Source organism: Anarhichas minor, unplaced genomic scaffold (genome assembly GCF_050575085.1).
Source record: "Anarhichas minor isolate MPS153535 unplaced genomic scaffold, ASM5057508v1 ptg000040l, whole genome shotgun sequence".
Taxonomy (NCBI): domain Eukaryota; kingdom Metazoa; phylum Chordata; class Actinopteri; order Perciformes; family Anarhichadidae; genus Anarhichas; species Anarhichas minor.
Genome location: NW_027466486.1, coordinates 337,687 through 409,775, shown reverse-complemented (window position 1 = coordinate 409,775; position 72,089 = coordinate 337,687). Strand labels below are relative to the sequence as shown.

The window sequence follows — 72,089 nt, the reverse complement described above, 5'->3', positions numbered from 1 at the left end:
AGCTGCTTAAAACACACAAGCAAAAAACAAATGTAAACTACCACAATATGCAGATTGCATATTATATTATTGAATCATAATCATTGATGAGTTCTCATCACTTTAATGTTGCAGCTGGTAAAAAGGTGGAACATTAATCTATAATATTACATCATGATTTATTGGGTGATTCATATTTTCAATATTCAAAGTAACTCGTTTTAAAGCTGTGACATGAATGTAGTGGAGTAGAAAATATACAAGTACAAGTACCGGAACGTTGTACTGGAGTAAATGTACTTAAATTACTTTCCAGCATTGATCAAACAAGAACTTTATAAACAGACAGCAAACCATCCAAATAAATACATATATTAACAGGCACAAACTATTAAGCCAATATTTACTTATGATACTAATAATGTCAAATGAAAGGAAAAACACTCATGATGCTAAACACGTTAGCTTTACAGCTAAACAAACAGAACATGAACTTTTAACACTTAACTAACATCTCAACACGTCTGCTTTTCATGCTTCTTTGTTAATGAGGAAACACGAATATCGTTCACACATTAAAACTGAATTATTGATGCATTGAACTCATTGATAATCAGTTTAAATGTTTGTGTCAAGTGCTCCCAGTGTTGTTACCTGCAGGTGAAGGTGAAGACTGTCAAACAGCAGATGGGAGAAACCAACCGAGAATATAAGTGGGGGAGCCGGACCGTACTAAGTGGGGGTGAAGTTTAGAGGTTTGTAGTTGTCAAGATCGGTGGCCACTTCCAGCAGAAGACCGGTCCACCGTGGACAGACCCAGATTTGGCTTCTCTGCAGCCGTGGACCTGCAGTCAGAGCTCTGGAGGGAGGAGGAGAGCTCAGCTCCCGGCAGCAGCAGCGTCTCCTCCTCCTCCTCCTCCTCATCCTCCTCCTCCTCCTCCAGGAGCAGAGCTTCTCCTCTCTGGGAGCCAACACCGACACCACGCTGCTGGAGACCCAGGACGTATTGCTGGACCCGCCAGAATCAACACTAAATAAAAGTAGTAACTTTAAGTACATTTTTGAATGCAGGAGATTTACTTGTAGTAGAGTATTTCCACAGTGTGGGATAAGTTTTATGGCAGTAAAGGATCTGAATACTATTGGAATCTGGTACACATATTTCGAGGTTCCCACAGGATCATGACTTTCTTTTCCAGTGACATCTACAGGACCGATACAGAGAGACATGACCTCCATCCTCCATCTTGTTTTTCACACTGCCTGTCTGTCTGTTTCCCGTCTCTCTCTCTCTCTCTCTTTCTTTTGCTCAAACACACACACACACACACACACAGAGTCCAGATTAAACAGTCTCGTGGCACTGGTTTTGAGCCGGGCGTGGCTAAGCGCTGTCACATGTCAGCAGCGGGAGAAGCAGCCCATTGGTCGGTTCCCGGTAAGCAAGGGCAGCTTTACCTTCATGTTTCCCCACATCAAACACCTTCTCAAGCCGCTGCTTTGACAACCGTCAGCCAGCCGCTGATTGGAGCTGACTGAGGCGGGTTCAGACGGGGCCTCCATTAAGTAAAAGAACCGAGAGGAGATCCGATCTCTTTTAATTTCATATTCTAGAAATATTAAAGGTCTTTGATCTTAAAACTAAAATCCATTGACTCTTGAACTTGTGACTTTGTTCTCTAAACTCCAGAAATTAAAAAAAAAAAAGTCAAAGTAAAGCCGAGAAACACTGAAACATTCTGACTTCAGCTGACATCCAGTTTACCAACAGAGATCATCAACTCATCATCTCGTCCTCGGAAAGAAACCTGAAAACATCTTAACGAACTTCAACAAAGAAACACAGAGAGTCTTTATTTTAAAACTTTCTGTTTCCGCCAACTAGAAGTGCAAAAAATAGGGAGTTTACAATAAATATGCTAAAAGCAGCAATATTGACACACAATATAATGCTGAATTTTTAGTTTTTGTTGTTTTGTTCAAATGTGTTTGTTTGTTTTCTCATGATCAGTTCTTCCATATATTGTGAGACTGCTGTATAATATACATTTTACTTGTAATATTGAACATAAATTTATCAGAAGTTACCAAAAACGTAAAAAAATAACGATGAAATCCAGGTCCTAAATTTGTTGCAGTAAGGGGGTCTGAAAGCTTTCACACAAAAAAAAAAGCTTGAGGCTAATAATTCTGTTAGCTAGGAGCTAACAGCTATGAAAACTTGGCTAGTGGTTTTGATAGCTGAGGGCTAATGGCTCCATTAGCTCAGGGCTAATGGCTCCATTAGCTTATTGCTAACAGCTCTGAAAGCTAAGCGCTAATGGTTTATACATAATACACAAATACAGAGATGTAAACAGTAGGTGAAAGCAAGAAGATAAAGTGACGATATGAATAAAGTTTGTGTTTAAGCTGCTGAAATGTGCTTCACATTCAGTGTAGCAGCTGTTAGCTCAGTTTAGTGTTCTCATAGCTACTCCGTTAGCTCAAGGCTAACGTTGTAAAAAATTAGATGGCTTCACCTTCATGGTGAGAAAGAAGTCCTGACAGCTCGGTATAAAACACACGTCTGGTGAAAGCTTCATGTTCTACCTCCTCAGGTGTGATGCTGTCACTGCCGTCACGCCACACTCCCACACACATGCACTAACACTAAGCGTCTATAGTGGTCCACGTTCACCAAGAATAAGGAGTGTCGTGGACGTGACAGCTCTGGTGTACAGATGAGTGCTGTGAGAAGATTTGTGTGGAGCCATCGATTTTCACTTCTTCAGCGAAAAACTTCAGTGAAACTATGGAAGCAAAGAAAGGCCGTGATATGTTCAACTGATGAAGTAATACTGCTGAATTCACAGTATTGAAATATTTAACGTTTTCTCCACTGGGAAGGAAGACTAAAGCGCACAGTATCATGTCTTCTCCATGTTAAAGGTACCTAGTAGTGTACTACATTGTGTTTTGTCCACTGGAAGGGAACACTACAGAACATGGCATCATGTTTTCTCCGATAGAAGGGAACGCTAGTGGGTACTGCATCACATTTGTCAACTGAAAAGGCACCCAAAATGGCAGTTTATTGCGTTTTATCCACTCGAAGAGAACACTAGAGGAAACTAGAGGAACTGAATAATGTTTTCTCCATCATAAACAGACTCATTTGTGTACTACATTGTGTTTTCTTCACTGGAAGGACACGATAGAGTGCACTGCATCACGTTTTCTCCAATAGAAAGCAATGAAAGAGGACATTACGTCATGTTTTCCCCATTTTAAAGGGATCATTTAGTGCACTGCATCACATTTTCCACTGACAAGGCAGCCTAGAATGCACTGCATCATGTTTTCGCCACTAGAAGGGAATGCGTCTTCTCAATTTCAAAAGGACTCCTTAGTTCACTGTATTCTGTTTTCTCCACTGGAAGGGCACCATAGAATCAAGGTTGTCATTGTGCAACACATGGATGCACAATGTGTTAACCCATTTGTAACACAATAAAACACATGACAAACAAGACAAAATGAAAGTAGTACATTCCTGGAGGGCTTTCTTTTCATTTGCATCATAAGGAATGTAAACAGCAGCAAGGAAAACAATTCTCTGGGTAGAATGCATCAGGTTTTTGTACATTGGGGGCACCGTAGAGGACAAAATGTTTTATTTACCATTAGGTTCCTTTATTCATTACAAAGAAACGCACAGAACTTGTGGTTAGTGTAGCTAGAGCGTGTCAGGACTGTTGCTATTTTTACCTGCAGGTTAGTACTATCTATCTTGAGTTCTGGTTAAAGTGATGAACGCGAGCATATTCAATGTGTCCGGCTATTTACAGAAACCTGCAACAGAAACAACTATTTTTTTAGCCATGTTGAAAACCTAATCCCCAAAAAAAGATTCTTCACCTAATGAAACCAAGTTGGATATGAAAGTAATTCACGGGGAAAAAGGTTATATTAGCTTTATAATTTAGCAGCTAGCATCTGTGATTGGTTGGGGACTGGAGTCACCCTGAGAGACGGAGAGACAAAGAGTGGTTTAATTCCCTCAGTGACGGCCCGAGCTGCATGAGAAACCAATCTGAGAGCCATTATCTTCTTCCTCCCTCATCAAATTGGAAGCAGGTCTGATTTGGCCTTAATCGAGCTAATCTCCCCCGCTGCTTCTGCACAAAAACTGGCTGCAGCTCAAATCATTTCCCTGCCTGAGGAAGAATATTGGTCATTTTCTTTTAGCACCAGGACTCTTATTAAGAGCCATCTCTAATTGTCTCTCTGTCTCACTGAGGGGTTCATGGGAGGAGGAGGAGGAGGAGGAGGAGGAAGGACCGGGCGTCGGCACGTGATTGCAGTTACCTAGGCGACGGTCCGGCGGTGCCCCCGGGATCACGGCCGGGTGGGGCGATGGAGAGCAGAGGGAGAAGCTGAAATTGCATTCCATTAGTGCTAATACAGAGACGTTAAGAGTCTTGTCTGGAGCGCGGGGCCGCTAACGATCACGGTCACTAATTCATCCAATCAGCTCGCGAGCAGGCTCTTCATGAAGTCATGACGACCTCGCCGCCTCTCCTCGCCGGCTATTACCGAGTGATTGACAAGCAGCCGGGTCTTTGTTTTAAACGGAGCGAGAGATGAGAGGAAAATAGGCCAAGAGGAGAAACATCAGCGTCGCTCGGAGAGAACGAACCAACCCGACAGCTCTTTGTGTTAAAGGACCACACCGCCGACGTCTCAGAACCTTTTTGTTACAAATGACTTGTATTCCTGTTGATCATATTCACAAGTTATACTGTCATCAGTGTTCAGATTGGTTCAACTTGCAGAGAGTGAACCTCTATTTATCCAGAGAGAAATCGTTGTGCAGCAGTTGCACTACAAAGTCAGATCAAGTTTATGGATTATAGATTGCAAATAAAACAAAATGCAGATCAGTTATCCATAAACACCACAACCAGGAATGTAAACATGTTAACAGTACGTGTCATCAATGACTTACATGATAACTGTAAGTAAAGGCTCATGTAGGCTCTGTTCCAGAGGAAAGTTCAATATTTCATGCTTTTGTCCAAAGTGACTCATTGACAACTAGGCCTGTTTGATTTATTCATTCTGCAGATGAACATCCTCTGTGTTGTAATTTACCTGTAAACATGTTTATCTATATATATATTTATATGAATTACACACCTAAAAACTTACAATTAGGAATAAGAAGATAATAAGCCATATTTTAAATAAATACAAATTGTTATTCATTCTGTAATAAATAGCCTGAAAAGATCATCACATGTCTCGGACCAACAATGTAACAAGGATGAGGATGAGGATGTTTATTGTCATTGTAAAAACATACAATGTAATATTGACTTCTGAATTTTATTCTTTTCTTTTCTTTTTTTAAAATCAATATACATAACATAACTGTTAACTCATCAGACTGTAGTCATGAATGGATTTAGTGGAAATAATTAATGATAATTAAAGAAAAAAGGGAGTTTGAATGACAAATATCTGTCTGTTTACATTTCTGGCATTGTGAACATTTTTTGCACCTTCTTGCTGGTCTTTATCGTTTAAATATATGTTGTATTATTATTATAATTTTCAATATATATTTGGATTCTTTCTACTGCGACTGCTGCACAACAATTTCCATCAGAATAAATAAAGTTTCATATTATCTCAAATCACCACTATCGTTGACTTCACCAAGTTTGCTGCTGCTGTATTATTTTAATGTTTATTAATATCGAATATCTTCTTGTTGGTGATATGACATGACTGATGCAGAAATGGACCTAAACTGAATGTATCAAGACATCCAGTAAATATGGAGGAAGTGATGAGTTTGTAACAACAATAAAAACAAATTATAACAGATTTCTGCTTCTTTCTTTTCGTGATTTCATTGAAGAACACATTTAAAAATATGTATTCATGAGTAAAAATCAAATGTCATTAAATGAAATAGCACTTTAACCACCATCCTCCCAGTCCCGATATATTAACTGGTTTACAGTGTTGTCACACACACAGATCGGTAGGGTTGTACTACAGTTGTTTTCGGGAGTAAACAACGTAAACGTTGGTGTGAATACAAAAAACAACAAAATCCTTTCAAATCCTCCAGAACAGCAGCGCTGAAACACGAAGAAAATCAATCCGGCTGACAGAACGTGAAGAAGAGAGAGAGAGAGAGAGAGAGAGAGAGAGAGAGAGAGAGAGAGAGAGAGAGAGAGAGAGAGAGAGAGAGAGAGAGAGAGAGAGAGAGAACCATTTTAACTGTTTTTAACTCTATTCACACAGAGCAAAGCGTCACAAGACGCATTTTAAAGCATTTTTTGCACCATTTGTTGTCATTAAAAAGAAGGATCAGAACTTTGCACGCCGTCGTTTGAAGTTGGAGAACCTGTTATACGTATTACGATATGTTCATTTTGAAAATGGAAACATATTGTTGAGTGGTAGCTCGGCTGTGAAGAGCTTTGAGGAAATAATGCAGCCGTTTTTTCACACTGGTGCCGTAATGTGGAACGACCTCTCCACTCAGTATCAGTCACATAACAGGGCCTCTTAGCTACACATTGTTCTCTAGTACATCAGAGACAAACTCCTTCAGCTACTCGTCTACAGCTACAAAACAGGATGTAAGTGATGAAGACAGGATGCAGAAGATGAAGACAGGACGTAGGTGATGAAGACAGGACGTAAGAGATGAAGACAGGACGTAAGAGATGAAGACAAGACGTAATAGATGAAGACAGGACGTAAGAGATGAAGACAGGACGTAAGAGATGAAGACAGGATGTAGGAGATGAAGACAGGACGTAAGAGATGAAGACAGGACGTAAGAGATGAAGACAGGACGTAAGAGATGAAAACAGGACGTAAGAGATGAAGACAGGACGTAAGAGATGAAGACAGGACGTAAGAGATGAAGACAGGATGTAAGAGATGAAGACCGGATGTAAGAGATGAAGACAGGACGTAAGAGATGAAAACAGGACGTAATAGATGAAGACAGGACGTAAGAGATGAAGACAGGACGTAAGAGATGAAGACAGGACGTAAGAGATGAAGACAGGATGTAAGAGATGAAGACCGGATGTAAGAGATGAAGACAGAACGTAAGAGATGAAGACAGGACGTAAGAGATGAAGACCAGATGTAGGAGATGAAGACAGGATGTAAGAGATGAAGACCGGATGTAAGAGATGAAGACAGGATGTAAGAGATGAAGACCAGATGTAGGAGATGAAGACAGGATGTAAGAGATGAAGACCGGATGTAAGAGATGAAGACAGGATGTAAGAGATGAAGACAGGACGTAAGAGATGAAGACAGGATGTAAGAGATGAAGACCGGATGTAAGAGATGAAGACAGGATGTAAGAGATGAAGACAGAACATAAGAGATGAAGACAGGACGTAAGAGATGAAGACCAGATGTAGGAGATGAAGACAGGATGTAGGAGATGAAGACAGGATGTAAGAGATGAAGACAGGATGTAAGAGATGAAGACCAGATGTAGGAGATGAAGACACACGTCTGTGAAGAAATTGATCAGAAACTTATTGTGGTTGAACACAATAAATACAGTAAAAACAATAAACACAATGAATATGTTTTTGTGTTCTGGAAACAGAAAAGTGAGACACCGCTCGTCTTCAACGTGTTACATCTTGTCTTGTTCTCAGTTATCATCTCTCTCCTGTGTTCACATCATCTTCATCATCGTCTTCTTCGTCTTCCTGCAGCGATCTATAACATTTCATCTCATCTTCGATCTGACAACAAACACAAGCTCCGAGATGAAGGACAACAAACGAGTGGACGGGTGATGATTGTGAGTCTGGATTCATTTGTTTCTACTCGTCTGTGTCATCAACATGTGAGTGAGGGGGGAGAGGGGGGGGGGGGCATGTTGTCTCGTCTCATTTTGTTTCCTAACAGACAACTAAATCATCTCGATGTGGGAACACTGTGTGTGTGTGTGTGTGTGTGTGTGTGTGTGTGTCGTCATCGGGTGATGCTGATGCTGCCAACAGGCTGAATGAAGGAGTTACTACGGCAACAAACCCATCATCCCTCTCTGTCTGTCAGAGAGAGAGAGAGAGAGAGAGAGAGAGAGACAGAGAGAGAGAGACGTGGAAGACGACGGGAGGATGAAGAGAAGGGAGGGATGAAGACAAAGAGACAGAGGAAGAGAGAGAGATAGATTGTGTGAGACGGCGTCAGGAAATGAAAAAGAGACGAAGAGAGAGAACAATACTGTTGTGTTGTTTTTCTTCCTTTTTCTTGCAAAGAAAAGATAAGAATACATATTTAAAAGCAGTTTTCTTTCATTCCTTGTATGAGTTAATATGAAAAATATATATATGAATATATATATATATATTATTTTATGTATTTGTTGTTGAAGAATTCAACCATATTGCAGATCATAGTGTGTCTTATATGTAGAGAGTGAAGGTGTGGAACTAAGTTTGCATCTTAAAATGTGCATTTTACAAACTTTACTGTTATTTTTTATGTTATTAAAATATTCTCACCTCAGGACACCTGTTGTTTTGCAGAATGTTTATGTTTTAAAGCTACCAGGAACTTTTATCTTGTGTTGGTTCTGTTGGCCCCTGTGGACTAAAGTGGTAGTGTTTCTGAGCACCAGAGTCCCTTTAGAAAACCTCTCATGTTACTGCAGCAGGGTCTGACAGTCTGCCCCTCTCAGTCCTGGTTCTGGTTCTCCCGTGCCTCCCTTCCCTCCAGCGGGTCCAGCAATACATCCTGGGTCTCCAGCAGCGAGGTGTCGGTGTTGACTCCCAGAGAGGAGAAGCTCTGCTACCTGGAGGAGGAAGAGGAGGAGGAGGAGATGCTGCTGCTGCTGCTGCCGGGAGCTGAGCTCTCCTCCTCCCTCCGGAGCTCCGGATCTGGGTCTGTCCACAGTGGACCGGTCTCTGCTGGAGGATCTGGGTCTGTCCACAGTGGACCGGTCTCTGCTGGAGGATCTGGGTCTGTCCACGGTGAATCCGACCCGGTGGCTCCGATGACGAGCATTAAGAATAACTAGAAATAGACCATCTTCTCTCTGATGGTCTCTTTACTGATGGAGGTCTGATAGAGGATCAGGACTAAACTGAGACTGGTTCATATAGAGGATCAGGACTACACTGAGACTGGTTCATATAGAGGATCAGGACTAAACTGAGACTGGTTCATATAGAGGATCAGGACTAAACTGAGACTGGTTCATATAGAGGATCAGGACTAAACTGACTACACTGTTCACAACCAGGTAAAAGTTCCTCACTGTCAATTTAAAGTATTTTTTCTTTTCGTATTCAAACCCACACGTTACCCATGATGCCGTATAGTCTGCGTGGACATGCAGACATTTACATCTTTTGAAATTTAAAACCCGGACGAATTTGATCACGTTTTTCCTTTCTCTGGTTTCGGTGACGAGATTTAACTGAAACAGGAAACAAGTGCTCAAATTCACATTTTTTTTAAATATCATATTACACCAGCAGACTAAACACTGCACCTCAGAGAATTTTGTTGATTTGATTAATTGCAAATTTGTTTTTAAGTACAATATGACCAAATTGGACGTTGGTCCTGGATTATTCAATAACAACGTGTTGTTTAATCAATTTAACTAACTAATTAATAATAAATAGTGCTGGGCAAGTTAACGCGTTATTATCACCTAAACACATTAATTAATTAACGCCGACAATTATTTCATAACGCAGTTTTTTTTTTATTATTAAGGGGACATTTTTAACACAAGAACCGGCCGGCCAAACGGCTGGCAGCGAGCGGTGAACAGCTGTTTGTGTGACGTCTCTTCCGTCTCTTCCTGTTTCCTTCACCTACATTCCCCTGGGTCCTAAGTCCCTCCATGTACAGCTTCTTATCACCCTCTATGTACCAACGTACATTTATAACAAATACCACACATATTACACGGTAATCAGCGTTGCATATGTGTCTGACCAAAATACCAAAAAATGAAAAAAAGAAATGATCAATTTCAATTATTTTTTTAGAGTTTTTAAAGTGTTTTGTTTGTAATATGTATAATAAGCATCATTTAGTTATCGCTACTGAGAATTTAACAAACAATAAAAACATGCCATAGATAGGTTTGCAGTTTTCAAGGTATATATTTCAAATTGCATCTCTTACACACATGAAGATAAAGTTGTGAACACCGGCTGAATATCTATTATCAGAATCATTATAACTGTATTATAACTGCTACTGTGTAAAGTGAATACTGCTGTAAAAATAACCTGATTTGTTTAAAGTGTTTGCAAACCAAATGTTATTGCACTTTTGTTCATATAGCAGTACTTTGAAAATAAAAGTGCGCAATACACTACTTTTGCCCAGCACTAATAATAAAGTATTATTTCAGAACAGGGACTATTTGCGGCGGCGGATGAATCCATATTTGGTGCTCTAGTGAGTATTTGTATGAATAATTAAGTCAAAATAAACTACAGTGTGATGATGATGAAGGAACAACAGTGAGGCTCATTGATGAGTTTTAATGGATACTTGTTAGTAGAAACATTCACCGCAGGTTTAAGTCTCCACTTAAAGAAAAATAAATATTATCATCACTAGATTTACTTTAATATTCTGTATATTTATACTCACTGTATCTAAATGTCCAATCAAAACCTTTCTGATTTATTTAAATCTGTGAGTGAAAGGCGGAAGAAGAGAGATTAAACGATAAAAGAGTGATGAATAAATCAATACAGCAACAAGGATGAAGAAACAGAGAAGGAGATTGAAAAGAGAGAGAGAGAGAGAGAGAGAGAGAGAGTAATGAAGCGAGAAAACGGGGGAGAGCGAGAGACATATGGCGGCTGGTGGTTTGCAGACTTTTATGCCTCGCAGCGTCGAGCTGACAGCTAAGACGAGAACACATGTAAAAATAGAAATAAAAGGTAGAGACAATAGAAGCTGAAACACACATCTGTGTGAAATCTATACTCCGCTCTGTCACGTCACATATGAACAATCAAATATATTAATGCAGCAACTGAAATACAAGAAAAACAGAAATAAAATAGGAAATAGAATGAAATATGAATGTAAAAGTGTGATGAATGCATGATTAATGAATGTGATGTCATGTTTATATGTATAAATACAGAGTGAAACGTGATCTCTGAATAAATCACAGATTAAACAGGATTAACTAAATATCACAGCAGGAACAGATAAATAAAGCAAAGCTCACAGAAAGCATCGCGTCTTTCATCTTCTTTTGATTTTATATCCAATAATATTTCAAAATCAAAATGTCTTGAATGTAAATAAAAAAAGAAAAGGAGCCGAAAACTGAGAAAACAGTAAAAGAAAATATTTAAATAGAAGAAAAACATTTTTATTTCAAAATTGAAGGATAATCTTTTTTTGTGTTGTTAGAGTGACAGAGATATGGGCATTAAAAGAAAATATAGCCAATAAATAAAGATACAAATAAAGTAATAAAATATAAATAACACAAGAGTGCAGACATTTAAAACAATAATAATAATCTGCAAACTAGTTTAGCTTTAAATGTTGTGGTGTGACATTCATTCTTGTTGTGTCCTTTATTAATAATGAACATTAAAGAAATGAATTACACAAAGATATAGAAATTAACAAACAAACACACAACTAAATAAAGAAATAACCAGAATAAATATAAATTGTATTCTGTTGTGATGAAATGTGTATTTAATTAACTGAACAGAATCATGTTTCTGCTCTTGTTCTTTCTTTCTTTTGTATTTGTATATCTACTTGTTCACTATTTGCATGAAATGAAATAAAGCCCTTTACTCCTGACGATGATATTCAAACATTAAAGCAATGATAAAGTATGAAAGGACACCTTTGCTGGACGAGCAGATGAAGCAGCAGAGACGCGTCTAACCTGAAGGTTCTCATGCGAGCAGCTTGAATTCCCCGTAGAGCGTCTTTGTAGCTGCTACACAAGAACTGATGAGGTGTTATATGGAGGCTGCTTTATGGTTTGGTTGCTGCCTCAGCAGGCGGACGTTTAACGAGAGTCTCAACACAAAGAATGTGTGTTTTATTCTTCCTCTTCCTCCTCCTCTTCCTCAGCGGAACAGACCGAAGCTTCTTTCTGCAGAAAGTGAAGAAACGAGACAGAGAAGACTCGAAAAGTCAAAATAAAGAACGTGAACTATAGAAAAATAAACGAAAAACGGAATAATTCTGCTGAAATATAATACAAAAAACATCAAAATGAAACGTTAAATGTAGTAATACGGGACAATGATTTACGTATGTACAGTGTATATATATATTTACATTGATTATATTTGTTTAAAATTGTTTTCAACCACTGAGTAATATCTCCTGTAAATGTTATTCTAACACCGTTAAAATAACATTATTTTACTTTTTTAATATATTATATTACTCATCAAATGTAAACATTTAAAATCTAAATGTATATAAATTAGCTCATAAAACACACATAATGTTTTAATGTTTAAATGTAGAATTTAAACATTTAAACATTAAAATGGAACATAATTAAATGAGAAATTGTTCATTTTAACATTATTATATCACATCTATTATTGTTATTATTGTTATTGTTATTATCATGATTTTATAAGAACATGATCACAATTGTTTGTTTTATAATTTTTGCTGCTTGTTTTTATGACTTTTTCTCATTGTTTTTGTTTTCATTATTTGTTTTCATTATAAATCATCAATAAGCACTGTTAGCTTTTGCAGTATTATTGTCAAAAGTAGTTGAAATAAATTTGATAGATTGTTTAATGCAAATTAGAAATGTATTATTTTGTTTAATACATGTATATCATAAAAAATGTAAAGAATAAACAAAAATATATTGTACTTTAATATACTGATCCAACTGATGTCAAATTTTTTTTAAGAATTAACATTTTGTATTTATTCAACACAAATGTTTCTCTAATATATCTTGTGCTTTATCATTTCGGCCTATTTATAGTTGACACGATAAATATTATTAATGTCAAACACAATTATTAATGCAAAGACATTTACTTCAAAACCAGCAAACACTTTTTATTCACATTGAGCTAAGAGTCAAATAAACTAGCTGAAAAATACACAATGCATTTATACGGGTTATAATATTCATGTCTTTATTTCATATAACTAATAAAGTGAGTATTTAAAGATGTTACACTGAACGACAACGACGACTTGGTTCAGTTTCTGCAGCTGCTCATTTACACACATGTGACAGCTTTCACAGTGTGTGTGTGTGTGTGTGTGTGTGTGTGTGTGTGTGTGTGTGTGTGTGTTTGTACTGCAGCGGTGTGAGGACATGGAGCTCGGGGGGGGTGCGACATGTGTTTTGCTGCAGAGAAACAAACTCCACAAACTGTGTTTTTTGCACTTTAGTTAAAATTCTAGACGATTCTTCTTCTGTGGTGGTTTGTCGTATTTCGTATTCGCGATTCGGAAAAAAAAATCTGGAAGATTTCAGCCTCCGAGCTGCAGAACGAAGACGCTCCTTTTTTCTTTAATGGCTCACACTGAGTCTCTAAAATAATTCAGATTTTTGTCTTAAACCCGCCTCTCTCTCTCTCTCTCTTTCTCTCTCTCTGTCTCTCTCTCTCTCTCTCTCTCTCTCTCTTTCTCTCTCTCTGTCTCTCTTTCTCCCTCTCTGTCTCTCTTTCTCCGTCTCTCTCTCTCCCTCTCTCTCTCCCTCTCTCCCTCTGTCTCTCTCTCTGTGTCTCTGTGTTTTTTTAATTGGCATATAGGGAGGCTTGTTTGTTTTTGTTGTCTGCTGTTTCTTAAATGTGTGTGTTCGTGTTCATGTGGCCCCCGGTGTCCCAACAAGCACTGCGGTAGGTGTTGGGAGGCGCTTTCGGCGCAAAAACACACACACACACACACACACACACAACAAGACAATACACACACACGAGGAAATACAGTAGACGAAAATGGATGACAAAGACGGAGATACACACAGGGACAGAAACGCACAAAGACAACAAATACACAAAGACTCATACCATGGGAAATCACACACAAGTACACACGCACACACACACGACCCGTTAAAACACACCAAACCTTAAAAGCACAGATCCTCATAGAGAAGCACACACACACACACACACACACACACACACACACACACACACACACACACACACTCACACTCACACTCTCACACACACACACACACACACACACACACTCAGATGGTTGCTTCTCATTGGGCGCCATCTTGTGGCGACATCGACTTCAGAGCCAACAGAAACCTCCTGATGTTTATTCTCTTTAAAATGATCACATTAGTGATTTCATTCTTTTAAATTAAAGTGCAGTTCATCAAATTATGAACAAAACATGTTCAAACTGCTGCAGTGTTATATATAATTTGTATGGTAACAGTAATAGAGTGATATGAACACATGTTATTGTTGTCTCACTGTCAAAATAAAATAATAAAACACAAGTTATAACTAATAATTAATAATTAATGTTGTAATATTGTTATTGTAAATAGTTTGTTACGAATTATGTTATATTATTATTTAATGATATAGTATATCATATATAATATTATTTATTATTACAGAAACATTATATATACTATTAGATATTATTATATAATATTTAACTATAACAAAATCAAATCCTTCATTATTATTATTGTTCATTTATTGATTGTTAGTTTTTATTTTTCTCTCTTTTCTGTGCGATAAATATATTTTTTAAAAGTTTATTTACAAAAAGACGATAAAGATTATAATGAAATAATTGTGAAAAGAAATGTCAACTTTAAAGATGTGATAATACCAGCAGTAGTACTACCTGTAGTTATAGTAGTAACTTTGCTGTAATCTACCTCATTGTGTAAAAACAAAAGTGTACATTTAAACTAACGTTCAGTATTACAGTATTACAGTTTTTCCTGTCAGGAGCCATTTCTCACTTGCTGTTGTTGAGACTTTACACCCACCCCCCCGAATCAGAGGCCTTTTCTTCGTCACCCCTCATCATCATCATCATCGTCATCAACATCACCATCAACCAGCAACATGAAGGGAAACGAGGAGCGCTAAACGCTCCACTTACATGGAGCTCCTCTGGGGATGCTTCAGTGTAGAGGGTTAGACTAGCTTAGCATAAAGAGTACATCTATCAAAGTACTGTACATGAGTATAAATTCAACGCGCTTTACTTGCTATTTTATGTGTTTTTATGTATCATTAGTGATAATGGTACTTCTCAAAACTTCTATTTACAATCTTGCTTTTAATTCATTCCACATTTTTCTAACTGTATTTATTTTTGTAAATTTTTTATTTCCTTGTTTATATGATTTAAATACATTGAAATTGTTTTTAAGAACATTTTTGTAGCTCAATATTTAAGATTTAATTATTTTATTTACTCTCGAACTCGAATTTATCGAAAAGCTGCGACACAAAATCTTATGCTATTTAAATTATAAGTAAGAAAGTCAGTGTTGAATTGTTTTAATATTTAATCATGAACACCATTTTCCAAGAGCTTTGAGTGCCTAAAGAAAAGCATATGAATGTGAGACTTTAGCTCTCTACTCATTCAAATTAAACTTTTAAATCTCCTTTACTGTTGAACGTAAATACTTCTGTATTACCTCTGTAGATGTTTATTGTGCCGTGAGGAGAAAAAGTACTATTTGATCTGCGATGATGTGTTCTAGTTTAATATTCACAGTGTTTAAGTGCAGCAGATGTGTCTTGCACTCCTTGGAGGTGGTTCACTAAATAAACTGTCACTCACACGAGGCTTGTTGTTCTCTTTGCAGATGAGAAATTGGAAAAAACCAGAGCGCCGCGCCTAAAGGTTCAACATGTCAGAATGGATCAAAAAAATGTCGACAGCAGGCCGATGGCTAGCAGCTAACAGTGCTAACAGTGAAACAACGGACAAAAGTGCTGACGGAGCTCAGTGTTTACCTGAGGGTCAACCAGAGTGCCACTCAGCAAGGCATCGATTCAACATTATGAATCAATTTGAGTTGTTTTTATTTAAAAAAATGACATAATGTCAATGATGTTTCTAAAAATGATCTTTATTCTTAATTATTAAACCTTAACCATGTGGTATCATAGACTGTAAATAAGAGGTGGACGTAGTCATCTTTATATATACCCGTTGGTTTGTAGACTCCCGTTTTGAAGCCTCCAGTTCGGTGTTTTGCCGTCGCCATCTTGTTTTTTGTGAACAGGAAGTGACCATATATGGACTGAGGAGGAGTGACGTAGAGACGCCGTATACGTCTCTGGTAGAGACCTGTCAATCACTGTGTAGCCCCGCCCTAAAGCATACCCTGCTTTATGGTCTGTTTGACTCTAAATGGATCATCATTTACTAAATGAACATCATGCTGCATTGAAGAAGACTTGAAACTAGAGATTGAGACCATAAACTCATGTTTACAATGTTTACTGAGGTAATAAATCAAGAGAGAAGTAGAATAATTTTCTCATAGACTTCTATACAACCAGAGGAGTCGCCCCCTGCTGGTCAGTAGAGAGAATGCAGCTTTAAGACGCATTCTAAACCGAAGGTTGAAGTTTGTGTGGTACAAACTGACTATACTCTATAGAAATTAAAATAATCCACATGAATTAATTATCACAGTATTATGTTATTAAAGTAGTACTTTGTAAATCACACAAAAAAGCCACTGAACAACATCTCCAAGTTGATTTTAAAATATTTTTATTTAAACATGATCCAGAAAAAAATACATCTTCAAAGTTCCTGCAGGTAGCAAACACTTTGTGAGCACTTCAGGCAGGTTTGTTCAGAGGAGTGAAGCCACGTCAGAAACATTCGACCATTCAGCGACGTGGACACACGGGACAGCGGCTCTGAGCCTCAAGCTAAACACATTCAGAGGGACAATACTGAGCTGAAACGCACAGCAATCTGTTCATCCGTCACGTTTACATCCTGCCAACACACTCACCCAGAGTCTGTGTTCTAAATATCACAGCATCAAACCTGTGACCTTTCACAGTCAGCAGGCCAGGCTATAGTCCTAATAAAATAAAATAACTAAATCTTGACTAATGTCCACTGCAGGTGGAACTTGAATCAGAAGATCGTCTGGAAGTATCAAAACCAAAACTATCGACTCAAATAGAAGTACTAGAGAAGTACATTTACTTACTTAGAGGAATAATTAGGCTAGTTGTGTAAATGTGTATGTTAATGCCCTTTCTTGCTGGGAATCAGATGAAATGATCCGTACAGCTCTCGTATCAGTCTTTTAAATAGGCAGCATGGTTAGCTTAGCTTAGCACAAAGACTGAAAGCAGGGGGAACAGCTAGCCTGGCTTTGTTCAATGATTGTGGGTAAATAAATCGCTCATCAAAATAAAGTATAGGATCGTGTAAAATCGTCTGTGGGGGACTATTTATTGGCTGGGAGTAGTGACTTCCTATCTTTTGTAGCTTTCTGTAGTCGTCCCTGGTGTGAACATTCTTATCAAAGAAGCCTTTTGATTATTCACTCTGATGTCTCTGGTCTTAAAAAATAAGAGAGGTTAACTTTTGTACATTAAATTACTTGAAATAGAACATTCTTTGCTGCCGAATTGGTTTGTTAGTTATATAACAGCTTTGCCTCCTTCAGGCTCCTTATATTTACAAATCTCGCCACATTATAAATACAGATTTATAAATATATATGTATGACATCAAACATTCGCAGAGTAGTGTATGGTATTTGATTAAGTATTTTATAAATATACAATACAATGTATCAGCTGACCGAGTCTTACTGTCAATGTGAGTTTCCTGCGTCCCCCGAGTCTCAAGTTTGGACTCCAGAGTTCAATTTGCAAAGTTCTAAACCTCCAAGAACTCTAATTTGGCGTTCTCGGTTTTGAGAAAGGCTTATTGTCTCTGGGAACATGACAAATACTGTTACCTGGTCACCCTTTCATAGTACTTCCTGTGCACACCTGCAGTAGCAGATTGTAGCTGAATGGATGAGCTCATCTCCAGCTTCTTTACAATAGATAACACACACACACACACACACACACACCACTGTTGCACCGTATGTGCACACAATTACAAAACAAGTATTTCAACAAACGCTTGATAAGTCACCTCTTTACAGAGAAACACAAGAGACAGGTGACGTTCCTGTTCCAGGTGAAGCTGAAGACAGAAGCACTGATCAGCGAGAGAGAGAGAGAGAGAGAGAGAGACACGAAGAAGACAAGGCCATGGAGGCTTCAGAGAAACAGCCCTTATTTTTCAGATCTATGGCAGTATAATAACAACATAATAACCCTGATACATGCTGTTCTCCTTTGTCTCTGTATGGGAGGAGTTCAAGATGTGGCAGTTCAACCTTGCCTTGCTTATCGGTAAACAGACGTCTTGTCGAGCCTGACGGGAGGCCTTTTCTGAACCGTCGCTATCCACAGAGCGGCACAAAGGGCAATAAACTGTAATCTTTTTTAAATTAATTTGCGGTGATCATTACAGCCGCCCACCGTGTGCTCTGGTGGAAAAAGATTGTAGGAGGAACATGAAAAAAAAATGTCATTTTTAATGCTCAAGTGCCAAAGTATCAAGTGATTTGGAGGAAAAAAGGGTTAAAGTCATGTTTTATGAAGTGCAGAAATTTTAAAAAACCCTTTTCAAATGTTCTCAGTTTTTACTGCATGAAAGCCAGAAATGCATCAAGCCAGATGGCAAGATTGATTCCAGCATAGCGGGCTGAATTTCCCAGTGCTTACAAAACTAATTTTCTACGTTTACATTGAAACAAAGTGATGAAGTGTTCTTGAGAAAATACGCTGTTTACATACTAGACTTACTGATCATCTTTATTTTTGCTTCTATTCGTGTACTGGTTGTTTATACCTCTCTTATTATTATTTATTCCGTCTTTGTGCTGCTGCAAACTCCAAAAGGATCGGGCTCATCTTCTGTCCACACAACTTCATTTTACAAATATCTCCGTCCACACTAGAGAGCAAAAACTAACGTCAACGATACGTGAAACACCAGAGAAGATTCTGAGTAAACGTAATGTGATTTTACTCTGGCGGTATTCAAACAATAGTAACTAATTATACAATACCTATTCATTATTAAATATCTTTCTGGTCCACGAGGTGCTATGAGGCAAAACTGAAATGTGACTTTTATGTGTCGACGGACGACGAGTTGAGTTTCTGCTTAGCGTCACTTTACAGTCCCGGTAGCACCACTGGATCGTGCTCATTACACAAAGCAACAATAGACATGTTTCCCAATGCTCTCTTCTTACACATCCATGGGGATTCAAAGTAACCAGAGTTTTGAAAAGTATGCACCTTAAAAGGTGTTTTAAAACTGTGTTTTCGTGATGTAAAAGTTTAGTGATGTTCTCATGTCGTTAACGTGTAGGACAACGTAAACGACAACAGCTAGTTCCCTTCGCCAAGGAGGTTATGCTTTCAGCTCGGTTTATCTGTACACGCATTATGTTTCACTTTTATTAACATTGTGAGATCGGGTATTTTTGATGCTTTCATGTGGTGTTTATTGGAAACAAGTTTGCCGATGTTTGTTGGTTAGAAACTGATAGCACTTTATTTAACTTTGCCACCAAATAGAAGTGAAAAAATTACTTTTCAGACTTCCAGACGGACTTTACCGTGATCAGATATTAGGCTTTTTTTCCCGTCTACTGTAAAATGTAAAGCACAGCTGAGTCACCAGAAACGGAGAGCAAGTTTAAAAGCGGTTGCTGTCTGGCCAACATTAGCTAACATTTAAAAAAAATAGTGATAAAGGAGAGTTGGCAGTAGGGCTGAAACTAATGATTATTATCATTATCGATTAATCTGTCAATTGGTTTTTAGGTTAATTGAATAATAAACTTCCCAAAGGGAACATAATCCAAAAGACTAACTGGGCTAAATATTGAGAAAAAATATGAGTCAGATCCTGACTTGAATTTGTATCCCATTCAAAGAGAACAGCTGTGTATTTGGGCTATTGGTACAGTAAATGTGATAAGAAACTAACAACATTCACTCTGCTAACAATAGACGCTACGTAGCATTTAGCTGAACCTTCAGTCCAACTGAGAACTACAAACACACTATGCTGCGTGTTATTTTTTGAAAACATAAAAGTTTTACCCCCTTTAAAAAAAAAAAAACGATGTTTGTAACAGTTTTCCTTCATAGAGAAAGACTTCAGACTGTGTGACAGATGGCCATTTTGTTGTTACACCACAGTTGGCCACACCCACTGAAAGGGGAGCTCTGCTACCGTCGCCTCCCTGTGGTCCAGACAGAAATACATGAAATTAAAATCTCACAAAGATTAAAGGAAAAAAGAATCCTTGGAAATGCAAAAAAACATAAACGTGGAAACAGTGTTCGGACAACTTTACCCAGAAAAGAATACTGACAAACTAAAATATCTATGTATCTTGCAGTTTTTTGGTATTTGTTGACACAGATTCTTGAGCAATTGAGGATTTTCATTCCAAAATGCTATGTATCCATTTTTTCAGAAAACAAAAGGTACCTGAAACGTAGAGTACTTCATCATCTTAGTGAATGGTTTCTTTTTACGGATGCAGCCGGTTTATTTGTGAATAACTACATCACTTTGGATATCTTGTTTTGCAATGAAACCCCCTATTTTTCATTGAAGGAAAACATGAGGAACTACATTTGTTAACTTTCCTTAGTAGAGTTTCAGTTCTATAAAGAGAAGACATTTATAGCTTTCAATAATTACATCACATGCAAAGAAAACAGCCCTGAACACTGATGACGCTTTTCTTAATTTTTGTGTTTTTTGTAACTCAAAATTATTTTTACTGTTGATTAATGTAAAAAGTATTTAATTGATAAAGCATTTAAAATTAATTCTACACAAGGTCAAATCCAGTGGACGATTTTAGTGGGGATGCGATACTCTTCGCATGTCCCTGCCATCCCCAACATATGTTGGTCTGCTTGACTCATTCATCTTTATCTGACTGAGGTTTGTGCAAGTTAGAATCTATGGCCCCCGACCATGACTCTGAAATATCAGTCAGTGACAATCTATGACACAACAATTAACAAATCGCCTACTGGTCAAATGTAAAAGAACATTCAACGAGAGGCACGAACTTTGGTGGGAAGTTTTGTGTCTTCCGAATGTAAATGAAAGCTGCTTCCTCATAGCGTCTTTTTTCTGATTGTCTGAAACAAGAAGTGCTGCGTTTAGTCTCTTTCATAAATAACGTGTCAAGTTTGAAAACTATGGAAGTGCTTTGCATTCACCAAAGAAGAAATATTTGCTGTGACTCATCATTTCATAATTAGGAGATGTGTTTACTCATCCTAAAGACCGATATCTGTGTTATGGATCCTTGTTTTGTTATTACAAGGTCATCTTCTCGTTTTGAGCGTTGCGATTATAAAATATAGATCTTTATAATTTTTTATCTTTATAATTACAAGGTATGCTGATTTGACCTGTTTCCTTGATTATCTTCTGTAGGGTCTTATAATCATAAGAAAATAATTACGAAAACCTGACCTGATACTAACAAAACAAGGATCTCGTAGTAAAGAGAAAAGATAATTAAATAATTATGCTTACGAAACTGAGATCTAAAATGAATTATAACCTTGTTATTAAGCAACAAGGACTTCATAATTACAAAAAGAAATAGTTGAGATCCTTCCCTCGTAATTTGAAAACAAGAATCTCATAACCACAAGATAAAAATGATCTTAATGTCCTAACAGACATTAAGGCTTTCAGCTAAAGTTAACTTGCAGAGATCTTCATCTTATAATAATGAGATAAAGACCAAAGTAAGTGAGATTTTTATTCTTGTAGTGAATGCAATGCGCGTCCTTAATTAATATCTCTCTAATGACGGATGTTTTTCAGTCAATGAAGAAATTTTAAATTTGTTTTCAAATGTTTTGTTGGTTAGTTTAGTAAAAGTGTTGAAGTATCTTTAAAATGTCTCCTCATTTGTTTTGATTTGTGCTTTTCTTTAATTTTGCAACAGTTGCTGGTTCTCGTGTTGGAGCCCCGTCCTCAGAGTTCACTGACCCTCTCGCTGAGGGTTTCCAGCTCCTCCTCGTGCTCCTGGTAACACTCCACCGGCTGACTGCCGTCGCTGCGGGGACCGTTGGCGAGGTGTGTGGGGTAGTCGAGGCCGCTGAGCTGGGCGTGGTGATGCCAGCGCAGGTCGTCGCTCTCGTGGGTGATGTAGCGCTTGTTCATCCGGGACTCCAGGTTCCTCAGGTCCAGCCACATCTGGTAGTCCTGGTGGAGAAAGCAAGCGCGCCCTAAAACATACTGGTCCCAGAATTGTTGTCAAATTTTAACACTTTCATTTTTTAATTCATGACGTTTTCTTTTTTATATAGTTAGGGCTGGTTCAGGTTTATAGTTAGGGCTGGTTCAGGTTTATAGTTAGGACTGGTTCAGGTTTATAGTTAGGAGTGGTTCAGGTTTATAGTTAGGGCTGGTTCAGGTTTATAGTTAGGACTGGTTCAGGTTTATAATTAGGGCTGGTTCAGGTTTATAGTTAGAGTTGGCTCAGGTTGATAATTAGGACTGGTTCAGGTTAATAGTTAGGACTGGTTCAGGTTTATAATTAGGACTGGTTCAGGTTAATAGTTAGGACTGGTTCAGGTTTATAATTAGGACTGGTTCAGGTTAATAGTTAGGACTGGTTCAGGTTTATAATTAGGACTGGTTCAGGTTTATAATTAGGGCTGTTTCAGGTTTATAGTTGGGGCTGGTTCAGGTTTATAGTTAGGACTGGTTCAGGTTTATAATTAGGACTGGTTCAGGTTTATAATTAGGACTGGTTCAGGTTTATAGTTAGAGTTGGCTCAGGTTGATAATTAGGACGGTTCAGGTTTATAATTAGGACTGGTTCAGGTTTATAATTAGGACTGGTTCAGGTTTATAATTAGGGCTGGTTCAGGTTTATAGTTAGAGTTGGCTCAGGTTGATAATTAGGACGGTTCAGGTTTATAATTAGGGCTGGTTCAGGTATATAATTAGGACTGGTTCAGGTTTATAATTAGGGCTGGTTCAGGTTTATAATTAGGGCTGGTTCAGGTTTATAGTTAGGGCTGGTTCAGGTTTATAATTAGGGCTGGTTCAGGTTTATAGTTAGAGTTGGCTCAGGTTGATAATTAGGACGGTTCAGGTTTATAATTAGGGCTGGTTCAGGTATATAATTAGGACTGGTTCAGGTTTATAATTAGGGCTGGTTCAGGTTTATAATTAGGGCTGGTTCAGGTTTATAGTTAGGGCTGGTTCAGGTTTATAATTAGGGCTGGTTCAGGTTTATAGTTAGGACTGGTTCAGGTTTATAGTTAGAGTTGGCTCAGGTTGATAATTAGGACGGTTCAGGTTTATAATTAGGGCTGGTTCAGGTATATAATTAGGACTGGTTCAGGTTTATAATTAGGGCTGGTTCAGGTTTATAGTTAGGACTGGTTCAGGTTTATAATTAGGACTGGTTCAGGTTTATAATTAGGGCTGGCTCAGGTTTATAGTTAGAGCTGGCTCAGGTTTATAATTAGGGCTGGTTCAGGTTTATAATTAGGGCTGGTTCAGGTTTATAGTTAGGGCTGGTTCAGGTTTATAATTAGGGCTGGCTCAGGTTTATAGTTAGAGCTGGCTCAGGTTTATAGTTAGGGCTGGGGGGGGTGTTCCTGTACCTATGTGAGGGTCCCGGGACAGAGGATGTCATATGTGTACAGATTGTAAAGCCCTCTGAAGAAAATTTGTGATGTGTGATTTTGGGCTGTACAAAATAAATTTAATTGTATTAACTCAGGAACTTGTACTTTAGTCTGGTATTCATTGTTAAAAGTAAAAAAGTAATCTTTAACATTATGTGTAGCCTGTAATCTAGTAGTTACACTTCTCTTTAGTTGTTAAAAAGTTGGTTAGTTCTTTTAATTTAGCCTCAACTTCCTCGTCCAGTCTTTGGTGGTGAAGTGTGACTGTTTGAAGGAAGGTGGGAGACATTTACGACTATTTCACACTGATTTAACTTTTAAATGAATTCAGAAACAATGATGATGCAGAATAAATGTTACCTGTAGCCAGGGGTGACTGAGGGTCTTGTCCACACTGTATCTCTTCCTCATCTTTACTTGCAGCAGGTTGTTAATCAGGTCAATCGCTGGAAAGAAGGAAAGAAAGAACAAGGAAACAAGAAAAAAAGATGAGCGAGAAATGTTGAGGTAAAGCGAGTGTCCAACAGAGGGAGGGATGCAGAAGGGGAGGAGGATGTAGCCCCCCCGTGGTGAGGGGCCACTCGGGGCTAATGAGCAAAGCTAACATGATGTTAACATTTCTTCAGGGGTCAGCAGTCTGAACAGCTCGAGGACCCCGGGGCCCCTCAGGTCTACAGAGGCCTCCATCGCTTGGCATTATGCACATGAATGGAGCAGCACATGAATACCCCCCCGAATCTGTCCGTCTCACTCTCTTTCCAGGAACTGCCTGCACTCTCGCTGCTTTTCAAGGCTTTTTTTTAACCCCTCCTACATTCCTCTTTCTCAGCGGAGTCACATGACCCCGTCGTTAATCCACACTTTTTGTTTTCCTCTAATAGTGGGGCCGAACGATGGCGATGTCCGTCCATCCAACACCAGCTCTGAGAAACATATCTACAATTCTCAGACAGATTTACTCAAGTTTTGTCCCATTTTTTCAAGTGTCAAGTTATTCTTGACAATTTTGTTTGAGCAGAGCATGATTGGATGTTCAATGCCTCATGCTGCACATGAAACTGACTGTTCTAACAGAGATAGAAACAGTATCAGACACCAAATGTTTTATTTAAATGTAAAATAGTTTGAATGAAATTGATCAAACAAACGTCGATTTAGTGTTCAGCTGATATTCCAGTCGTGCTAACCCTTGACTAATCTTCCAACCAGCCGACAAACTCCGACAAATTCTGAAAAGTAAAGCCGTTGCTTCATGTGTTAAAGCTGCATTCTCTCTACTGACCATCAGGGGGCGACTCCTCTGGTTGTATAGAAGTCTATGAGAAAATGACTCTACTTCTCTCTTGATTTATTACCTCAGTAAACATTGTAAACATGAGTTTATGGTCTCAATCTGTAGTTTCAAGTCTTTCAAGTTCATTTAGTAAATTATGGTCCATTTAGAGTCTAACAGACCATGAAGCAGGGTATGCTTTTGGGCGGGGCTACACAGTGATTGACAGGTCTCTAACAGAGACGTATACGGTGTCTCTATGTTACTCCTGCTCAGTCCATACATGGTCCACAAATCAATAAGTCCACTTCTTATATAGTCTACGCTTCCAACTCCTCCTCATGCAGCGGGTCGTATGATATAATACGAAAAGGCTATTCTTCATTTTTCGTGCGTTTTTTTGTTTCAATTTACGCTTGCTACATGAATACAGTCTTTTCAAAATAAATTCCCATCTTCACAGCAAACAATGAAAGTTACTGGAGTAATGAAGTTTGGTGACAAACAAATCCTGGAGATCTCTGTTCATTCCTCATGTGAAACGAGAAGTTAACGTTTTCCTAAACCTAACGTCGTAGTTACAGTTGCCTAAACACAGTTGTTTCCTGTGCAGACGGAATTTTGTTTTGAAAAGACTGTATTCATGTAAAAAGCTTAAAGGGACACGTGTTGCTGGACTTTCGTAGGAAAACGCACGGAAAATGAGGAGTAACTTTTTCATCAGATATCGGGGGATGTTTGTCGCTTTCAGTTGTCAGTCTGGTTGAACCATTGAACAGCGTTTTGTTGTCCATGTACTAAACTAAATAACTATTATTATAACTATAACTATCTATTAAAGAGACGTTCTACAAGATAAAAGCCTCAAAGACATTCAGCAGATTACTAACTTTTACTTTCTTCTTCTCCTAAACAACATTTGAAGTGTTAATGGATACGATTAAAAGCATTGACTAGCTATATAATTCACTGTTCAACCGCGTCATGCAACATCTTTTTGTGAAAGAAGTTGCATAATATTCAATTCATGTTTAACATGACAATATAACTTCTTTATTCAAGTGTCACCATTATAAAACTTGAATCGTGTTTGTGGGCAGACAAATAAATGAGTTACAGAATCCATTTATTAAAGTGTCTTCCCTTAAAGTGATCTTTGAAAAATGCAGATTAGTTGACACACTAAGAGTTTTTCTTCTCTGACATTTAATACTCCTGACAGAAAAATGACTTTGTACAAGGTTTATTTTGAAGTCGCTGTGGCGGTATGAGGAGGTGGAGGGGAGCTTTGAGAGCCCTTCGGGCATCCGGGCCGAGCAGCGAGTGAGTCAGGCTGATTTATCCGTCTCGTAGTCAACAGGACGACTCCAGCCAACACAGACGGCGGATGCATTTAGAGACAATGACGACAACAACATGAGTCACACAGCAGGAAAGAGACTGACTTCAAGTGCCGGAGATATTATACTGCAGCAGGGAGGAATAATAAACTCACCAAAAATAACCACTGAGTCATATATAAAAAGGTGAAACAAAGCATTCATCTTTGATCGTGGTTTTATAGGGGATGTTCTGACTATTTATATTTGTTGGTAGAGGAAGTTCTGATATGTGGTTTCAGTACAAAATGACCCTCGGCAGCGTTTTACAGAAATATGACTCGTTGAATCATCAGTAAAAACATTTAGTAAGTTTTCACGAGTATCCTGGTTTTTAATCACATTCAGAATACACTGTTTGCAAGAGAAACCTGGTCCTTCTAATCCTTGTTTACATGCCTGAACCTCATTCTGTAGAGGATGAGTAACCACTGATATAGGGGTCTACAGGGGGTCCGAGAACTTTTGATTGACACTTCAGACACCCTGAAAGCCTCAATTGCAAAATGTTGGGGGTCTTTAAAATCATTAGACAGTTCGTCACTTGCAATTGTGACTCAAATTACTTTTTAAACTAATGCTCAGGAGTTAAATATTCAAACTGCAAAACATTGAGTCAGTATGTATGAATAGTGAGTGGGAGAGACAACTTTGAAATGTGGTCCAGTGCCTTTTGTGAGAACCTGGATTAAAGCAGGACATTAATGATGCCGATTTGTAAAAAGTCTGAATTCATGCTTTGTTAGGTCTGTCGGCCAGACGTCAAGCAAATCATTTTTAAAATGCTTGTTTTTTTTAATGGAGTTTGGATCGATCAATGCTCGGCTTTGCTAACATTGTAGTAGCTCCATCAACGCGCAAAATAACGTCATATAGGCGTAAATACGGCAGCCTCGTTTATACACATACATTAATACACATAGTGTCTCTACTAATACGAGGTAGCGTAGAGCTGTTGGCAAACAGCTACAGCTACAATAATTTCTGATTCTGATTCTCAACGTCAGGATGCAGTGATGACAGGAGGAGAATCTCAACGCTGATAGGCTTTCGTGACACAGTTGAACTCAAGCGGATCCGCGAATGAGCAGAATTTTGAATTATTCACGACGCGCCATTCGCCTCAGTTGCAACGCCCGGCGCGATTTCTTGTCTATTCGCGTCCATTTGCAGCCATTCGCGTCAATGCATTGACTTTGTCTCAATTGTCTGTGGACTCAATAGGACTCAATAGGCAATATATAAGAGCAAAATACTTGAGTACTGGGCCCCCCGATTTCCACCAGGTGTTTTGCACATTTTAGTTTTTGGCTGCCTGGACTCTGCAGGACTCATCACAGCACTGGATTTAGCTTCTTTAGCTGATCATCAAGTTACAGAAAACCAGAGCAACAAAACAAATAATCTGCAAACCAAAATCAAACTTTCTTTGTATTTGAGCATTTATTGACTAACTACTATGTAACTTAAGTTGATGAAGCACCTGCAAACATGGAAGAGGATGATCATGAACCTGAAGAAGGTGTTTACATGACCCAGTATCCAGATTATCCAGGACTTTTAAATTTACAGGTTTACAACTCAAGATTTCCTGTTCACGACTGGACGAGGAGCAAAAAGAAGGTCCTCAGTGTTACGTACCTTCCTGGGAAACTTTCTTCCAGGGATGAGGAGGGTACATGAAGGCAGCGTTCTGGATCTGATCGTTGATATCTTCATCTTCATTGAAAGGGAACGTCCCACTCAGACTGCAGAACATAAAATACAGAAATCATCATATTACAGATTTAACCTGTAATTCAGTTTATGGAATGGCCATGATTTAAACTTAGATAAAATAGTTTGCTTTTATGTTTTATGTTGTAGTGTTTGCTGGTCGACTTTTGCTGAGGACCATGAGAAAAGTTAAAACTAAAGGAAGGAGAAAATGAGGAGGATAAAACCAGGTGAGAAAATAAAAATAAAAATAACAAGAGAACAACAACAATATCATCCATCAGGTGAGCCTCCGACCTGACGTAGATGATGACCCCCACCGACCACATGTCCAGAGAGCGGTTGTAGCCTTTGTTCCTCAGGACCTCGGGAGCGAGATACGCCGGCGTGCCGACCACCGAACGCCTGAACGACTTCTCGCCGATGATCCGAGCGAAGCCGAAGTCACACAGCTTCACCTGAAACACGACGTGGACGGAGGTCTGTTACACAAAACCTTTAGCATGACGTGACGATTTGTTTTATTGGTGACAAAACTCAAATTCAGTCAGCGCAAAACCCCTCAGCTGTGCGGTGCAGCATCAGACCCCCGGTGCTGGTTGAGTTTAAGTTTCTACAGCTGCGAACTCAAGGTCCATTCTTCCCCCCGCCAACATAGTCTCAAAAGAGGCGTGGAGTGAGGCGTCTGGACATTGGAGTGCGCTAGCTAGCTAATTCTTAATTCAGTACCTGATCAGTACCTGATCAGGTACTGATCTACTTAGTTAGGTTCAGGGAAAGGTTGAACAACCAAATATACAAATTCTCGTGTCAATGTCCATGACGATGATGTCGAGGTAAGTCATTATTTCTTCTTCATTATATATTATATATAACTCATATAATATATGAGTCAATAATTGAGTGAGTGATGACATAAAAAGTTTACTGACGTTTGTATCAGTGTTTTGACCATAAAATGACTCTTCAATGATTGATGAAATGATTGTTTTCACAATATTATCATGACAAAAGCAGCCCAACGTAATCAGAAGTAGCCCAGTTGGGTGGAAACCAGTTCAATCTGGCAACACTGTGACTCAGCTAGCTAGCTAGCTCCCACGCTAACAGTTACTCCGTCTGTATTTGTTTGTTTCCTGATGTAATATACGGAGTAGCAGGCTCTGAGACACAGGAAGTAAAGTGTGTGAGCCCAACAGCCTGATGCATCATTACAGCCATCAGCTAACAGTCTGACACTGATTCCTGGAGAGGAGACTGAAGAGTGCAGAAAGCTGCTAATAGTTGCACTGAAAGGTATTGGACTGTCTGAGTCTGGTGTCCTGTTCCACCTCTTTGCTTTATAATGTGTGTATCTACTCTACAGTAGATGGAAGACACAACAGACATAGATCTGTGTGTTTGTGTTTGGTCTTTTCTTGCGTGACCAAACCAGGACGTTCATGCACGCACACGTGTGTGTGTGTTTACGCATGATTTACACACCAACGGACAAATCCGTGTTGAATTCAGATGCATGGTGGACTGTTTATGTTTGAATATTGGTTTAAGTAATAATGAGTGGGACAGAACATAATACACGCCTATGTAAGCACCAAAAACAAGTACTTTGTGTAAAGGGCTGAGGTCCAGGGTAGTTAGAGGAATCTCCATTCCAGCCAGAGGGCTCCACCCACTCACTCAGGAGAGCATTGGGATCAGGTGTGGGACGAGACACACCTGGAGCTGATCTCGTCAGGGAGATGAACAAATGTGAAGCTGATCAGGGAGAACATGCGGAGAGAATGCTGCAGGAGGAGCAGGGTCGCGCCTCCCTCAGGTCTCGAGGGATAGAGAGAGTTGAGACCAGTAAGTCGGCTAGCGGCCAGGCTGAAATAGTTTATATTTTCTAGTTTTGTGACAGAGATCTGGACTGAGCTAGGGTTTTCTGTTTTGTGTTACTTGAAGTGAGTTTAATTAAATACCTTGAAAACCTGCAGAACTGACTCTGCCTCTGATTGCTGAGCTGCCACTATTTTCTGTGTCCTCTGTACAATCCTGTTACAATTATTAATTTAAATTTAAACATGAAAACTGGTTTCTGTACTGCATTCACTTAACATTTATGGAATATAAGTTAATTATGTTAATCTTAATATGTAGTGATTAATATCTGATTCCATAAACATATACAGTAGCCATATTTTGCTTTAAATTTCAAGCAAATATAAAGCAAACTTTTCAAATATCCCAGTTCCATCGTCTTCTTCAGGGTTTTCTTACTTGTGATTTTGTATCATTCTTGTTGGTGTTTTTTCAGAGTTTTGAATCTTTTAAATTTGTGTCACAATGTCAGCGGATTCCTCGCTCCACATCTTCCTTGCCTGCTTTTTTCTCTCCTGTCATGTACGACATGTACACGTCATTCCACATCTCTAATTCTTCGCTCTTGGTTGAATCGTATCCCAGCATGCATCACATCATTTACAAAGATATTCCAGACTTAATTTGTCAATATGGGAAAAAGAAACATTTCAGAGAATGTTTTCACTGTTTCGACTTCATTACCGTTAAAATGAAACACTCCAAGTCAGACTTTTTTCATACAATAAAAAAAAAAGAAATATTCTGTCAAAAATATTACACTGAGAAGTTGTGTATTCTGTGTGATGCTTTAAAGGAAAACACAAACAAAAAACACAAAACTTTGCATGATTTTATCAGAACGTGAATAATTATCATAATAAATCTTTTCATCGAAAAGACTCAAAAAATTCAGTTAATATAATCCACACACACACACACACACACACACACACACACACACACACAGTACCTGTGGAAATGCGTCTGCAGAAGCCAGCAGCACGTTTTCAGGTTTCAGATCACAGTGGACGATGTTCTTGAAGTGGAGGTGACGCAGAGCCACCAGGATCTGATGGTGACAGATAATAATAATAATGAGAATAACAATAGTAGTAATAATAATAACAATAGTAGCAGTAGTAGTAGTAATATTAATAATAATTCACGTTTTGTCAAAGCAATCAGAGAAAACATGCTGAAGGTGGCGCTAGAGAAAAAGCCAGGGAGTCCAGATGTGACCAGATGTTCTCTCTATTACGAGTTTCCTGATTTTAGATGATGAACGCCACCATCACCACCTTCATTTATATCCCACACAAGTTTAAATTCAAGCGTCTTAAATGTCACTTGAAGTGACGAAGAGGAAGTGGAAACCGCGTTACCTGCGTGACCATGAACTTGGTGATCCTCTCAGGGAGTCGTCCCTTCTCACTGGACAGGATCATCTCCAGCATGTCTCCGTGGAGCTTCTCCATGACGACAAACACCCTCTCCGGGGTCTCAAACATGCAGTCCAGGTTGACCACGCCCGGGTGGTGCAAACTCTGGAGGGAGGAGGAGGAGGAGGAAGAAATCAATATTTTTATTCTAACTTTTTTGTCATTTTCTGACACAATATATTCACTCAACATCGGAAAACAACGGAATGTCCTACTGTTTCTGTTTTGTTTGTCTTGTGTTTGTTGTGTTATAAATTGGCTACAACTGAATTTCGTCGTGCGTCACTGAATGATTTATGGAAACATTATGCTATCAGTCCTGTGCCATAAACACATTTCTTCTGATGACTCCTAATAGTTGCAACAGCTTTAAATCATATATTTGGATATCTGAATAAAATAATAATCAAAATTTAAGTACATTTTAGAAAGACAGTGTTTTGTGTGCAGGTGTGTGTGTGTGTGTGTGTGTGTGTTTGCAGCAGCAGCTTCTGCAGGTTGAGCAGCGCTGGAATATTACAGGATGTCACACCCCTACGGTGTTGCCACGGTAATGAAGTCGTTCACGGCAGGAAGTCTCACTCACAGCCAACAGGCTCCACTGTGAGTGTGTGTGTGTGTGTGTGTGTGTGTGTGTGTGTGTGTGTATACCTGCAGGATGGCCACCTCGTTGCGCAGCTGACTCTCCTGTTTGGTGGGGAAGCGGAGTTTGTCGATGATCTTGATGGCGACGTCTCGGCCGGACTTTCTGTGTTTACCTGCATGAAAACACACAAAAATCAATTATTATTATTATTATTAAATATCATTATTATTATTTATTCACTAAGTCAAGGTTTGTTTGGACGGTTTGATTTGAGTCGAACAGCTGCGTTTCTAGAAGCAAGCATTGATATATTTTATTTTATTTTTATGTATTTGCAATTTTGCAATTTATTTTGTAAGAAAAAAGAAATTCAAGAGTTTAAATTAAAATATTAGAATTTAAATTTAAAATGAAAAAATATCAAAATAAACTATATTCTCCAAATATTAAGATTTTTACTGTCAACATATCCTAACATGTTAAACTTGATGACTTTTTCTCAAAATACTTCCACTTTATTGTTTAGATCTTTTATCTTACTGCAGGTTTAGATGTTATTTTGCACGTTTTACCTCCATAGACGATGCCAAACTGTCCTGAACCAAGAACCTCGTCTGGAAAGATCTGATACACCGAGTTGATGTCCTGCAAAACAGAAGAACAAGTCTGAGCAAAAGTTCACATCAATCATTCCAAATGAAGCTCGAGCGTAAATTCAGTGTTTAGTTACATTACAGACATTTAGAAGACACTACAGGTGAATAGGGTCAAAACATTAACTAATAGATATCACCATGAAACTTCACCACTTCATTACTCACATTAAGAGGATTATTTATTGTATTGCAAGTTTTCTGTAATGTTATGTTTAAATATAGAAATTAGGCATTATGTAGTGGGAACTTTTGGTGAATTTAGTAGAAATCTACAGACGTAAACAGACAAAGTAGCAAAATAAATGTTTTCTTTCAACGAGTCTGAAAGAAGACGAGTTATGGAAGAAAAATAGGACAAAATCTCAAAATTGATTAGTGCATGACAAACTATATCGTTGCCTGTAAAGTAACAAAAGTAAAGTTATCAAGCAGAACAATAATATGTCTGATTATAATCTGATGGATTAATGGACAATAACTTTGATATTGTAGCTGGTGCGTATTAACTGCTTTGTATGTTTTGTATCACATTTTATTTGATATTTTTCTTTCATAATCTGTAAATTACAGCACAATGTTTTCATGTAAGATCTAATAAAGCAGAAGAAATACAAACCCTCAAACAGTACTTGAGTAAATGTACTTAGTTACTTTCCACCAGTGGAGCCGAGCTTTTTAAAAGTTGTAAAAGCTGTGAAGTTTCCTGTGAGAGCTGCTCCAGCTGGAGTGGAGGAGGGCGAGGCCGTGTGACAGAAAGTGGGTGGAGTTGTTCAGAGAAGCCCACTGAGAGGTGGAGTTGTTCAGAGAAGCCCACAGAGTGTAACTAGGTGGAGTTGTTCAGAGAAGCCCACTGAGTGTAACTAGGTGGAGTTGTTCAGAGAAGCCCACTGAGAGGTGGAGTTGTTCAGAGAAGCCCACAGAGTGTAACTAGGTGGAGTTGTTCAGAGAAGCCCACTGAGAGTAACTACGGGTGGAGTTGTTCAGAGAAGCCCACTGAGAGTAACTACAGGTGGAGTTGTTCAGAGAAGCCCACTGAGTGTAACTACAGGTGGAGTTGTTCAGAGAAGCCCACTGAGCGTAACTACCCGGCGTCACTGATCTGCCACAGCTTTGACACCAAAACTGCAAAATATTTTCTCCTTGTCTGCAATCACGTCTCTCTTTTCTCCCCCGTCAGCTGACAGCTTAATATCACACCTCGAGCAAAGAGGACAGAAATACAATATTATAACCCCCCCCTTTCCCCGAAGCCTCGCTGCCTAATTACCATCCTCTGTCACCATGGAAACCATTTGGCTGAGTGAGTAATCACAGTAATCTCCATTTGAAGGTGCTCGAAGACGCGCTCACCTTGGAGACGGATGGGGGAAAAAAGGTGAGGCGCTATTTTCTGCATGGAAATTGGGACTCCGTGTTCTCTGCGGTTACATCTGCATGAATAGAGTTTGCAGACATTTTTCAGCCTTGTGTGAAAAAAAAAAAATCTTTATGATGTTAATGCACAGGAGCGTTTGATGCTCAACTCGGTGACACGTCCTCCGAGTCTTCAAATGCAAATGCATGAAGAGGGATCAGAGGATGTAAACAGGATGTAGTTTGTAGTTGGAGGAAGACGGAGACCTTCATCTTGCATCTGAAGCCCATGACAGAAAGTTAATGAACCAAAAACCTGAAAGCTAACCAGGAAACAATGTGTTGTTTTTGTCACTCCTCTGTTCACTAAAGCCTGACTGATACATCGGCCGACATCATTGTGTGACTTTGCTGTTTTAAAGGTTTAGCTCTGATTCACTAGAGTCACACAACTGACGTAAAATTACTGTTTTTATCAAAGGAGTCTGGTGGCTTTGAAGATGGCATCTTTAATCGGTCACTTTGAACTGCACTAACCTCTGTGAAAGGTGCTCTACAAATAAAGATTGATTGATTGATTGATTGATTCAGCCCCCTGTCACAAACGTCTGTCAGCGATGTATGGCTCAGAAAATATTCTATGTGCTGAATGATGATGCCCATGATGTATACCTGCGTATAAACACCACTACATCTTTGTGTGTGTGTGTGTGTGTGCGCGTGTTTTCTCACCACATTCTCCTGGATCTGGCAGTTGGAGACAGAAATACTGATGGAAATGTCCTCTGTTGATGAGACACAAACACGACTAGACTTAAAACTGAAGAGAAACAATCAGCATCTTTAAGGGAAATAATAAAAACACGAATAATCGTTGATGTTAATAACTCTAAAAGACACACAGACCTTCTGTTATTAAGCTGTGCACTTTCTCTAAGAAGTATATCTACTGAATAATAGATTTTCTAAATCTGAAGCCTGTAGCCTTCCGGCGGTTGAGACACGGTATTATTTCAGTGCATTTTCCCCACAGGTGAACACAGAGAGTCGGAGAAGGCACTGAGACCAACAGTGAAGTGTTAGTCATGATCAGTTTGACGTCAGCAGAAGTCTGAAATATCTCTGATGGGTTTTTGTGTGGGTGTCGAGGCCCTGAGGGGATCTGAGAGTCTGCGGGAGAATTCACCATGAACATTAATACCTGAGCTGCAAATGTGTCCTTCCACAGGCGGGATACTAATGCTATAATAACATTCACATTTTGTCCAATTTTATATAGATTCTCTGAACGTCAGAACATCCTGTGTTCTTATTAAAGTGAGTAAGAAGACAAAGTGGTGACTCTAACCTCTTAACATGCAGCATTCCCGTAAACAGATTAAATGCTGGAAGAATCAGGTTATTCCACAATGTCAGTAATGTCAGTATCATGATGCACATCCATTGAATAAAATACATATTTAAGATGTATCCTTCAACACACATTTCCCCGAAATTCAACCTGACATGTTGTTGCACATTAAAAATAAATTAGATTTAGTTATGAAACTTCCTGGCCAGCTTTTAGGACACAGTTAAGGATTTATCTAATTTCATCTTGAACCTTAGCAAGAGGCTTCACTGGTTGTACATATCTACTTATTCTAGATTTGTATTTTCTGTTGTTTTTGTCTGTGTTCTGTTTTTGTGTCTTTGTTTGTCGTTTGCTTGTTCTGGTTTTGATGAGTAATATTGTCATTGTTTTATTTGTTTTAATAGGAAAGGACTCTGAATAGAAGATTCTCAAACTTATAAACACTAAAAATGTAGTTTGTATTAGATGAATAACATATTTTTATTATTATTCATCCCAATAATAAAAATAATATCAAATTAATTAATTCAATGTTTTGATTTCTATGAATTCATTTTTATACCATTATGTTGAGTACATGTCTGCAATCTTTTTATTTTTGAATTCTTTAAAAAAAAGACATAAGCATGTGCTGGTTATATAGTTTCAGTTTTTGAAACTCACACTAACATTGAAAATCATACGGATTATAGTCTCATTGTTTAAGTCTAATTATTATTCTCTTTCTGTATTTCTTATTTTATCTATTTGTTAGATCATTTGTTAAATTTGTTATGGAGATAGGCATGGAGATAGAATTTCACTATACGTTGTGCTGGGACAATAAAACTTGATTTGATTTGAAAATTTGGGATCTTCAGAACAATGTTAAATAAAGTTCTGTGACTATGAACAAAGTTTGGCTGCACAAGTTTTTACTGACTGAGGCTGAAAGTTGGTTGTCAAACAGAAATAGGAAATTGTTATCGTTAATGTTCTATAGTATAAAAAGACACAGGAACATGTCCAAACAGCAGGTACAGTTTTTAAGGCAGTAAATGGGTCTGAAGTCTTTATAACCATTAGCTATATAGAGCTGGGTGTCGTCTGCATAGCGATCACCATTAACATCATCCTCACCAATGATGAACCATACAAAGATGTACAAAAGTAGTGGATCCAGAATTGAGCCTTGTGGCACTCCATAGACATGCTCATTCTTATTTTGACTGAAATGACAAGTTTTGAATTGAGACAATAAAGTTGTGTGACACATGGACCAAAACTAGTTGAAAGTTCAGCCTCAGACCTGACTCATTTCTGACCTATCGAAATGACATGGGATCCACAAAGTAGGTCAAAGCAATTTGCTATTGACCAATACCACATATTAAAGTTTTAAATAACCAAGTTTAAAGACAAATCCTTCTACTAATACCAACATGGGTACAGGTTTTAAACTGTCTTACTGTGTCCACTGCGGTGAGAGCTGTGGGAAATTCCTGTAGAGACGGCCGGCATCAGAGCGTGCTGGATGGCCGTCTCCCACATACGAGCCACATCCTGTCCAACTCCGCTGACCTGAAAGCAGCCAATAGAAAACCGTCAGTATAAAGTATTAGTCATGTAAAGTAAGTACATTTACTCAAGTACTGTGCATAGGTACAATTTTGAGATATTTGTACTATACTAATTTTCATTTTATTCTAGCCTACTTTACACAACATCTCAGAGGATAAAGTTTTATTCTACTATGTTTATCTGGCAGCTGTAGTTACTAGTTACCTTTCAGATTAAGATTTTACATAAAAAATATATGTATATATATTTAGCCAAGAAAATACAATTTGTTAAATTGGTCAGTGTAGTTCAGACCATTGCAATATCTCAGATATCTATGGGTTATTGATGAGACTTTTACTCTCCAAATTTACCAGATGGTTTGATTTAAATTTAAAAAAAGATAAATTTATCCAATTTACCCTTTGGAGGGGCATGACCCCTAGGTTGGGAACCACTGGAGTAAACTACACACATTTTTCATTTTTGAGGTTTTAAGTACATATTGATTATAGTACCTCTGTACTTTTACTGACTTTTACTCATAATGGAATACTTATGTCTGCTTTTGGTACTATTACTTGAGTAAAAGATCTAAATAGATCTAAACCACTGGACACATCAAAGCTTTACTACATAACAATAAGCCGAGCGCCATATATTCACCAGAATGCTACTGTTGCTCACAGAGGACTCAGCTCTCTGCAGGTGTTCTCCAATGTAGTAAACCAGCGACGCAGTGGTGATCTCAAAGCAGTGAGGATTGGCTCCATCGGGAAGCACAGACAAAGTCTGAGCCGGTTCCAGACATAAGATCTCCGACAGAGGGATTTCCTGCAGAGAGAAGAGGGACAGAGCATGAAGAAACAAGGTTGATCATTGCACTCTTTATTTAAACTTGTTACCGGTGCATTTGTGTATCACTACAGTGCATGTGTAGCTTCAAAAGTATTATGATATACCCCGAAATACATCCCTGCAAACACAAAAGCATCACTGTAAAGTGTGTGATGCTTTTAATAAAAGGACATGATCCCTCACTAGCTTCCCACCCGCCAGCACTGACAAATATCAGTTCTGCTCTTTAATGGATCCTCATCCTCACAAACTCATCTTGTGTAAAAGTGAAGCAAAGTGTTTTGAAAATACCAACAAGAAAGCTTAAATCTAACTTCAACCATAATCAGAATCAGCTTTATTGACCAAGTGTGTGAACACATGTAAGGAATTTGACTCAAGGACATTTTGTCAGCAGCAGTGTGTCATATTTTTTTGGTGAAGCCAAAATCAGGACGTGAAAATATTTCCCTCATTTCCTGGGTGAACCAGTTTGAGGACAGACTCAACGGAGATGTGAGAGGATTTGTGCATTGATTGAACTAAAAGGATGCTGGGAGTTTAGTTATAGACATCTGCTCAACAAGCAGTTTAAACAGAAAGCATAAAGATACTAATGCCTTAAGAGAAAGACAAACAGAAAAAGGAGGACAATTTAAAATACGATTAAAACTCCAAAAACACCAGAATTGTCCTTTAACATACTTTCATGTAAATCAGTGGCGAGGGAGGGGGTGACGGAGCTCTTCTTACCTTGTAGTATTTACTTCCTGTGTCGTTCTGAAACAGCGTGATGCATTTACTCTCCAGCCGCCAGTAATGTCTCTTCCTCTGAAACATAGAGAGGAAGAGGAGGAAGAAATGAGAAGTCAGATGAGAGAGCAGGCGAGGAGAGAGACAGAGAGGGTGACAGGAAAAAGGGAGAAAAGGATGTCCAGAGGAAAGTGAACAGAGAGAAGGGGAAGAGAAACGCTGACGTCAATTAACAGAATCACAAACAACTTGTTTCAACTTTCACACAGAGCTGAAAGATGCAGAGCAGCAACACCTCATCTGACTGAAAACAATATATATTTTATTACACTTTTGTTTAAAAAAAACTCCCATGAACGTATGTCTCAGTTTTGGAGAGACTTCTGGGAAGAAGTCTGCAAAAATCAAAATAATACTTTACTGTTTAATATTCTTATCATATTTCTGTCTAGTGTTGTTTCTAATTAATTTATCCATTTTCATTTCACAGAGATTATCAGCATGTTTATTTTTAACAAAAGATCTCGTCCTGTTTGACGTGACAACAAAAACCAATAAGATAAATACATAAAATCAGTGGAGGGCAGATTGTGAACACAATTATGTTTACAGACAATGTAATCACCTATATTTATGCTCAATATTTAAACTGAATAATACGTATGATCTTTAAAGTATTTAATTAAATCCTCAACAGTCAATCAAACAGTGTGAGCAGCAGCAGTTCAGTTCTAGTAGTGAAATATCTGCAGTGATGTCAGTGAACACAGATGAACTCAGTCCGGGACACTCTGTCCTGGCCCCTCATGGATGAACAGTTTGGGGCCTCCACGACTCGTCACACTGAACACTCAGGACTCCCTCCCTGAAAGTTTCATTTCATTCTTACAAAAGATCTTTTTCTTGTCCCAAATACTTGTAAAAAATATAAATAAATAAAATTAGAAAAACGTATCTTAATACAACGGTTTGTATGATATCTTATGAAAAGTTAGTTGTCATTTTTCATGTGTTTTTCCAGCAACACGTGTCGATTTCAACTCGTTACATGAATACAGTCTTTTAAAAAAAAACTTCCTTCTCCACAGGAAACAACTTAGTTATGTTTTGTCATCAAAACTACTTATATAAGTTTAGGAAAAAATTGAGGTTTGGGTTAAAATAACCACGGAAGTGCTGTTACTGAAGTACGTAAATTCTGTAACAAATAAATCAATGTTCACTTCAGACCAGCCGGTCTCACTCACTTTGAAAACTTTTTAAAAACTAAATTGTTTGTCAAATTTCTACCACAATCTGCTCATAAATACTTTCCATACAACAACTTTGCCAGTTAATTATTGTTGTTATTTTGCATTTTCTTGCTGTTTATTCATGGTTCACTCTTCGTAAACAGGCAGACAATAATAACTGTTATTTAAATTGTTTTTAGTTAAAGACATCTAGTTTTAAAAAATGTTCTTGAATTAATAATTCAAGTCATGGATACACTAAATTATTAAAAGGTAGTGAAGACAGATAAACAAACAAAGTAACAAGCAGACAGGTAGACGTATAAACAGGTAGATGTACCAGAGTGTCCTTGCTGGTGTAGTGGACCATCCAGCCCTCCTTCATCACGTTGCTCGTCTTCCTCTTTGTGTGTTTGACGGACTGAACGACTCGCATGAGAGGGATGTTGTTACTGGTGGACGGGCTGCAGGGGGCGGGACAAAAGTCAATCTCACACATCAGTGTGTGTGTTTCTGTGTGTGTGTATGTGTGTGTGTTTCTGTACCTGATGGCCCGGTTGGACTCATCCAGGTCGGGGTCGTGCAGGTCGCAGAGGTCGCTTGGCCCTGCCTCCAGCATGAGACCCCCCTCTGATGTCAGCACTTCGTCCATGTCGTCGCCACCTTGATCGATATCGTGGTCGTCAAGGCAACCCTCCACCATGACGTCTGACTCCGCCCCCGGGCTTAGGAGCTCTACGAAACAAACACACACACACCTGGATGTGTAGTTTCATGTTTCTACCGTTGTGAGGACCAGATGTTGTAGACCATCAAAGTGAGGACATGAAGACTTAGTCGTAGCATTAAGGTTTGTTTATGTAGTTACGCTGTAGTTCTTCGTATATAAAGTATCGCTACCATCAGGTGTGTGTGTGAGTGTCTGTTGAAACTTGCCTCCATTTTTGGAAACTTCTCCCAGGCAGTTGTTTGGCACTTTGGGAGCACATCGTTTATGACAGTTAAATTTACAATCTGAGGGAGAAACAAGGAAGGAGAGCAGCCATTAGGTCCCAGAAGGTTACAGTCCGACATTTGTTGGACAAAATGCCATTTATTCAGAAAGCAGGAAATAATGCAATGTTTTTAAACCAACAGGAAAGATTTGTAGTGGAAGGACAAACATGCAATTTAAATATTATTTTTAATTTAAATGTATTTTGAAAGGACATTAAGCATGTTTTGACACACCGTACTGACACGTTGAAAACTAACACTTGGTGCGCCGATCTCTGATGCCAAGGAGCACTGACTAAGTATTTGATGAGTTGTCTTAACAACTAGCAGTCAGATATCCATGATATCCCCTGTTCACATTCCTGCTCTCCAGAGGAAAAACCCTCCAGAAAAACTTTACTTTTTTAGCTCCACCACTGCTGAGACAAAGACATAGCAGTCTATATTTATGTATATAAGAAGTGGACGTAGTCGTCGTTAAGTCACCACTTTTGAAGCCTTGAGTTTGGCGTTTCGCCGACGCCATCTTGGATTGCGGCCAACACCGTCTTAGATTTTGGCAACCAGTGAACAGGAAGTGACCATATTAGGACTGAGGAGGAGTGATGTAGAGATGCCATATACGTCTCTGGTAGAGACCTGTCAATCACTGTGTAGCCCAGCCCTAAAGCATACCCTGCTTTATGGTCTATTTGACTCTAAATGAACCATCATTTACTAAATGAATACAACCAGAGGAGTCCCCCCTGATGGACAGTAGAGAGAATGCAGGTTCAAGACATGAAGCTTTGACTTCACTTTAAAGAACCGGATGTTGCCGCCTGGACGAAGATAAATTACCAGATGGTGTTTCTTTTGTCAAAATACTTTTATATTGCAACTGTTACGCTCACTGCAGCGTTTACCTGACCAGGGATTATTTAAACAAATGTATAAAAGTTTTAAAGATGCTCACCTTTACACTGCAGGCCCTGTCTGAAGAGGCCTTTCAGCAGCTTCTTGCAGTGCTGGCAGACGGTGGGTCGGGTATACGAGTGGATCAGGAAGGTGTGAGGAACTTTGACCTTTGACAGAAAGATCTTGTCGAGTTCGATGGGACGGCCGATGTACGACTGGGAGCTGGAGCGCCGCTCTCGACCGGGGAAGTAATCTAATTGGTTCTTCTGCTGGAGACAAAGATCAGGAGACCAGTGTGGAGGAGCGTTCATGACTTTGTGGGACATGTTCAACCAAAAAAAATACATTTAGAGAAGTAGATTTATTCACAGGCAACTTGGCTTATTTGCTTAGATGCTGAGAAAATGTTCCAGACGAAAAAAAGATGTTCTTGATTTGACACGATTTATAACAAACTCTTCTTTGCGTTTAAACCCACAGGTGTCCTCCAACCAAAAGTTTAAATCAAAAATCTGCGTTATTTCAGGACTTTGAAGCATGTTTATGCTAAAAACAGTGATAGTCAAAAAAAGAGATGGGCGATCCAGTTAGTTTGAACATTATTGGAGGGAATAAATATCAGATTTAAAATCCTGTGTACTCTTGTTAAATAGTTAGAAGCAAAAATGCCACACGTTTTAATGCAAGTACCATTCCTCAGGGATTATTATTCTGGATAAAAGTGGTGAAACTTACCTCCATGCTGGGACTGACCGGAGACTGGACAATCAAAGAGAACAAAAGAAAGATATTTAGAGTGGGGTTTTAATGTTCTAATGAAAAATTGACAGATGTTATTCTACTTTTCAGTGAACGACTAAAAAACACACAGTCAGCTGATTTAAGCATCTCAAAGGTAGAATTGTTGTTCTTTAACAAACAATTATAAGATTCCCTTTTTTAGTAATTTGTTTGACCCATCTGACTGCAAGTCAAACATCATTGAGCCACATCTGGCAGTGATATGAGGAGCAGAAATGACTCCTGATTGGTCCTCTGCCAGAACACAACCAAGTCTAGCTGTAGTAAGAAAGTCTGTATACATCTGTGTGATTCATATCCCTTTCAAAATACCAAAATCACAAAAGTTGGCCAGTTAGCCCTCATTTTTAAAGTGAAACACAAAGTGTGTAAATACAAAGACAAAAACGTGAATCTCACTTTTTGTTCCTCTATAGTAAGCATCCAAACATATGTAGTTCAGAACAAAGCAAGTCTGATTGAGCATGAACATATTTACTGGACAGATCGATCTATAATATGAGGGCTCAATCCTGAAATACAAGAATGATGCTGTTTTCTATACTCTGCCTGGGATCTGTTAGCTTTAGCCTCCATCTTGTAGTGTGCATCAATCATCATCAAGTACATATTTAAGAACTTGTTAGCTTGGACTAGAGACTCAGAATGCTGGCTACTTGTATCAGGTGTTGGTTCTTGGACTTCTAAACGAGACGAGTCTTTCAAAACTAAAGAAATAAATCACAGAGACATGTTCAGAATGTATATAATCCACTGACCAGTAAAGCATCGTCGGTGTAGAAGGGGGGTGAGGGCTCAGCTGAGAGGGGGCGACCCAGGTTTACCAGCCCCCCCGTTAGGGAGACGTTGGACGAGCGACGCCGCCTCACTCCGCTGCAGTTGTTGGGGATCTTAAAGGCACAACGCTTGTGATAGTTCAGACCACAGCCTGATCAGAAACAGACAACAGCAGATTCATTTGTCGATACATAAATTAACAAAAATGTGAGAACAGATTTTTTTATCTTTTCTAGAGCCTCATGAGCTTCATCAGTAGGTTTTGTACCTTCACATTTGAGTCCCTGACGAACAAGTCCCCACAGCATCTCTCCACAGTGGTCGCAGAAGGCCGGAGCTCGGTACGAGTGGACGAACAGACAGTGTGGACGGATCTGGAAGTCCTCCACTGTGGCTGAAGCTGCAAAAAAAGATGTTTGGATACAAATAATTTCAACAACCAGTGAGCCGGTTCTTTGTGTCAGGAAAGAAGACCGATTGAACCAAGCAATCATTTCTCTAATCAGTTAGGTTAAATATTTAAAACAGATTGAAAGTCTTGAAAAGTTGAATGTTCTGAGCTTTTGAAATGGATTTGTACAATAAAGTTGAGGTATTTAAAGGAGTTGTACTCATGAGAAGAAGTTGAAGTGGCAGTTAAAAGTGGAAGTGCTGAATTAATTTAGAGTTTTATTTGAGATGTTAGCACTGAAAGGAGTTGAAGTGTCACTTGAAAAAGCATTAATGGAGTTGAAGTATGAACTGAAAAGAAAGTTTCAACTGTCAGTTGAAGTGTAAACATGACGCGTAGGCACTGAAATGATTTGAAATGTCAGATGATGTGTAACAGGTGAAAGGAGTTGAAGTGGGAATTAAGGTAAAGTTATGACAGGATAGGACGTGTCAGTGTGAACACTTAAAGGATTCAAAACATCAGTTCAAATGTACAAACTGACAGATGGTGTCCGGCTGTGTAAGCAGTGAAAGGAGTTGAAGGGTCAGCTGAAGTAAAATGTATAAATGCACAAATTTGTTTGCAGTATATAGTTACACATTGTTATGTACTCAGGTCTTATAAATCTCAGTCGTAATGGCACTTATATGAGCTGAGGTTATATACGTGTTATTCCACTAGTCAATTAATTAATCAATCAACAGTTTATCAGAAACATTGCGGACGGAGAACCGCTTTCACACATTTTTTTTCAGTTTTGAGATTAATTTGCGGACACATGCTGAAATCAATATTCCATAAAAATGTATTTTTGCCAACATTAAAAACAAAGCGGCAGCAGAACAACGGTGCAGTAATGTTCACTTCCAAGTAGAATGAATAATATAATGTATTATTCTAAAGGGAGTTTTCTTTTCCACATTTTCTAAATTATTTTCTTTTAAATCGGCTGGAAGTCGAGCAGCTGCTGATCTGGTCCAACGGCCATAACAGCCATCTGAGCCCAAACATCCTCCAGCTGTTTTCACAAAAACTCAGTGGGGGGGCACTCCGGCAGCAACCAGAACTCCCGCTGATGAACCCACAACACCAGAGAGGGAATCGACCAGCCGGCCTGAGCGGTTACACAGTAAACGCCGATATCTCAATTTTACTGAAAAAGGTTTACAAGTTTTCACCAAGTTAAACGATAAATATAGACGAACCAATGACAAATAATGGAGTCACATTTAGGTTTTAATGAAGGACAAAACATCTGGTTTAAAGAATACACTGGTTTAATGAGCTTTATAGCAGTTTGTGATAAATACTTTCCTGATTCATGAACATCTGCTATTTTTTTTCTGAGTAGTTTCAAATTGCGACTTGGTGACAGATGACAGTTTATCATAATTTAAGTTTGTGATGGGTTTTACATGAAAAATGTAGCATTTTGTTATTATTATTGTGAAACAGGGCTCGTCAGCTGGGCATTGTTTGAATTTTCATATATTAGTGCCCCTGAGATACTTTAGTTTCTGCACTGTTATCTAAATTATTCAATTTTTTTAACTTTCTGTTTTGTTTTTTTCAAAAATCCGCCCATAAATTTGGAAAGAAAATCCAAATTTGCCAAATATTAAATGTTATTTGAAGGCCCATTGTGCACCTGTATAGGTGTCTTCACTTATTGTCCCTGATTAGACCTCTTCTGTGTGGGGCGGGGTGTTTCATTAACATTTCCCATCGCACTCTTGTAAGCTTTGCAGCACCTGTTAGGGTAGAAAAACTTTCTGGGCAGAGGTCTAATCAGTGAGGATAAGTGAGAACACTTGTGTGGGTGAGCACGGCCTTGGAACACAAGCAGAAGCACAAGAACTAATGCTGCGTTCAAGTCAAGTTCAGATGTGGGAGTTTGTTTGCTAAAATCAAGGCAACATGCACGTAACAAAGGAGACGTCCTTGACTCGGAGCGTCATTTAAAAGCGGCTTCAATTAAATATGAGGTGTGTCACAGCTGATCAGCTGTCCGTTGTTTAATTAAAGTGCTGTGTTTTATCATCTTTGTCAGATGACTTTATATATTTTATCGTGTGAAGCACTGCACGTTTGTATGAAAAGTACTACACAAATAGAGAGTGACAGATATTATTTATGACTGATTATTAACATTACATTTTAATCTTGTTTCCTGTGAAACCAGAAGATTATTTCATGTAACGAGCAGAAATTGACTCGTGTAGCTTGACTTTTGGAGGTGAACGCAGAAAAAACGAGGAGTAACTTTTTCGTAAGACGTCATTGCAAACCGTTAGATGAGGATATGTTGAACAGTGAGGCTCATTGGTGTGTTTCAATGGAGATATCAGGCTGTGAAACACACTATACTTGGTTGGTGGCTGGTTTGAGTCTGAAAAATGTTGAAAATATGTCACCAGAGTTTCTTTAACTAGCCGGAGACGGAGAGAGAGAGAGCGAGATGAGGGGAGGGAGATAAACAGAACGGAGACAAAGAGTAATGAATGGGTTGTTAGTGGGTATTTTGTAAATGTTTTGGAGGTATGAGAGGCTCTCAGCGGGCGCAGATGGACCCACTGTTTGTTTGGTTGGCCAGCGGGTTTGGCAAGGCATGATGGGTAGTTTGGGATATCGTTTTTCTGTCTCTCTCCCTCTCTGTATGTATTTCTGAAATCCCTCTCGCCTTTCACACACACACACACACTCGCCCTGTGCTGTGGTCCTCCAGTAGAATACAGCTCTGATTAGACATTCTGCTGCAGGAAATTACCTCCATTTATTCAAATTATTGTTTACGCCTTTTGTTTGGAGGGCCAACATACGTTTGGAAGTCTGAACAAGCTCCCAAACTGTTATTATATGCTTCAGAAAATGACTTGTGTGTGTGTGTGTTTTCTCTGTGATGGAATTAAATGCGTTAAGGAGCGTGGTGGCTTGTTAACCCACAACCACAAAACAAACACTGCGGGTGGAGAAACTAAACCAGCAGCGATGATAATAATGATAACAACATTTATGTTTTAGCTGTTCAGCTCAATAACTCTGTGAAACAGTAGAGTAAACTTTAATTATGAGGCATCAGTTTTTATAAATCTCAGTCAGAACTAAAACAAAAGCAAAGTGAACGTCCTTTATTAACATTTTATCATCTATTAATGCTCACAAATCCCAGAATATTTTATTTTTATTTTTATGAACGAACAGATCTTCATATCTAAAAAACATCAAAGAGAAGGTACAGTGAAGCGGTGGAATCCCATCATCCTCTGGGTTCTTTGTGGATTGTAAACAACTTTAATGTTAGCTGATTAAAAGAAAACTGGAGGAAACAGTTTATTAACTAGCTCTCTGGTTAAAATCACAGCCAATAAAAACCTGTCTGGATAAGTGTTTGGGGAATTATCAGGATGTTTTTTTTGTGACCAATCAGCTCTTTTGGCTGGAGCTCCTTGTTACACCGTACAAAGTCAATTTCCTGTTTGTTTCCTCCACACTTCGAGCTGTCGCCGGGACTGACAGAGAGCTGTTAACAAAAGTGTTTTTTACTGAGTGTCAGAGGAGGAAGAGTAGGAGGAGGTAAGGTAGAGGAGGTGGGGGTGGGGGGGGGGGGGGGGGGGGGGGTGAGGAAAAGGAAGAGGGAAATAATCCGGAGGTATTCAGTACTCCTTTCTGCAACTTGAAGGTCGACTAATCAGCCGTTAGCAGTAAACAGGGATTTGGGTTATCACCGTAAGCTAATGAGGGTTATTTTGGATTTGTGGGGTTGTATACTTGCGTGTTCTGTGAGGTAACATTTCTATTTTTGTCAATGGAGTCTTGTGGCTTTGAAGAGAGAGCTATAGGCAGCTGTGGATGGAAGCAGCAGAATAATATTTTAGAAACTTTAAAAAGAAGTCTGTATTAGTGTATTAGTGTACGATATATTTAGAATATTTTCACCCACTTTATTATCCTGTCAAACAGCCCTTTCTGACGGAAAGTAATAAAATGTTATATCGCTCTAATCAAAGTCATAAGACTCCATTGATGAAAACCCTACTTTGCAATGTTGTATATATTACAAATGTTGTATATTTATATATAATATTTAGGAACGTCATCATGCATAAAGCTATAAAGTCAAGTGAGAAAATGTTTTTTAGAAGGGAAAATAACATTTTGACTGAAACATACGTATTTGGACCAACATTTTAATGTTTAGATTTTAAAACATCACCACTGCAAAGCTGTGACATACAAATCTAAATAATAATAATAATAATAATAATGGAGCCACCCTTTAAATATTTGTATTAACTAATAAATAATTAATAATTTCTTCCAGTTTTTTAACTGCAACCATTAATTCCTTAAAAGCGTCTATCAGAAGAAGATCTTCATTTTCTCTTGTGGAAGCCAGCACTGGAACATAATCCTCAGAATATTTAGCAGATACAATTAATTCAACTTTTTATAATATGAACAATGGGAACAAATTTAAACAAAACCAAAGTTGTAATAAACCTAAATAGAGAAACAGACACTTAAAATACAAAAATGCAAACACATTCATTAAAATAAACAGCAAATGGAAATGTACACACACACACTGTACTGGGTGTTGACAGAGAAGCAGGAAATTGGGAAGCAGCAGCTGTCGGGCCGTTAGCGTAATGTAGCTTGAACACCTGAATCCTGAGCTCGGCGGCAGCCAGACAGACAAGTCTGGCAGACGGCAACAAACACGAGATCGAAAATCACTTTTATTCACATCTGGATTCTTGTTCAATTGTTTATCTTTCTGCCAAAAAAGTTTACCAAAATAGTTTTTACATGTCGACTAAACCAGTTAACGAGAGTCGATACCTGCAAGAGGTTTTCTTTGGTTTGGAACTACTTTTACCCAGAATCCTGTCTTGGGTCGTTATTTTCACACATTGCACTTATTCTTAATATCACATTCTTGAATCAGTATTTCCCTTATTTGTCCTTTTTCAAAAAAATACCAGAGCAAATTTCTGTTTGTGAAAACGTGTTTAGTTTAAACGTGGTAGTTGTACTTTGAGTATTTTCCCTTTTCTGCTACTTCTTCTCCACTACATCTCAGAGGCAAATATTGTACTTTTTACTACGCTAAATTAATCTGAAAACTTTAGAGAACAGATTGAGATTAATGATACAAAATATTGCAAACAAATAAAATGTATTAGTATAAATTAACGCTAGGATTGGTAATGTTTTTAAACACATTTTTTTGTTTGTTGTTGACAAAAAGAAGAAAAAATTCCCCCGATTTTATTATCACGATACTTAAGTCACGATACGATCTTATTGCAATTTTAAACATTTTGCAATATGCTAATTACAACAATATAAATTGTTGTCCAATAATGACCTGACATTGTAGCCCCTCCCATCTGTGATGTCACCATCCAGCCTCTCCTACCTGACAGCACGGCCTCCACCAGGTCGCCCTCCTGGATCTGGGAGGCCGAGCGCAGCAGCTGCAGCACGTTGTCTGACGTCTGGTCATGACGAAACAGCAGGATCTTCTCATACATCCCGTAGAAAACACACTCTGGAATCTGACGGAGAGACAGAGGAAAAAGATTTTCTAGCAGCAGCCAGAGAAAAATATCGTGTCAGTTCTTCGAACATCTACAGGTAGAGACAAAGCTTCCTGCTGCAGCCTCAAAGACACATTTTTTATTTAGGGGTAATAATGCCACCCTTTTATTGTTCTTATGACAAGTGATTTCTGTTCCTTTTTGTTAAACGTGAAAAATGTTAATGACAATAAAGCAAATCTAAATTGAAGAGAGAGAAAGACAAGGAAAAAAATAATGAGCTTTGATGTCCATCAGCAGATGAATAAATAATTCAAATTATCATCAGGACAGAATAAATGAATACACTAATGTAGTAAATTTAACAGAGAGTGAACTCTGTCAAACCGATCCACCGCGTTCATGTCATCAACTTCAGGTAATTAAATGAAAACTCATGACAGCGATGATCCAATCAAATTAATTAAACGATAGCCTGACAGTTTTATTCTATGATTTGGAAATGAATTATATTGACATTATTTAATACAACTTAGAAATTGATATATATATAATTTTATACTGGAAGTGGAGTTTTGATGCTTTTTTCTGCCATAAAAATTGTCAAAATTTGTATCATGTGTTAAAGCTGACAGCCACTGATCTCCATGACGGATGAAACGAGGTGAAACTCACATCTAAGGTCATAATCTAAACTTCAACTGTTCAAATTGGTCCTCACAAAGATACAAGTATAAGAGTACACACACACATACATTCCTACTTTACCAACAGTGGACCCACAAAATACTCCAACCAAGTGGGGACTTTTGTTTCTGCTCATTTAGAAAAAAACTAAAATAGATTGAAAATGTACTTTAAAGGTATTTTCATAGATTATTACTGCAACTGTGTGTTGTTTTTTGCAGTGAAACCACAGGAAGTTAAAGGTGCAGTTCGCTATTATGTTGTGGATCGATGAGGAGTCGCTGAAATGAGCAACACATCGACCAACTGCAGAGCACCGCTGAGACTCCTATCGACCATGCACACACACGCACACACACACACACACACACACACACACACTTTAACTAAAGAAACACTACATACACAACATCAGTGAAACATTGAACACACAAGAAGAATATCCTTCATTACTAATGAAATATGTATTGACCAAAGATCCCAACGGCTGTACTAGAAATAATAAAAAAAATCGTTGAAATGTGTGATGTTGCACATATATGGTTCCCAACCTCTGGCCAGCGGACCAATACGGGTACTCACAAAGTTTACTACCAGACCAATGAACAGTAAATATGAAACTTATTAGTAGATTTTTTTGTGGTGACTACCTTGAACAGCCCCAACAACAATACACTGATTAATTCAGTTTAGTCCAGTGGTTCCAAACCTAAGGGTCGGGCCCCTCAAAAAAGTCACGAGACGATTAATGAGAGAGGAAAGACAAAAATGAAAGTTCTGATTAGGGCTGTCGCATTAACGGTAATATTGCCCCAACCGCTATGTTCACTTTTTAATTATTATTTCTTTCTTCACGTGTATTTACATGATACTGCAAATTCCAACAGTTTTAGCCAGCTGTCCAATCACAGTGGAAGAGGGGCGGGACAAATGCCACAAAGACCCAACACATCCTACATTTAGTCTACAAGTGCAAAATGATGGAAGATAAAGACTGCTATTTAAACGTGCTCCTAAAGCACTGGACAAAAAATTAACTCATTATACTGCAATATTATTGAAAAAATACAACTTATTCAGCTTTGGATGTTTTTGTTCATGACCAATGTGTGTTTGCTTTATAAAATACTGCATGGTTTAGCTTCCCCACCCCTTAAAGCATTTATTGTACCAGCTCATTGTGAAATGATACAAACAATGGAAGACTGTAATAACAAGAGATTCTCGACAGAAGTTGCTCAAACAGCTTTTTCGACGTGGCATTAGAGCTACAGCTAGCTAGCTACCCTGGTAGGCGCTAACTTAATGTTGCACCAGTTTGTGGAGCTTCTCAACTCCAAAAACGTTGGAGGTAATTTAGGATCGATTTTCTTTATAAAACTGGCAATATTCAAAATATACACATTTCCCTCCTCATAAAATCTGTGTAAAGTGAATTTTGTGACGATAGATTGTGCCGTTCTAGCGCTTTCTATTGTGGGACACGGTAAGCGAGATAAACTGGTCGAAAGCATACTGAAGGATGTTTCTGTTGTTTGTATACTAAATACTATAGATGCTGCATTCTGGGATATGATGAGGGAGAGGAGGGAGAGAGGAACATGACCAGGAGAGAAAAGGAGGCAGAAAAGGCTGTCAAACATGACGAAGAGGAGACTCTTCACTTTCCTCACTCATTAGGCTTTCACCTCTCTCTCTCTCTCTCTCTCTCTCTCTCCCTCTGCCTCTCAATGAGATGCTCAACAATACACTTCATAGATGCATCTTCATGTGTGTGTCTGTGTGTGTGTGTGTTTGGTGTCACCATAGCAGCAGTATTAGTCTTGTTGTCATGGCAGCAAGAACTCAAGGCTGATTCCTCTCCTCCATCTCTCTCCATTTAATTCAGTTCAATACTTTCCGCACTGAATGTACTATAGCATTTATTAAGCCGCAGCTCCCTGACTGTGCCCGCAAGGCATTGTGGGTATTGGACTCATGGCAGCCAGAGGCTCAGCTGATTGTGACAACTTGTCACTCACTAGATGTCTCAAACAGTTTCTGATCAGAGCATGAAGTGAATTATGTATTGATAACTCTGTCAAATAGACATACGAAGTCCTGATGTCACTTCCTGTCTTCCCTCAGTTCCACTAGCTTCTGTGAGCCAATAGAATCTCTTATCGAGGGTTTATTTAAGTGGTCTTTTCGACTGGCTGGCTATGTAGGACGATGGTGTCCACATTTTTTGATGGATTTCTATATATTATATATATATATATATATATATATATTCTGTGTAAAGTGAATTTAGTGATAAAATAGCATTTGAAAATTTTGTGTGAACATAGATTGCGACGTTCCAGCGCTTTGCATTGTGTTAATTAGTTACTAATTTCCGTATCCATGTATACGTTTAACTATTGCTTAGCAAGTGACAAACTGAAGCGAGCGCTGACGCATTACAACAATCTGAAAGGACGCAGTAAACTCATTATCCAGGCGTCGAGGGGACACACTCTATTTATTCCCTTGATAATGTAATAATTGTGAGCAACACATCTGTGATGATCGTCAAAACGAGAGCGAGGTAATAGACCTTTTTTACAGCCGTCTCCCACCAGTGTGTTACTGGTCGGGTATTTCATTAGGCTGCAGAAAAGCTGACGTTAAATGAGGGTTAACACCATGAAACCGTTTTTTTACTAAACATTACTGATGCTTTATAGCAACAGATTCATTTATGAATTCTTTGACAGACGTTTGTGGACAGATTGAGTGTAAAAGACAGAATTAAAGACCACTAACTGACCTTTTCTCTCTCTCTCTCTCTGCAGGAAAAGCACTGGTGTAATCAATAACATTGACTTAGATTATCCAGTTCCAGGTCGCTGCTTTTGTTGTGAGCGCTGGCTCACTGGGACACGTGTTGGAACCATGCCATCGTTAATGTTATTAGCTCCACCTGTGCTTCTCCTGCCTGCTGTGAACAAACAAAAAAGGTTTATTGACTGTAGGTTTAATGTGTGAAAGAGGCTTGATTATATCTACAGCATGAACTCTGGTAAACGCTCAGGAACACGTCGTCACTGCAGCTGAAAAAAAACAAGAAGAAGATTCACCAAATGTGGGTTTTTGTCTGACTTTAAAAAAAGAAACGGAATCATTTGACTTCAACGTGGAAATCATCCAAACAGGAGACGATGTACCGGTCCTCGCTTAGAACACCTAATGGACCTATCACCATGACGACAGGACATGCTGCGTGATAGAAGTGTGTGTGTGTGTGTGTGTGTCATCATTATTTAGTGACATCACCAGTGATAGCAGCAGATAGTTTTATATCTGTATTTAAATGTGTGTGCATGAACAAAGATGTAAGCTCTCTGCGTTCATAGATTAATAAAATATTGACATGAGACTGAGAGTTTGAAGTATTTCCACTTCTTCTTTATATACGTTGTACTTTTTACTGCATTTATCTGGTATCTGTAGTGACTGATTACACTACACAAACAAACACTGGACTTTCACCCTGTAGACCGTGTAAAACCAAGTCAACATTGACTTACTGTAGTTTTGTTACATTATTTTTTTTACCTAAAGTTACTGTGAGGAACTTTAAACTGGTCCTGATCCAGTCTCAGTTTAGTCCTGATCCTCTATCAGACCTCCATCAGTAAAGAGACCATCAGAGAGAAGATGGTCTATTTCTATATAGTTATTCTTAATGCGCGTCATCGGAGCCACCGGGTCGGATTCTGGTGAAACCAGATGAACTCATGCAGGTTCACCAGAAACTCCTTCAGCTCAGACTCCAGCAGAGACCGGTCCACCGTGGACAGACCCAGATCCTCGAGCAGAGACCGGTCCACTGTGGACAGACCCAGACCCGGAGCTCCGGAGGGAGGAGGAGAGCTCAGCTCCCGGCAGCAGCGTCTCCTCCTCCTCCTCCAGGAGCAGAGCTGGAGGGAAGGGAGGCACGGGAGAACCAGAACCAGGACTGAGAGGGGCAGACTGTCAGACCCTGCTGCTGTAACATGAGAGGTTTTCTAAAGAGACTCTGGTGATCAGAGACACTACCGCTTTAGTCCACAGGGGGTGACAGAATCAACACTAAATAAAAGCTCCTACTCGTAACTTTAAGTAACGACAGTTACATCACAAACAAACTTATTTTTACCAAACCATGTTTTGGTAAACATTTCTGGTCAAAAGGGGAATCACCTACTTTTAAACATCATGAAAGAGAAAATGTAAGATATTTAAACGAGTCACACCCTGCATGTTTCATACAGCTGCATGTAAACTAGAATATCTGTGACATATTATTTTGCATTAGCCATATAAACAGCCCAGCACTGGAATTAAAAGGACTGGTTTGGGAGGAATGTTGTCTTTTTTCGGAATAAGTGCAACAATCCTGATTATTTGGTGCATGAAAGCAAAGTCAGTGCAAATGTGTTTTTAATGGTTTCTGGTCAAAGAAGATGAGATATATCAGTCTGTTTTTGTTAGATAATTTCACCGTTTGAGTCTGAACATGTTGACAAGAAGGATAAAAATATAGAATATCAGCAGGTTTTTAGGAAAGAAGTGAGAAACAAGACAAAAAAGAGACCAAGAGAAAGATGAATGGATGAAAAAAGTGAGGATATGAAAGAGAGAGAACAATGAAACACACACACATCTGTTCTCTTCTGCTTCATTCAGTGTGTGTGCGTGTGTGTGTGTGTCTCATAATGGCCCTCAGAAGGACACTTCACAGCCGCAATCATCATCGGTTGCCAGGTAACAAGGAAGAAACCGCTACCGACAGAAACACAGCACACACAGCTTTATTATTACTGTTACAGAGTGGCAGGTGTGTGTGTGTGTGTGTGTGAGAGGAAACGGGTTCAGTGACACCACAGTGTTGGGCAGTGTTTGGGTCATTACTGGGAACAAAAGTGCTTATTTTTTCCTCCGCAGAGCTGAATCTCAGCCGCCGTGTGTTTTCTCTTACAGAGGTTTCTTTCATCAGAGCTCTTTTTCACCTGATTTGGGGTTTAATCTCACTCTTTTTTGATGAAGAAATGTAGATTCGTATGAAGGTGTTTCGACACCTAACACACACACACAATCAACAGATTTCAGCAGATGTATTTACTCGACATTTGGCTTTTTGAAATCATGCTAAATACACAAATCTGCTGTCATAGAATCATGAGGTTGGGCCGTTTGCTTTCACACCCAAAAAACAAACCACAAGGGAGTCTGCAGACCGAGACCTGATCCGTTGTTTGGTCTGCAACAGGGTTTTCACACCTGGTCCCCAACAGAACTGGAGTAACCTGGCAAACAGACCTGAGTTCATTTTAACCGACCCAAACAAGACCTAAATACGTTTGAATCAAATTGTAGTCGAAGATTCTTTGCACACCTGAAAGTCCAAACCAAGGATTTATGTAAATGCATCGTATCCTCATACAACGGTTCGAGGGATATCTTATTAAGAGTTCCTCATTTTTGTGCTTTTTCCTTCTAAAGTCCATCAACACGTGTTGATTTCCTCTCGTTACACGAATACAGTCCTTTCAAAATAAACTTCCGTCTTAACAGGAAACTCAGTTACTTTTAGGCAACAAAACTACTGATTTAAGTTCAGGAAAAGATCTTGGTTTGGGTTAAAATAACTACAGACGTGCTGTTACTGAAGTACACACGTTACGAGACAAATAAATGACCGTTGACGTCTCGTTTCACACAAGGAAAGATCTCTGTTTGTTGGGTCCATTGACCTCCTCTCTCCCTCCCTGTATGCTTAAGAATTGATTAAGAAATAAGCAACTGTTTGCTAACAAGTTCACCATATAAACTTAACAGCTGAATATATGTTAAGTGGCCAAATAAACACGATATAATTCACATTGAGAGTCCACAAATTGGCCAAAAACACACAAACAGCATAGATAAAACAGCAGAGGTCTGTGCAGACTGAACTCTGAGGTCAACCACAAACCTTCACCATCACCATCAATCTGACAGAACAGCCAATGAGCACGCAGCTCAAGAACCTAAACTCTTCATTCCCTGCTCTGATTGGGTCTTAGATATGCCAATCTAATACGTAGACAAAGAGAAACTTGGATTTATTATTTTACAGTCTGAGTTTCTGAAAACCTTTTAAGAACATTTATAAAAATCAATTTCCAGCACACCTGTTTTCACACACACACACCTCTTGTTAATCAGTTAATTTTGTGCTATTTGAAAGTGTTAAGTGTCGCATGTTGCGAGCGACGTCCCACAGGTTTCGGTGCGTGAACAGGTGTCGTGTTGACCTGCTGTACTTTATATTCTCTACAACCTGCTAATAAACAACAACACGTGTGAGTGTGCTTGTGTGTGTGAGTGTCGCACAGTGTCATGCCGTTAGGGTCCTGGCTCTCAGGTTTCAGGTGTGTGCTGCGTTCAGGTGTGAAAGTCTCACTGTGGGGAAATGAGGTGATTTTCACCTAAAATGAGACGATTAGTGAATCTGAACAGAGATAATGGACACGTCACATTGTGACTGTGTGTGTGTGTGTGTGTGTGTGTGTGTGTGTGTGTGTGTGTGTGTGTGTGTTTGACTGTGGAAATGTCCACTTATGTCCAAATATGTGCCAATTTTTTGTTTATCTTTGATTTGCATTGTGAAACTCTGCTTTGTCACATTTCCATTTGGTATAAATCCCTGAGAGGTTTTTAAAAACACACGACTTCCTCCCAAATCAGTCAGGATACCATCACAACCCTGGTTCAATGCTTCCCCAACAGATCCAAATCCTGTCACAGTCCAAACCATCAGGATACCATCAACAATCCTGAATTCTACAGCATCATATGTTAAGTACATTTGTTTTTTCCAATGTAAATCACAATAGAATCAGCTATGGACAAGTACATGGACAGAAAATATTGTAGATTTTGGTCACTTTTGGTGCCGAGAGAGAAATCACATTCATAACAACATCACGAGAGAAAAACAAGCTCACATTCACAAACTCACTGGACATCTATCACATTCATACGCACACTGACACTGTCTGTGTGTGTGTGTGTGTGAGTGTGTGTGTGTGTGTGTGTGTGTGTGTGTGTGTGCGCGTGTAGTTTAATTGTGAATGCTTGGCAACAGCCTCGGTTCATACAGCAAAAGCCAGAAAAACAGACAAACCCCTGCAGAGAGAGCGAACGAACAAAGGCAGAATTTATCTTGTTTCCAACGAGAAAGCGACTGAGCCCTGAGAATGAGTCACCATGCTGACTAACACTGGAGCCTCACGTACTTTACACATGGAGGGAAACGCTGCTAAACACACTGCGAAATGTTGAGTGCTTTGCAAATACATCTCCAGTCTCCTATCGGTTGAAACTCCGTCCGTCACAGAGGACAGATCTAAATATCTAACGATGTTTTAGAGGATGTTCCTCACGGCTTGCACTTTTGGCAAGAATCTGGTGATACGATACGTATCATGATACAGTACTTCGATACTGCAAGCAAGGCGATATATTGTAGGGCTCCAACCTTTAAGCTCCATTACCCCAGAATACAACGGTGAATACAGCTGAGGACGAGGTTCTGAAAATTGTGTAAATATTGTATATATTGTGTAAATGGGAACCCAAATGTTGGTTAAAACAAATCTTGAGTTGTGTTTTCTTACACCGGTGTAGTTATTTTACTTAACAAACGTACTTATTTTAACTCAAACGACAATCTTATCCTCAACCGAACCAAGTAAACCTGAAAAACAAAGTAAATACGTTGGAAATTTATTTTGAAAAGGCACTGTATGCGTAAATTGGCAGGCCTTCCCTGACAAGTTCACGGCTAACGCTAGAGGGGAATCTGACTAAACGTCGTTTTTTGGCAAGTTGGGAGTGAGAATGTGGGATGCCAATAAATAAAAGCATTTTTGTTATTAGGTATGCAAGGTCAGCTCAACTCTGGTGTATACCAGAGCCGGCTAAGCTATGCAGGATACTTACAAGTGATACACTACTACGTGTGAGGCGGAGGGACACAAGGTAAATGGCTACTTTTCAGTAGCATTGCTAACTCGTAGCTAGCCTTGCTAACTAGTAGCTAGTCTTGCTAGCTCTACTTATACTGCAAGAAGCCAGGCATACAGACAAAAGTGCAACATTTTCCAGCACATTTAAAAGAACAATAAGGTGACTCTATGTTGTTGTTGTTGATGTTATTGTAAATTATGTCTCAAACAAAACGTGTCAAATCAATTATTGTTCAAATTTGCCGGATCGTCACTGATATTGAGATGGAAAAAAATGCGAACAAAAAGGAGGAGCGTTGGGTCACATGAGGGTCCAGCAGGTCACAAAGGTCAATGTTGAATCATCGACTGATACGAGTGTTTCTATAGACAGCATCCCCTGTGGCACTGCACACCATCCACACGGTATTAATATTCCTACCTCACACACACACGCACACACATACATGTGGCCCTCTGTCCATGCATGTGTGGAAATGGTTGACAGCAGCAGACGTTTTCTTAACAGGGACTGTTTGCATTATCAGATTTGACCCCATCAGACACCAAGTCTGAAAATATGTCTCTTTCTAGTCCTTTTCAGTCGTTTTGAGTCTCTTTGAAGTAGTTTTGAGTCTTTTTGAAGTCGTTTTGAGTCTCTTTGTGGCAATTTGAATTCTCTTTATAGTCATTTGAGACTTCTTGTGGTTGTTTTAAATCTCTGTGGTTGTTTGAATCTCTTTGTGGCCGTGTAGTTTATAGTAGCTTTGAGTCAGTTTGTAGTTGTTATGCATCTCTCTGTAGTTGTTTTGAGTCTCTTTCTAGTCCTTCTAGTTCTCTTTGAGGTCCTTTTGGGTCTCTCTGTAGTTGTGTGGTCATTTTGAGTGTATTTGTGGCTAGAGTCTCTTTGTAGTCGTTTTGAGTCTCTTTGTACTCATTTTGAATCTTTCTGTAGTCGTCTGAGTCTCTTTGTAGTTTTTTTATTCTCTTTGTAGGCGTTTAGGTATACTTGTGCTCATTTTGAGTCTCTTTGTGGCCTTTTTGAGACTCTTTGTGGTTGTTTTAAATCTCTGTAGTTGTTTGAGTCTGTTTGTTGTCGTTTTGCATCTCTCTGTAGTGGTTTTGAGCCGCTTTGTAGTTGTTTGAGACTCTTTGTGGTTATTTTAAGTCCCTTTAAGCATGTTAATTCAGCATGACTCACAAAATGACTGAGTTCTGAACGTTTTATTGCTCTATATTTATTTTTTATCTTTGGCTATACTGAACCCATTCTTGACTGTGTTTGTGTATGTTTCTTTTTTTCTGTATAACTTTGAAGGTATAACAATATTTTTTTGCATATTGGGACCAAACAAAACTTAAAATCTAATTAATTTTAAGTATGGATTTATCTGTTGTATTGTTTACAAAAAAGACTGATTCTGCATTTAATGCATCACCGGAAGCTTCATGACAGCACTTTAACTTTTGCTACTTTAACTTTTGTCACATTCTTACAACTTCTGCAGGAGTTAGAGGGTCTGTGGAGGACTCGGTCTACTCTCTTGGTTACCTTCTGGTCCACGATGGAGCACGCCACTTCCCGGACCTGACTGAGGCTGAGCTCTGCGGCGTCCAGCATCACCGGCTCCCGGCTCAGACCGATCTGAATGTGGAAGGAGATCACATCGCCACCTCCTCCTCCTCCTCCTCCTCCCCCGGTGCCGGTGGTGGTGTTGTTTGTCCCCCCTGAGAACGGGAGCGGGCTGGGCGCACGGATCAGCGGAGGCGCACTCATGTGAGCCTTTTCCCCGGTGGTCTCCAACACTGCCAGGAAACAATTAGGAAGTCACGACGATGATAAATGACCGCACGCGGTGATTGATTAGGGAAATCAGCGGCGGAGAGGGAACCGACGGGGTCCAGGTGGAGCAGCCAGAGCAGGGGGATTTAAAGCCGGAGAGGTGCGGTGATGCTCGGACGCACGGAACTCCTCAAAGCGTCAGAAAAAAATAAAAAGCGCAAAAAAAAATAAAAAAGAGTTCCCGACAGAAACGACGACTGATGAACTACAACAGAAGTACGAGGAAAAGTGCAGAAGAGCCGCGAGAACACAAACAGAGACAGGACGTGAAGACAGAGGGAGTAAGAAGAGCCATAATGACTACATGACTGGACCTGAGAACAGCGTGGAAACCGGTGATGCGGGTGACAGAGCCATGGACGTCAACAGAGGCTGGAGAGGAGGAGGAGGGGGAAGAGGAGGAGAGGAGTGGAGAGAGGGAAGCCTCCTGGACTGATGGGTGATGGATTGATGGAGAGATGTGCAGAGAAAGAGTTGGTTTCATTTGCACTACTTCCTTCCTTCCTCCCTGCCTTCCATCTATCCATCCTTCCTCCCTCCCTGCCTTCCTTCTATCCATCCATTCATCCATCCTTCCTCCCTGCCATCCATCCATTCATCCATCCTTCCTCCCTGCCTTCCTTCTATCCATCCTTCCTCCCTCCCTCCCTGCCATCCATCCATTCATCCTTCCTCCCTCCCTGCCTTCCATTCATCCATCCTTCCTCCCTCCCTGCCATCCATCCATACATCCTTCCTTCCTCCCTCCCTGCCATCCATCCATTCATTCATTCATTCATCCATCCTTCCTTCCTCCCTTCCATCCATCCTTCCTTCCTCCCTCCCTGCCTTCCATCCATCCTTCCTTCCTCCCTCCCTCCCTCCCTGCCATCCATCCATCCATCCATACATCCTTCCTTCCTCCCTCCCTGCCATCCATCCATTCATTCATTCATTCATCCATCCATCCTTCCTTCCTCCCTCCCTTCCATCCATCCTCCCTCCCTCCCTCCCTGCCATCCATCCATCCATCCATCCATCATTCCTTCCTTCCATACATCCATCCATCTATCTATGTTGGTTGCTAGGAGACAATCACATAGATATAAAGACACACTCAGCCCTCCCACGCTTCAACCTTGCCTCCATTTACTTCCTTTTATTACCAAGGATGATGCCACAATTGTGGCATATTATGTATCTGTGTGTGTGTGCAGTGTGTGTGTGTGTGTGTGTGCGCGTGTGTGAGACAGGGTATATCTTGTCAGGGCAGCAGGTCAGTGTACGACAAACTAATAATATAATAACTAAATATAGTAATTATGATTATGAATTTGTTGATAAATCATTGTTTCCGATAATATTAATAAATGACAATAATAATAACAGGTTAGTATCATAAAGTCACATGCTGTAAACATCTGTAATCAAACCTTAATCTCTTTGAGCTGAAATGTTCACGCTGTGAATTATAAATAATTAATAATTCATATTCAGGTCATGACCGTCTCTGAGGTGCAGCGCCACCTGAAGGTTGTTTCCTGTGTTGTGTTCACTGACCGCTGTTTCCTTCCTGTTACAGACAACAGACGAGCCAATCACAGCTTTGTAGGCGTGTGTTAACGACGTGGACGTCATCTTCAGAGACAAAAAACATATGACAGAAGAGCGGAAGAGTGTGATGATGTTCACAGCAGTATGTCCGTCCGTCCGTAGTCCTTCCTTCCTTCCTCCCTTCCTTCCATCCAATCTTTCACCCAGGAGACAGCTGTTTGTTCCCTGTGTGAAAGAAGTCAACGTTGATTTATTTATTATGTAACTTCTGTATTTAAGTAACAGCACTTCCATATTTATTTTAAGTCAAACCACCATTTCTTTCTAAACTAAGTTGTTTCCTGTGAAGACTGAACTTTACTTTGAAAAGACTGTATTCATGTATCTAGTGGATATTGACACACGTGTTGCTGGACTTTTTTTCGATAAACCCACTAAAAATAAGGAGTATTGAGGAGTTCAGTTGAGTTGTATGGAAGTATGATTTTGTAGGAGACGAGGTTGAAGTGAGGACCTGGAGACAACCAATGAGCTTGTTTTGATCTAATAATGCTTCCAATGCAGTCGTGGAGGTGTGAAGTAGTTTCTTTTAGAGCAGGTCAGTGAAGGCATCGTATCAGCAGGAGTCAGTCAGAGTGGGAGTCTGGATTTCCTGAAGGAAGACTGATGAACAGATGAGTCACAGAGATTCCTCCACACAGCAACAGCTGACTGATATTACACACACACACATACACCTCCATCAACAACTCCTCAAACATATAACTCCAGGTTCCATATAAATAATGTTGAGTTTAAGTAATTCAAATTATTTGATTATAAAGAAACAATTGTGTTTATGGCTAAAAGAAGCAATTTAAAAGATACAACAAGAAGTAAACATTTTACTTTATTATTATTTATTATTCAAATTGTGTTTTGTAAACAACCAGTCACACCAGCATTCACACCAGTGACATTTTGTTGGATGTGTTGGTGTCTGTGTTGCTCAAAGGCTTCAGGGCAGCTTCCATAAACGAAGGAATCCTTTCTCACAACAAACTGAATTATTGCTCTCATAAATCTGTGAATAACCAACGTTATTACACAAGTAACTCAAATCATGAGATTACTGTTGTCACTGTGTGTGTGTGTGTGTGTGTGTGTGTGTGTGTGTGTGTGTGTGTGTGTGTGTGTGTGTGTGTGTGTCACAGCTCCTGGAACAGTACGTTCAGCTAAAGCGATTGCAGGTCAGACAATAAGGAAACCTGTTGCCATGGAGATCCGTGTAACAACACAGGGTGGTTGTGTGTGTGTGTGTGTGTGTGTGAGAGATTATCATCCTGTGAGGGCTGCACTTCATTCAAACGTCTCTCTGTAACTCTCCTCCAACAACAGCAGCAGCATCCGTCTGATTGGACCGTTTCAGGTCAGGTGATCACCCACGGAGAGAAGCAACCAATCAGACGATGGATCAGTCGAATTAGACAGAATATGAGTTGATACAAAAAACTGCAAAAAGAAACACAATGATCATGAATACAGAACATATATTATTATAATCATCCTTTTAAAATATTCGTGGTCACATGGAGGGAATGTTTTGAATGTCCACATAAAAACAACCAATCAAACAGTTGATCAATTAAAACAAACGTGATTTAAACTAATCAACACAGACCATCTTAAAACACCAATACAACAGCTGATCAGGCAGCTAATTTAACTGCAATTCAACAACACAATCAGTCAATACACCAGTTAATGAATGAATCAATAAGAATAGCAGCATCTCAGTCTTTCCCACAATGCAGTAGCAGTTACTTTTTTACTCAGCACTCTGAACCGTCTCCACTGAAGCATGTTGTGTGACTTTAACGGACACAGTTTGATCTCTCGCTCCATCTGTGGATCCACAACTCTGCAGGACCCGAAAAAACCAACAGGACCAGAGTGCTGCTCCGGTGTGAAAAACACGTCGACTGAGAGTCACAGACCGAGGGGACGCTGAGGAGACACTGAGGACACACTGAGGATACACCAAGAGGACATCGAGGGGACGCTGAGGAGACACTGAGGACACACCAAGAGGACATTGAGGGGATGCTGAGGAGACACTGAGGACACACCAAGAGGACATCGAGGAGATGCTGAGGAGACACCAAGAAGACATCGAGGGCACACTGAGGACACACCAAGAAGACATCGAGGGGATGCTGAGGAGACACCAAGAAGACATCAAGGGGACGCTGAAGAGACGCTGAGGAGACACTAAGGGGATGCTGAGGAGACACTGAGGACACACCAAGAAGACATCGAGGGGACGCTGAGGAGACACCAAGAAGACATCGAGGGGACGCTGAGGAGACACCAAAGGGACACTGAGGGGACACTGAAGGGACATTAAGGAGACACCGAAGGGATACTGAGGAGACACCGATCTGTGGAAAGGGGTTCATCTTTCTGGTACGCTTTGAGTATTTAAACGTGTTCTAGAAATCAGAAAAAAAAAATGGAGTCTGGTTAGTTTGAACTCCCAGTTGCAAAGTTGAGCTTTTTATGTGTTGTTAAATTCAGAAGAAAATGTGTGGAGTCTGGTTTGGTTTTTAGGGAGTAAGGTGATAAAGGAGATGGCCGGAGGAATACTCGTAGTGGAGTATTTTCACAGTGTACAATTAGTACTTTTACTGCAGTAAAGGATTTGAATACTTTTTGTTTCACATTCAGATTTGTTTGTTATCAAGTTTATTTTTTGGGGCAGAACACAATGCAAAACACATTTAACAACAAACAAACAGAGAATACCTTCAAAAACACAAAGTAACACTAAGTTATACAATCTGTTAAATAAATCATCTGATTAAAAAACCTGTTATTTAAATGTCTGACTTTTCACATGAGAGTGACTCCTCTCTCTCTCTACACTGAGCACGCTCAGACACCTCAAACCACACACACAGTTACTCCAAGTTATTCACACGCCATTATGGCAACAAGAACACACACTGTTCATTCACACACACACACTTACAAACACCGCTCTGACAGATTTGACACCCACCACCCGTCGTTACATTTTGCAGCCCCCTCCTCCCTCCAGGGTGCTATCCCCGTCACCATGGGGTGTGCGAGATATCGGCAAAGTGCTAAAAAGCCGCCGCCACATTCCCAGTAAACTTGGTGTCGTTGTTGAATGTTTGTTGTGCAAATGTTTTGAGGGGAAGTTTGCCGATGGTGGTGCGCGGCGAGGTACAACAGTAGTCAAGAGGGCAGCCGGGAGCAGGAGGGACTGCTCCACGCCGGAGGAAACCGAAAGAAATGTGTGACAGTCTGCGGGTCATAAGCCACGCCCACCGCATGTTACGGTTTGTCTTAATTACTTTCACGTTTTCTGAAAGTGTACCTCGCTTTCACAAAATGTTAAAAACAGATTACTGCGACGCCATGTGTGATTGTTACTTTCAGAGAAAGAAAAATAACACGATAGTCGCTCTGCTTCTGCTGACGAGGGATTCCCTTGATAACCGTGTTCCACTTCTACAAGTCTGCTCCAATTCTAGTCTCTTCCACCTCAAAAACTCTGATCTACCTCTACAAGTCTATTCTACCTCTACAAGTCTGTTCCACTTCTACAACTCTGTTCCACTTCTAGTCTGTTCCACCTCAACAATACTGATCTACCTCTACAAGTCTATTCTACATCTACAAGTCTATTCTACCTCTACAAGTCTATTCTACCTCTACAAGTCTGTTCCACTTCTACAACTCTGTTCCACTTCTAGTCTGTTCCACCTCAACAATACTGATCTACCTCTACAAGTCTATTCTACATCTACAAGTCTATTCTACCTCTACAAGTCTATTCTACCTCTACAAGTCTGTTCCACTTCTACATGTTCCACTTGTAGTCTGTTCCACCTCAACAACACTGATCTACATCTACAAGTATATTCTACCTCTACAAGTCTGTTCCACTTGTAGTCTGTTCCACCTCAACAACTCTGATCTACCTCTACAAGTCTATTCTACGTCTACAAGTCTATTCTACGTCTACAAGTATTTTCTACCTCTACAAGTCTGTTCCACTTCTACAACTCTGTTCCACCTCTACAAGTCTGATCTACCTGTACCTGTCTGTTCCTCTTCCACAACTCTGTTTCATCTTCCCAAGTCTGCTCAAAATAGAGTCACAAGATGGATTGATCTGTTTTCAGCAACACTCTCAGCGAAATTTATATGGATTTTGTTTTATTCCTAATTTGCACAAAATTAGGAGCACCTATCAGTTCCTTTGCAATCAATGAAAGTGTAATTATGTTCTGATTGATTGAAGGATCCCTGACTTCAACACTTCCACACTTTTTGGTAGTTGAGATCTTTCTCACACCTGTCTGACGTGTGAACTTTCAACGTCTCTGATGTAAGGCTGCTGAGTGAAATGTTCAAATAACTGATGTGTGATGGGAAAAAAAAAGTAAAATTAATAAAATATATATATATATTATATTTTGCCTTTCAATGAACCCGGAAGCTTCCCAATAAACGTCTTCCCTCCGTGCTTCTATACAAATCAACCACATAATAAAACAATCAAATCCATAAGATGCAGTAACATTAAATAATAGAGGACTCTCTTCTGCTGCAGGAACAGGAGCTTTTAAGCTCCTCCTTCTCAGGACCAGGTGCACCTCGTTGAGCGATGCAGCACACCTGGGCACAGCTAAAAGAAGAACAGCAGCACTGAATAAATAGTTTGTCTCCATCACACACACACAGAAGTACAAAAGTTCAGCGTGACAAATAACCACCGTAGCATTTATTCATTGAATTAAAGAGTACTTGGCACTTCAAATGAGGAAGACGAGTGGTACGTACCAGGTCTGTGTGTTAAAGTAAAACACTAGACACAGATTAAAGTCAGTCCATTACATACCTGAGCAACATATCCTTTGGTTTAAGTTCAGGTTCTTAGACAAACCATCATGGTTGGTCCTCAGATAAGTAGATAAACTAAGTAAAATAAGTACGGAAACACTCTAAGAGGAAAACATGTCACATGATATGGCATGATTTCTTTTATGTTCTTTTGTTGCAAATGGGTTACAACTAAATGTTGTTGTGCATCCCTGTGTTGCATAATGTTTGTATGATATCTTGTGAAAGGTTACTCATTTTTCGTGCGTTTTCCTACAAAAGTCCAGCAACACGTGTCAATTTCTGCTCGTTACATGAATACAATATTTTCAAAATAAACGACAGAAAGGTTTAGACAGTTCAAGACAGGACAATAACGATGTTGCTCAGAGTGCCCAGAACTAAACCCTCAAATGATATCTTAAAAAAAGTTACTCCTCATTTTTCACTCGTTTTCTACAAAGTCCAACAACACGAGTTGATTTTAGCACGTTACCTGAATACAGTCTCTTCAAAATAAACTTCCTCCTTTAAGGAATCAACTCAGTTAGGTTTAGGCAACAAAACGACTTAGTTAGCTTCAATGTTTTGAGTTAAAATACCTACAGAAGTTCTGTTACTGAAGTACGCAAGTTACGTGACAAATAAATCAACTTTTTCTTCTGGTTTTACACGGGGAACGAACAGCGGTCTGCTGGAGGATATATTGCTTTTTATTTGACTCATCAACCTCTGCTCACTCTTTTTCTATCATTTTAGGTACAGCTGCATTGATTAACCTTTTCATAATTCTTTACTTTCTGTAGTGTTTGTGTTGTGATATCTGCTGACAGTTCCTTTTCCTTTCAGATGATTTGTGCTTCTGTACTACTCCACTCCTCCCGTCTCTCTAACCAGGTTACTGCAGAAATGTCTTGAATTAGATTATCAGAAATATTTCCCCTCAAGATTCTCCAGTTGATTTAAAGATGATTACTTTACATCCTGTCTCTTTGTCTCTCCTGGTTAATGACGCCGTGGTAAGTGTGTATATCCTCTGATATTGAGACTTTCCATCACTTTGCTACTTTCCCTCTGGGCGTTTCTGAACTATTTCACAAATATGCACATATTTGAATTAAATCCGACACATTGTATACGTGACAATGTTTTTTTTTTGCCGTTTTAATTACCCCGAACAGAAGCAGGGATCGTGTTGTGATGATTCAATCATGTTTTCTCCGAAAGGCAGCAACAAAAACATGTCCTGAAATTTCTGAATTACAGCAAACGCAATCTCCATCCGTAACCCAGAGGGCACGCAAACACACACACACACACACACACACTTTGTGAATATCAGGGTGCAATTGACGCCCTGCTCCTCCATACTGGAGCTGTTTCCCCGGTGAGTTGTATGTAAATATTGAGGAGCGTCGGCGCCTGCAGCCACGAGGAGCTGTCAGCTTTCATGTTTCACTTCCTTTTGACATATGTCGATGAACGAGGGGATGGAAGTGGCGCTTTGCAAAAAAAGGTGACAAAAAGGTGACAAGTCTTTGCAAGTGATTTCTTCTCGTTGTGCTGAAACCTGTCAAAGTGGCTTTAGGAGAGACGAGTGTTTTTTGTTTGTGTTGTTTCTGAGGTAACGGTGTAACAGAAGCAGCAGGCCTGTGGTTTAAAACCCCAACACGACAACACAGACGTCATTTAATGCTCAAACCAGCAGCATATGCATCGATCGTTCAAACATTGTCATTCCTGCTTTCTTTGATTGTAAATTCAATATTTCTTTTGTTTTTTTTACTGTTCTTTGGACAAAATAAGCATATTATGATATCACGATTTTCACTATTTTCTGACATGTTATGGATGAAACACTTTTTTGATTAAAAGAGAAAATGAATACATAGCGCTGTGATGAAAAAATGTAAATTATACATTCAATACAAAGAGTAAATGTGTAAATATGTTAAGAGCTGCTACGCTTCTTTTAAAGGGACAAATTAAAAACAGAAATAATGTATTCCATTTAAATTAAGGGAGTAAGAAATTAACATTGCTGCATGTTTTTGTATCTCGATGACAGGAAACTGAAATATTGTCTTAAACTGATTACCATGAGTCGAGCTTAATTTTGACCAGATTATTGGCATAACCAAAATAACCAAAAGGCTGAAGGTTACAAAGATATTCAAAGTTTAAGAAAAACTGCTAATAATCATTTGAACAAAGCTGGAAGTTTAAATTGTTGTCTTCTCGATGCATAACTTTAATGTATTAAACATTTCTCCAGATGTTACTATGTGTTATACACAGAAGTTGGATCATCTGCGTGCCGTCACCTTTTACAGCGGGGATGTGGCCGACAGCGCGGAGAGGCGACATTCTCACAGATGATTAAATTAAGACTGTTTGGTAATTTATTCCAAAGTGTTGCAGTGGGAACATATGTTGTGTTTCTCCCGAGGAGATCTTTTGTTACCGACTCGTTAATATACTTTAAAAATAACAGGCGAGGACGAACATGCGAGAAAGAATCAACGAGTGGAACCTTCTGTCGAGAAACGTCAGATCAGAGAATGACTTCTGGCTTCAAATACAAAGATTTCACTTTTTATTGTTTAATTTGTGTTTGTGAAGTCGTAATATCTTCCCATGTTTTTTTTATCATGAAACAAACATAACGTTGTAATTACAGTCATTTAAGTGATTTCTACATTCTTAGAAAACCTCTGCAACAGCTGTAGTCCTACAATAATTAAAGAATTATTATGGATCTCATTTCAACAAGTTAATATCAAAGAATCAGTCGAAACAAAAGGAGACAAACCAAACGTTTACATCTAACATATGGATCATAATTTTTCCTGTCTCCTAAAAGGTATGAGTAATATTTTGTCGTGGATTAAGTTTGTATCACTGATAAGTTTCCCGTGAGTCCACTGAAGAGGAGTAGAGGAGGTCCTGGTGGTGGATGGATCAGAACAAAAACACTTTGACCAGAAGACTTCTGTTTGTGTCCTGGTTCAATGACGTATGTCAGGTTGTTAGTTTTGTTTCAGTTTTGTTGTCATTTGATGTTTTATTACTAAACCTAACCAAGTAGTTGTGTAGTGTTTTTTGTTTTGTTTCAATTTACAAAGTTAACCACGTGTTTCAAACTGTTTCAAAGTGTTTCCAAGTGTTTCAATCTGTTTCAAAGTGTTTCCAAGTGTTTCAATCTGTTTCAAACTGTTTCAAACTGTTTCAAACTGTTTCAAACTGTTTTAACTTTTAAAATGCTTCAAGTTGTTCGAAAATATTTTGACTCTTTCAAACAGATTGAAACAGTTTTAATAAGACAGTAAAGATCTATTCTCTTTACAGTAAAGATGCAAATACAACTATTATTTAACAGATATTCTCAGATATCTATGAATGAAACTAAAAATGATTTCAGAAAATACAGAGCTTTATATAATATTTCTATTTTTAGTTATTTTGTTGTTATTATGGAGACACAATCAGCACCTTTACTGTGTTTCAATAATTTTATTGGTAGTGAAAACCCGGAATATCTCTGTACTTTATCTTTAGTTGTCTGTGACAGAGCTGATTTTTCTTCTTCACACTCTGAGAACACAGTAAATGAAATGACACAACGCTGACAGCGGTGCATGAAGTTTCACATAAACACTTCAATATTAACAAAACAGAGCTGCTTCCTGCTGTCAGAGCCAGAGGCTTCAGAGTAAAGTATGATTCATATATACGTTCACATCCTGCTATGTGTGAGATCCATCCTGCTGTGAATTAGTTATCAACCCACAAACAACCACGTATATGTTCAACGTAAATAAACAAAGCCCACAGGCTTTATTTCAAAATAAAATCAAACTTTATGTGACAAAATGACAAAATAAAATACTTTTTCCATGATGTACTTGTCCTGTTGTGATCGTAGATGTGTTGAATTGTGCTTTAATGAATATTTAACATTTTCACTCAACAATAACCATAGAGAACAAACAGCAGCTTTAATCAGCCGCTTATGAATGTGAGAGTGATTGTGTTTTTCTTAAGAGGCAGACCTCCCGCAGGACACACACACACACACACACACACACACACACACACACACACAGTGCACACCACTGTTAAAATAATTGAGGGAAACCATGATGTAAATAATCAACTGGAGAAAAAAAACATTTGGTTTCCATCAAAACATTTCACAAAGACATGATTTCTGAATTTGTTTGTTTATGTGTGTGTGTGTGTGTGTGTGTGTGTGTGTGTGTGTGTGTGTGTGTGTATCAGCACTCATTTACATTATTATATAATGTGTGTTTTCTTTCTATCAAAATTGACATGAAGTACCTTGCATGCATTTATTTGTACAACACTCAATATTTTGGGCCCAAGCACCGACGTAGTCGGAGTGGAGGACCTATTGTTATTCTAATGTTTATTATTGCGCGTGTTACGTCGCAAAAAGGAGGTGCTTGGGATACTGGAAAACATTTGAAATTTTGCACGCAAGCCAGAATTTGCGAAAATTGCAGTCTGATTGGGGCGTCCAGCTGCGGTATAAAATATTGGCTCGATAGCGCCCCCTATTGAGTAGCCTCAACATTGGGTTTCACCTAGCTGTATAACATTTGGTAGGTATGTGGAACGTGATGGGATGTACAAAAAATCCTCTTGGAATTTTTCACTAACCCAAACATGAAGTCGGCCATTTTGAATTTTACAACGTTTTTGGACCATTTCAAGGAGCCCTACTTTAACGAACTCCTCCTAGAGATTTAACCCGATTGACTTCAGATTTGGTCAGTATGCTCTTGAGACCTTGGCAGTGAAAAGCTACTCAAAAATCTAAAAGTTATCGAACTATGTGTCCGTGGCGTGGCGGCAAAAAAACACCATTCGCCAGATGTCATAACATCCTTACCCGGAACACATCTATATGACAATTTAGAATCATAGCAATAGCGCCTCCTAGTGGCAACTGGAAGTTGTAAATTTTGTACTTTGACATCCTGCTCCTCACAGATTAATCAGCTCCCTCTCAAATGTTGTCAGAAAAGTCTTAAGACCTTGATAATGCTTCATTATGAAGATTGTAAGAAGTTGTTGAAGGGCGGCGAAGTGGCGCCTCGGCGAACTTTGATCCTTCACCATGAACAAATAAACTGATGTATCTCAACTCCACATCATCAGATCTTTACCAGATTTCACATGTTTGATGAGACTCCAGGCCTGAAGACATATGCAGGCCAATTTTGAATCATAGTCATAGCGCCACCTACTGGTAATAGTCAGTTAAAGTCTTTATACTTTGGCTTGTTTCTCTTAGTAGGTAAATCAAATCAACATCAAATTACTTCCACACAAATGTAAGAAGTTCATAATGCCAGTTCATGAAGCTTTTGATGTTTTGTCGAACGCCGTTGCTGTGGCGACGCAGTCTTCGCCGTGAAAAACGAAGGTAATTTTGAGAGGCTAAAAATGCTCGAAACATAAGCAAACTTGGCACACACACACACACGTTGTTATACACTTATTACTGCATGTTTTCCTGCTTGCCAGCTTGTGTGTGTGTTTTCATGCTAGATGCCCCTCAGTGCCCAAAATGCCCATGTTGTGTGTGTGTGTGTGTGTGTGTGTGTGTGTGTGTGTGTGTGTAGACAATCAGTCTTCGGGCCAACACACACAGTAATAGAGTCCACCGGGACACGAGCAAGTCTACAGTTGCTAGATGTAAATTGACCTGTGTTTGTGTGTGTGGAGGGGGGTTGTCCATAGAGAGCCATAATAACTGTTATCTCTCCCACAGGCCCTTATCATGTCACACACACACACACACACATACACCTTCATCCAGAGTAACACAGCAGCAGCAGTGATAATTAGAGAGCTTTTAACCGTCTTCAGGTCAGATATGAGAGTCATTGAAGCAGACAGATAATACAAAAATAAAATAAAGTAAATCCAGGTG

The 72,089-nt window shown here is 39.2% G+C and overlaps 1 protein-coding gene across 1 annotated transcript; it reads right to left on the bottom strand.

The window, feature by feature from the left end:
- Positions 1-22,095: 22,095 nt before the first annotated feature.
- prkd1 (protein kinase D1) lies at positions 22,096-49,192 on the bottom strand. The gene is made up of 20 exons (XM_076107978.1): positions 49,054-49,192; positions 43,467-43,598; positions 43,180-43,349; positions 42,356-42,379; positions 41,679-41,889; positions 40,664-40,741; positions 40,273-40,462; positions 40,068-40,191; positions 38,496-38,573; positions 37,572-37,739; positions 36,815-36,926; positions 34,745-34,797; positions 32,576-32,648; positions 32,069-32,175; positions 31,361-31,522; positions 30,949-31,047; positions 28,431-28,591; positions 28,059-28,165; positions 24,126-24,211; positions 22,096-22,326 (listed from the first exon to the last, which is right to left on the bottom strand). Exons 1-20 carry the CDS (start codon positions 49,166-49,168, stop codon positions 22,096-22,098), a joined length of 2,481 nt encoding a protein of 826 aa, XP_075964093.1. The 5' UTR covers positions 49,169-49,192.
- Positions 49,193-72,089: the final 22,897 nt, after the last annotated feature.

What these genes read in the sequence shown, in the direction of transcription:
- prkd1 (XM_076107978.1), bottom strand. Translation starts at nt 49,168, where the DNA reads ATGTATGAGAAGATCCTGCTGTTTCGTCATGACCAGACGTCAGACAAC. An exon ending in GCCAGATCCAGGAGAATGTG is followed by an intron (nt 32,649 to 34,744) that starts GTGAGAAAACAC and finishes TCTGTTTTGCAG; the next exon opens with GACATCAACTCGGTGTATCA. An exon ending in GGGGTCATCATCTACGTCAG is followed by an intron (nt 28,166 to 28,430) that starts GTCGGAGGCTCA and finishes TATGTTCTGCAG; the next exon opens with TCTGAGTGGGACGTTCCCTT.